General features: G+C 37.3%; 2 protein-coding genes and 1 long non-coding RNA gene across 3 annotated transcripts; 2 read left to right on the top strand and 1 right to left on the bottom strand.

The window, feature by feature from the left end:
* Window positions 1-28,002: 28,002 nt before the first annotated feature.
* Window positions 28,003-46,442, bottom strand: LOC113470843 (Bardet-Biedl syndrome 4 protein homolog). Its single transcript, XM_026829574.1, has 10 exons — window positions 46,150-46,442; window positions 45,558-45,697; window positions 40,826-40,981; window positions 39,999-40,079; window positions 36,825-36,974; window positions 36,369-36,491; window positions 35,422-35,593; window positions 34,743-34,939; window positions 28,718-28,824; window positions 28,003-28,345 (listed from the first exon to the last, which is right to left on the bottom strand). Exons 1-10 carry the CDS (start codon window positions 46,265-46,267, stop codon window positions 28,003-28,005), a joined length of 1,587 nt encoding a protein of 528 aa, XP_026685375.1. The 5' UTR covers window positions 46,268-46,442.
* A 1,823-nt stretch (window positions 46,443-48,265) lies between these two features.
* Window positions 48,266-49,064, top strand: LOC113470842. Its single transcript, XR_003393748.1, has 2 exons — window positions 48,266-48,392; window positions 48,930-49,064. It is a non-coding gene; the product is annotated as an uncharacterized LOC113470842 (long non-coding RNA).
* A 2,440-nt stretch (window positions 49,065-51,504) lies between these two features.
* On the top strand, window positions 51,505-59,233 carry LOC103517487 (cleft lip and palate transmembrane protein 1 homolog). The gene is made up of 9 exons (XM_026829573.1): window positions 51,505-51,783; window positions 52,098-52,313; window positions 53,251-53,409; window positions 53,674-53,886; window positions 54,336-54,453; window positions 54,909-55,142; window positions 55,515-55,748; window positions 56,265-56,298; window positions 58,802-59,233. Exons 1-9 carry the CDS (start codon window positions 51,721-51,723, stop codon window positions 59,010-59,012), a joined length of 1,482 nt encoding a protein of 493 aa, XP_026685374.1. The 5' UTR covers window positions 51,505-51,720; the 3' UTR covers window positions 59,013-59,233.
* Window positions 59,234-59,278: the final 45 nt, after the last annotated feature.

Here is a 59,278-nt window from a genome sequence, read left to right as displayed (position 1 = left end):
GCTTCCGCTTCCGCTTCCGCTTCCGCTTCTTCTTTGACGTTGACCGCTCTACAGCCTAAACCACTGGACCGATTTTGACGGTTGATGGCTCATTTTTTTTCTCGTGAGTGGTAGGTGTGCCTTTTCATATTTTCAAGGCCCCCAAAGGGCCCCTTCAACCTTAAATTTGATAAAAGAGTGACTTTTAGGGGAAAAATTCTAAATTATCGCTCGAGTTGATTAATAAGGAAGTTTTGTACTACGTAGAGTCAAAAGTCGGAGTGTCCAAATGGTAAGGAGTGTGGTCTTTGACAAATTGCTGAGCGGGTGGGATGGGGGTTCGAATCCCACTGTGTTCTATTTTTTTTACATAATTTTATCATTTAAAAATATTTTATGGATAGCCATAGTTACTTTTTTCATAATTTTATAGTTTATAGTTGAAAAAAATAAAAAAAAAAAATAAATAAAAATATGAAAAATGATTTTCAAGTAGGTATCTACATTATCATGATGTATTTCACTCGGAAAAGATCAGAACTTACCAAAACTTACCCAATGATGATATTACGGCATTTTCACTCGGAAATGGTCCGAACTTACTAAAACTTACCCAATGATGTTACTATGGCATTTTCCACATGGAAATTATCGGAACTTCTAGAGTCAAATCTTTCATAGGAAACCATGATGAATTGTACAATTTCTCCCTCTTATATCCAAGAGTCCTCTAAATTTCGGCCCTGCTTTCAGTATCCTGATATACGAGATACGGGTACATATTAAAACGTTTCATCGTGCCTTATTTGCGAACTTTTTGATTAAACATTTTCATGATGCTATGAACTGGGTCTAAAAATAAACGGCATAGTGCGTCGTATCCGTTAAGGCGCTATTACACTGACGCAACATGAAACATGTTGCAGTGAACTATGTTGCAAGGAAACATGAAACATGTTGCAGTGAACCACGGTTCAAGGAAACATGAACCATGTTGCAGTGAACCATGCTGCAAGGAAACATGAAACATGTTGGAGTGAACCATGCTGCAAGGAAATATGATACTTTTTGGAGTGAACCATGCTGCAAGGAAATATGAAACATGTTGCAGTGAACCATGGTTCTTTATTTTTTGTGGCACTTGATTTATTTTGGGAGGAACGACTTGGCGGGGCCTTTTTTATGCCACGAAGTGGTATTTTTTGGGGGGATTACACTGACGCAACATGAAACACGTTGCAGTGAACTATGTTGCAAGGAAACATGAAACATGTTGCAGTGAACCACGGTTCAAGGAAACATGAACCATGTTGCAGTGAACCATGCTGCAAGGAAACATGAAACATGTTGCAGTGAACCATGCTGCAAGGAAATATGAAACATGCAGCGTCAACCAAGGTTTTTTTTTATGATATTAGGTAGGTGCCTAAAACAAGCTAAGTCCGTCCCTCCGGGAATTTTTTTAGCCCGTAGTTTAGTTGATCATGGTTAAAGAAAATTAGTACCTAACCATGCTGCAAGGAAACATGAACCATGTTGCAGTGAACCATGCTGCAAGGAAATATGAAACATGCAGCGTCAACCAAGGTTTTTTTTTTATGATATTAGGTAGGTACCTAAAACAAGCTAAGTCCGTCCCTCCGGGAATTTTTTTAGCCCGTAGTTTAGTCGATCATGGTTAAAGAAAATTAGTACCTATGTACCTACCTATTTTGTTTAATATTCAGTTTATTATTATTACACGCATTGCGTGCTCGGGAGGTTGTGCATGCGGTCGCTCTTCGCGCTTTCGGGGCTTCGCACGGTTGAGCATGCAGTCGCGCTTCGCGCTCCATTGTTTACGGTCGTGCTGCGCGCTCCCGGGGCTTCTGGTAAAAAGACCTTTAATTTGATATATAGGTCGACCAGGTTTGGATAAGTCCTTGTATGGGGACAGAAGACAGACACCGAAGCGAATACAATAGCCCGTCCACTATAATACCTTTTGTTATTACTATCGTAATATTAAAGGAAGGACGGGCTAAAAAAAGTTAGAAACGGATGAGGTAAGTAATGTAAGTACCAGGAGATTCTTATTAGCTTATAATTACCCACTTTTTTGTTGGTTTTTTCCCTCGTGTTTGTATAGGAAAATGGGTAAAAAAATGTGAAATAAGAGGAATTTTGAAAGAGAGAAAGAGAGGGAGAGAAATACCTGATTCTCTCTCTTCAGAATACAAAACCTAGAAACTTGTTTCAAAATTTTCTACTTTCCTCATTTTTCTTTCTAAAAAATAGAATTCGAAAATTTTCAAATTAAATTCCCAGCATATCAATTTACTTGCTTTTTTTTCATAAAGTTTCACGATTCCTTTTGTTGTTTGTTCTCCTTCTTCTTTGTCAACTGCCAGCTTGAATGTTCAAAATGAAAGTAGGGAGAGAGGACAGGAAGAGCTGAGTACTAAAAAATTAGAAGCCTTTTCCTTGGGTGAAATATTTCAGGGTATATAACGTAATGGAACAGAGAGAATCTTTCCTTTGTCTGTCTAATAGGAACGGAGGATTTTTCAAAATTAAAATATACGGATTAATAAAAAAGTTCTTTCGAGAAAGAAAAACCCTTAATGTTTTGGCCTTGTTTTATAGGACCTTTTTCTAGGGAAAAGAAGCTTCTATGTGTCATGAAAGCCTAGGACCTTTATCTTGGTGTTTTTTGACGTCTATTATTTCTGGGAAAGGAATAAATCCAAATAATGCAATATGGAGCTGAAGGAAATTTGTTTGTATTTTCTCAAAGGCTGAGGATTTTAAATTTCACCTTTTCTGCCAGTTCTGCTAACAGGAGATAGGAAAATCCTTGGGGTTTAGGGCAAGTAGGTATCTAGCATATTTTATGAGCCCGATTCGGGGAATGTAAATAAGTGGAATACCTTTAGTTATCGAGTCGGTCTCATACATTGATAGATATTGTATTGAGTTATCTCAGGATTCTATGAATAAGAGGAGGGGGGTAAAATCATAAGGCAGAATTATGTATCGTTTTCTTCTTAGTCGTCGTGTTCGTTCTCCTTTTCCTTCTTCTTCTTCATCTCGTTCTCATTCCTGGGCTCCCTTTCCCTCGGTCTCTTTATCCCTTCTCCCTTCTGTCTTCCTCTCACCATCTCTCTCCTTCTCACGTGAATCTACCACAGTCACACACAGAAAAGTCACTGATAGATATTGTATTGAGTTATCTCAGGATTCTATGAATAAGAGGAGGGGGGTAAAATCATAAGGCAGAATTATGTATCGTTTTCTTATTAGTCGTCGTGTTCGTTCTCCTTCTCCGTCTCCTTTTCCTTCTTCTTCTTCTTCATCTCGTTCTCATTCCTGGGCTCCCTTTCCCTCGGTCTCTTTATCCCTTCTCCCTTGTGTCTTCCTCTCACCATCTCTCTCCTTCTCACGCGAATCTACCACAGTCACACACAGAAAAGTCAACAAGGGAGTTCATGCAATAAAGATGAAGCTGAACCAATTCATCATAATATGGAAGACAAGATCCCTGAAGATATGAAAATTCTACCTCTGTAAATAAGTAAAGGAACCTACGAGTAAAGAAGTAAAAAATGCTCCTTATACAAACACGTAACAAGTAGGTATGTACCAACGTATGTTTTACGTGTACTTATTACTTATACATAAAATAAGTAAAGGAACCTACGAGTAAAGAAGTAAAAAATGCTCCTTATACAAACACGTAACAAGTATGTACCAACGTATGTTTTACGTGGTACTTATTACGTATACATACTGATCATTGTAACAGCGGTCTCAGTGGTGTAATGGTAAAGCGCTGGACTTCGAATCAGGAGACCGAGGTTTAAATCCAGCGAGCAGCAGAAAATTTGACTTTGTTCGCTTGATAGAGATTGATAGTTTCTGACACAGTAACTGACTGATGAGTTATACATAGAGGCAGTAGATTTATGTATGTACCTACATAGGTACAGACAGACAATTTTCCAAAGTTATACGAGGTTTAAATCCAGCGAGCAGTAGAAAATTTGACTTTGTTCGCTTGATAGAGATTGATAGTTTCTGACACAGTAACACAATTACCTAAGTGATGAGTTATACATAGAGGCAGTAGATTTATGTATGTACCTACATAGGTACAGACAGACAATTTTCCAAAGTTATACAATTACTTTTGGTTTTCCTCATGCTTATTCCCTGATACGCCTAAGGATTTCGATTAATTGAAAATTTCACGACTTTATACAGTTTAAATATTTGTCTAGAGAGATTATACATACTTACACGTTGAATTGAAAATGTACAGTTTAAATATTTGTCTAGAGAGATTATACAAGACATACTTATTTGCTTATTTTTCACATTTGTTGGTTGTGTAGGTTTGTTTGGTTTGAATCCAGGTAAATAAGAGACTTGGGGGGCGGCATATTTTAACAACCCAGTACTCCTGAACTTACAAATATACAGAAATTTGTGGTGAAAAGCAAGCTGATAAAACAGATAACAAGAAATAACCGGAGGAGGGGGCGAAAAGGGGGAAGGGGGTTTCTCCTTTCTTCTCTGTTGAAAAATATTTATGGAAAGACAGTGATAATGAAAAAGAGATAAGTGCCAGAATTTCGAGAAATCTCATGATTTATTTCCCTTTATTCCCTGTTTTTGTTGAGAAAGGAAAGGATGATCAGAAAACGGGAGGAAGAGAGAGCGAGAACATGATTTATTTCCCTTTATTCCCTGTTTTTGTTGAGAAAGGAAAGGATGATCAGAAAACGGGAGGAAGAGAGAGCGAGAAAGAGGGAAAGAGAGGGAGAGAGAAGGAGGGAAGAAGAAAGAGAGAGAGAGGAATAGAGCGTAAATAAAAGTGAGCGTCAGTTATTTTATCTAGTTGAACTCCAATAAATCATCCTACAGAGTGACTCGAAAATCTTTAATCGAATTATTTTTGTAATATTGTCGATAGCATGCCATTTTTAAATGAGTTATTGGCACACACTTGGTGCAACATGGCTCTACTGAAGTTTTTTACACTATTAATGTAATATTTTATGAATATTGAATTTTTGATATTTGTCTGGCTGGGGGACTTTAAGCAAAGGTTGAGTGCGAAGGGCATCCACTTGTAAAATTTGTAGCCAAAACCAAATGTCAGCCCAAATCACCTTAGTTAGGGCTGATTGAGAGGCTGACAAAAAAAGCCGACCCCGTCTGTATACGGGAAAAGGCTAAGAAAAAGAAGAAGATTGAATTTTTGACATAAGAGTTTACTAAACCACTAAACCTACCTGAGTTAGTCTTGGTATGTATACTGCTTTTGCACCGCTCTATTATTATCAGGTTTACTCGATTCCCTTGGGTACATTGCCTAAAATTGAACCGAAAGATTAACAACGATTTTTTCCCACATAAGAAAACGACTTGAGAATATTTTCCACAAAAAGACAAACTACGACTTGGAAAAATTCCATTCCCTTGAGTTTTGACCTACCCGCTTCTTTCAAAACTGAATGGACAGTGGCGAGTGCTTTCTAAAAATAGGTTGGTAATCGAGAGCTTTCTAAAACAGGCTGGTAATCACTATACCATGCATGATCGGCTACAACATTTCTTCCCTAATCTCAGGAGGCCAGAGTTTCTATCATCTACGTTTCGAAAATGATAGAATAACTTTATGTATAGGCCGTCTTAGAAAAGGTAACTGCAATCAAGGGAAAAAAGCTTAAAATATCAACCTTGGACTTTTACTTCAATTTTCTTTCTCGAGAGGCAAGAAATATAGAGAAAGTTCAATACTCTCTCTCTCTCTCTCTCTCTCTCTCTCTCTCTCTTGACCTTGCCTTAGCCCATAAGCACACTCATAAAAGAAGATATCTAACCAAAATCTCAACCTTTCCAGACTGGGCCCAGAACCCTCCCTCTCTCTCTCTCTCTCTCTCCCTCTCTCTCTCTCTCTCGCCCTCGAAAAAAAAAGAACAAACATGTCAACAGCCAACTCCAGAGAAATAATAAAATTGTTTCTATTGAGGAGAACTTTCAAGTTGGAAAATGTTTAAATAAACTACCTATGTTACTTTGTTGACCCTTTTGATGGGTAAAGTTTGTGGTTAGCAGGAAACTTCTGGAGTAAATTTAATATGTACGTAGTACGTACTTATAGCAGTTTTACCTATCTACCTGCCTGTCCTATGTAGGGAAAACTGTGGAGGTATTAATTTAAACGGAATGAAGTACCTAGGTATTAAGAACTGCGCAGAAACGTATGCGCACAAACACATTAATGTGTTGCCTGCGAGGGAGTTTTGCTCGGGACATTTGATGTGACGTCATCGCCTACGAGAGCGTATGCCGTGACGTCAAAGTTCACCATTTACCGGTATTTTTTAAATCGATTTCTCTCGGGATCTAGGAAAAGTAGAAGAAAAAGAAAAATTCCGTTAGTCCTCATATTTCCTGCTCTATGACTTTGAAACATCACCCAAGTAAGCGCAACTGATCTATTAAATAATAACTTTTTTATGATCGCCCGTTTTCCCATTAGGTATGCAATGTGCTCAGCATTCGAGGCCACAGGTTGGACCTACCTATGAATAATTTTGTCATTCACGTGTCTGTATTATGGATGCAATGGGTTTGACATTCTCTAATCCATTCCCCAATTACCTGTATCATTTATTATTTCCCTTGTTGATAATAATAGTTTATCTATACCCACCTTTGTTCTACGTGTCTCTTAAGTTTTCTCTGCCTTTCTTTCCTATTCCTCTAATCCTTGCTCTAGTTTCCTGTTGAGTTGAAGTTTGTGTGTGTTTTCAAGTTCGTCAAGTTTGTTTTCAAATTATCTTGTCGACAAGATTTTTTCTAGTGAAGGCAAAGGAGGAATGAAAATGACCCGACTTGTCATCAAGTTCTGTCAACCATACTGACAAAGGTTTCTTCTCTCTCTCCTCTCTCTCTCCCTTTTCTCCCCTTCCTGATCAATCCATTTCTCCTCTCCCCTAACTCTCCATCCTTTCCTACTTCCCGTTACATCTAAAATTCCAATTTTTACTCCCTCCCCTCTCCCGTTCCCCTATCTCTCTCTCTCTCTCTCTCTCTCTCTCTCTCCCTTTTCTCCCCTTCCTGATCAATCCATCTCTCCTCTCCCCTCACTCTCCATCCTTTCCTACTTCCCGTTACATCTAAAATTCCAATTTTTACTCCCTCCCCTCTCCCGTTCCCCTAAGGAGGAAGGAGAGGAACTCAAAAGCGTCAAAACCTGATGGATTGTGAAATTCATGTTTACGAAGATAAATACCCGTCAAATGTCAGCAAGATGACGTCATGTGTCGCCCAGGTGCTGACTGATGTGAGTATGTGAGGATCAGCAAGGAAAAGACAATACATCATACTGACACCAAGACGCGATACTGGATCAGCAAATTTATTTCGACAACAGATCAATGTCAGCCCGAAGACATTTTCAAACTTATTATGTAACAAACTTTCGCCCGAGTCTAAACGAAAAAAATTTGAGTTTTAGAAATAATTTGAAAGTTGAAATTTTCATTACTGAAAAAACTTAATTGGAGAAATTAGAAAAGGAGAGCAAAGTGTTTTTTGTTTTGCTTAATTTTATGTCATTAAGAATCTCGTTAGGTGAATTTCTTGTTTATTAATCCTTGCTCTAGTTTCCTGTTGAGTTGAAGTTTGTGTGCGTTTTCAAGTTCGTTTTCAAATTATCTTGTCGACAAGATTTTTTCTAGTGAAGGCAAAGGAGGAATGAAAATGACCCGACTTGTCATCAAGTTCTGTCAACCATACTGACAAAGGTTTCTTCTCTCTCTCCTCTCTCTCTCCCTTTTCTCCCCTTCCTGATCAATCCATTTCTCCTCTCCCCTAACTCTCCATCCTTTCCTACTTCCCGTTACATCTAAAATTCCAATTTTTACTCCCTCCCCTCTCCGTTCTACGTGTCTCTTAAGTTTTCTCTGCCTTTCTTTCCTATTCCTCTAATCCTTGCTCTAGTTTCCTGTTGAGTTGAAGTTTGTGTGTGTTTTCAAGTTCGTCAAGTTTGTTTTCAAATTATCTTGTCGACAAGATTTTTTCTAGTGAAGGCAAAGGAGGAATAAAAATGACCCGACTTGTCATCAAGTTCTAATCCTTGCTCTAGTTTCCTGTTGAGTTGAAGTTTGTGTGCGTTTTCAAGTTCGTTTTCAAATTATCTTGTCGACAAGATTTTTTCTACTGAAGGCAAAGGAGGAATGAAAATGACCCAACTTGTCATCAAGTTCTGTCAACCATACTGACAAAGGTTTCTTCTCTCTCTCCCTCTTTCTCTCTCTCTCCTCTCTCTCTCTCCCTTTTCTCCCCTTCCTGATCAATCCATTTCTCCTCTCCCCTAACTCTCCATCCTTCCCTACTTCCTGTTACATCTAAAATTCCAATTTTTACTCCCTCCCCTCTCCCGTTCCCCGAAGGAGGAAGGGGAGGAACTCAAAAGCGTCAAAACCTGATGGATTGTGAAATTCATGTTTACGAAGATAAATACCCGTCAAATGTCAGCAAGATGACGTCATGTGTCGCCCAGGTGCTGACTGATGTGAGGATCAGCAAGGAAAAGACAATACATCATACTGACACCAAGACGCGATACTGGATCAGCAAGATGACGTCATGTATCGCCCAGGTGCTGACTGATGTGAGGATCAGCAAGGAAAAGACAATACATCATACTGACACCAAGACGCGATACTGGGTCAGCAACTCATAAACTAAATGGTTCAGTGGACAGGGGTGTTATAAATACTGGAATTTCTAAGAGTTATGGTAAATCTAACTGACAAACTAAATAATAATAATAACATTAATAACCATTATGGAACTTGGAAATCGCTTCTTTCGTTCAATAATGAAGTTCAAATCAAGTACCTACAGCAGGTAGCTTTTGAAATGAAAATTATGAAAAGTCTTGAAACCTAGGTACATTGTACAAGTAGGTACAGAATTGTAATTTGTAATTTTGTAATTGTACTCGTAATTCGTAATAAGTGAGCAATGTTTTGTTTGACATCAATTATATCATAGCTACTTGGAAGTGGTAAAAAGTACAAGGTACCAGATATTAAGAAGATTTTCCTGGAAAGATGTCATGATGGTGGTGGATATGTTTGTAGAAAGATAAAGGAAAACGTACAGGAATAATATACGAGTAGATGTTGAGCAGCATTCAATCTCGTTTGAAGAGAAACTTTGTTATGATGAAATTGTACCATGTGGAACTCTCTCGGTTTCTTAGGGCAATATAAAAAAACCTTACGCAATGTTGAAAATGAAGCATACTAATATGAGCAATATCGTAAGTTCATATTATCATATATTTAATTATGGTTAGAGGCACCTTTATTTACTATTTACGTGTATTTTTAATACAATACAGAAATTCGTCTGAAAAGTTCACCCGATAATATAGTACTTTTCTTAGAGGGATCTATGGACATTCACTTTTCAGAGTGAGCCATACTGAAAACCCTGTAAAATAATATAATAATGCTAATAATAAATAAAATTAGGTATAGAATGGCATATACATATCTACACATTTCATCCTTCCTTCTTTTGTAAACTTTGCTGAAGGTATAGCTTACATCGAAATACGTGAATAGCTTACGTAAATCCAGATATTTCATCCTTCCTTCTTTTGTAAACTTTGCTGAAGGTATAGCTTACATCGAAATACGTGAATAGCTTACGTAAATCCAGATTTTTTTCTTCACAAATAGGGACCCGAAGCTTCCACCTACAGACACAGAAGGGGAAGGCTCATTATGTTAACAAGATCCCATTTTTCAACAATCAATCTTTTTTTATTTGGCGAAATTCGGTGTTTTTACAGGGAATGAAGAAAATGTAAACGTTATCAAACAAATCATCCGAATTTGTTTCAAAATACGGTGTTTAGTCTGCCATTGTTTCGTCAAGCTTTTGATTAAAATAAATATTTTGGAAAATTACATACCTATCAAACAAATCATCCGAATTTGTTTCAAAATACGGTGTTTAGTCTGCCATTGTTTCGTCAAGCTTTTGATTAAAATAAATATTTTGAAAAATTACATACAATTTGTGCTTTTTTACAGGTAAATTGGTATGGTAATTTGAATGGTGTGAACCGTTATGCATATGTAGATAGATAGCAGATGTGAAAAGTTTTACAAGGTTGAAAAAAAAATCCTTATTAAGTAGGTAATATTAAAACCGTCTAGAATAGTCAAAAATTCAGGATGTCTTAGGTAGCCACGTAACGTCACAATACTTTGACACATTCAATGATCTTTCACATGGATTCGTAAAAAAAATATTAGGCTACTTTCTTTGTACTCGCCAAAATTTTCAGCCTTCCGTGTGATGTTCACACCAGATTTTCATTAACCGCAATACCTAATTAAAATTCTTCTTCATTTTTCTGCGTTTTGTGTAGCTAATAATATTTAATTAAGTATTCATAAAATATGCTTTGTAGCCCACTTACAATACTACAAACAAGATAGCAACATGCTGATTTACAATTATTATCCTCACGGAATTTAGTTTTATTGTTTGCCACTTTTCTTTCTTTTCTGTAAGGAATTTATTTTTAGAGCAAGCTTTTTGTACAGAATGTTTCTTTCATGCTCTGTATCTATTTCTTTGAAAACACTGTTAGCTGTTACTTGAGTATTATCCACTTTTCTCATTATCACAGTCTCATTTTCAACTCTAATGTGACAGTCTCGTGGCGTAATCTCATTACGAATCTTCTCTGTAAGCTCATTAACATGATTACCATCTTATTTTCTGATATTCTCTCCATTTCTTCTGTTTCCTTGATTTTTTCTTACACGCCACATTTTTCTTACAGCCTCACCATTTTTGTCTAGAACGTTTTCTTCTTCTTCTTCTTCTTCTTCTTCTTCTTCTTCTTCTTCTTCTTCTTCTCCTTCTTCTTCTTCTTCTTCTTCTTCTTCTTCTTCTCCTCCTTCTCCTCCTCCTCCTCCTCCTTTTTTTAGTAGATAGGTTTACCTATAACTTAGAACTTGTTTTAGTGACGATCACTGAAGATTCTAGAAGTATCTTTTTAGTATTGCGAGTTTGCCTGCGATTAAATATTGTTTTCATTGATAAATTAGGCCATTGAGAATTGAAAATGTACAGTTTAAATATTTGTCTAGAGAGATTATACAAGACATACTTATTTGCTTATTTTTCACATTTGTTGGTTGTGTGGGTTTGTTTCGTTTGAATCCAGGTAAATAAGAGACTTGGGGGGCGGTATATTTTAACAACCCAGTACTCCTGAACACAAATATACAGAAATTTGTGATGAAAAGCAAGCTGATAAAACAGATAACAAGAAATAACCGGAGGAGGGAGCGAAAAGGGGGAAGGGGGTTTCTCCTCTCTCCTTTCTTCTCTGTTGAAAAATATTTATGGAAAGACAGTGATAATGAAAAAGAGATAAGTGCCAGAATTTCGAGAAATCTCATGATTTATTTCCCTTTATTCCCTGTTTTTGTTGAGAAAGGAAAGGATGATCAGAAAAAGGGAAGAAGAGAGAGCGAGAAGGAGGGAAAGAGAGGGAGAGAGAAGGAGGGAAGAAGAAAGAGAGAGAGAGGAATAGAGCGTAAATAAAAGTGAGCGTCAATTATTTTATCTAGTTGAACTCCAATAAATCATCCTACAGAGTGACTCGAAAATCTTTAATCGAATTATTTTTGTAATATTGTCAATAGCATGCCATTTTTAAATGAATTATTAGCACACACTTGGTGCAACATACTTAGAACTTGTTTTAGTGACGATCACTGAAGATTCTAGAAGTATCTTTTTAGTATTGCGAGTTTGCCTGCGATTAAATATTGTTTTCCATTGATAAATTAGGCCATTGAGTGCTGCTACGACTCGACAATTTCAATGTTTTTTACGTGTTTTCATTGATAAATTAGGCCATTGAGTGCTGCTACGACTCGACAATTTCAATGTTTTTTACGTAGTCTAAGGAAGGTTAGACTCAAGGTCGTTATTTCAAATGAAAACCATCAGTCTCATACTCTCATAATCCTTATCGTTATTTCAAAGTGAAACCATCACTCTAATAAAAGACCCTATATATCCTTATTTACGAGATAAATGGGTATAACTCCATTTCATCCCCCAACCTCACCAGGTAGGTAATACGAGTTTCCAATTAGGCTCCTAATAAAAATCTATGGTTACCTTCCCTCATCTTTTATTCGGTACCTAGCTTTACTTTAATAGGAGCAAACATTTCTTCAGCTCTCGTTTCCATGTAATTTTCAAACCGCATGAGAATTTTCTTTTCCAGAAATCCAGAAATGTTACTATCATTATACTGGGGTTCCGTGATGCATAAGGAGTAAGGAGCATTAAGGAGTAAGGCAGTGGCGTGTTTTGCGATTATATTTCTCGCCCCCTACCACCAAAATCCTCTCTCAGAAAATCCGCATGAGAATTTTCTTTTCCAGAAATCCAGAAATGTTACTATCATTATACTGGGGTTCCGTGATGCAAAAGGAGTAAGGAGCATTAAGGAGTAAGGCAGTGGCGTGTTTTGCGATTATATTTCTCGCCCCCTACCACCAAAATCCTTTCTCAGAAAATGAGCAGATCCACATACTATAATCGGTTTATAGCTTCCCCTTTTAAAAAACCCAAGATACACCACTGGAATAAGGATTAACTAAAAATTTCAGGCTTTAACGACATACATAAAACATTGTTAAAGCGCCTTATGGGGAAAAGATTTACAGATAGAAGTAAAATTTTATTTCCATAGATAGATTGATGGGTTAATTAAAACGTTTGAAAGAAAAGGGTTAATATCAAAGAAGGTGTAAGTGAAGGGAGACAACATAACAAGCTCTGTAATGTGCCTTTAAAACGTGTGGCTTTAATTGCGTTTTAATACCTTGATTCATTACATGCATAAACTTTATACATTGCAGAGGTTTGAATACGTCTCTTGAAGTCTAAATTGGATTAAGAGAAACGGAAGTTATCTAGTTTTAATAATTTAAGTAATTAGGTTGGTTTATGAAAATTAAGTGCCTCATTCAAAGAAATCCCTGGAAAAAGTTTTATGTTATCTAGTTTTAATAATTTAAGTAATTAGGTTGGTTTATGAAAATTAAGTGCCTCATTCAAAGAAATCCCTGGAAAAAGTTTTATGGTTGAAAGTTGAAGTTGAAAGTTCAACTTTGACTTCTGAGTCTTCTGACTAGTTAGCTAGGTACTAGGTAGGTTACATCTATATACTAAATTTGTAGGTACCTACTTCAAACTAGGAGGAAAACTAAGATTTTTATTACGTAGGTATGTATCTTGTACAGACTTTCAAAAGTTCAGGTAAGCCTTTGACAAATTGACTCTGTTAAAGATGATGACGAGAAAAGACAATGGACGCCCACATTATCTTTCTTTTTCTTCCCCCACACTTTTCTCTTGTAGAGGAATTTAAGGCGAAACCCAATTTATATCCTAGTACCCGCCAGACACAATCGATGTGTTCCATGAGATCGCAAAGTTTTTATTTCGACAACAGATCAATGTCAGCCCGAAGACATTTTCAAACTTATTATGTAACTTCGCCCGAGTCTAAACGAAAAAAATTTGAGTTTTAGAAATAATTTGAAAGTTGAAATTTTCATTACTGAAAAAAATTAATTGGAGAAATTAGAAAACTTTATTTCGACAACAGATCAATGTCAGCCCGAAGACATTTTCAAACTTATTATGTAACAAACTTTCGCCCGAGTCTAAACGAAAAAAAAAGTTTGAGTTTTAGAAATAATTTGAAAGTTGAAATTTTCATTACTGAAAAAACTTAATTGGAGAATTTAGAAAAGGAGAGCGTTTTGCTTAATTTTATGTCATTAAGAATCTCGTTAGGTGAATTTCTTGTTTATTATTCTTAAGAGGAGGCGACATCAAAAGGCGGTGAAAATGGAGTGTCAGGTTGATTGAAGTTACAGAAAATGGTCACCTCCTATCCCAGATACTGATTCCGCCCCTCCCTCTCCTCTCCCCTCCTTGAGGTAATTTGAAACTAGGTAAGTGAAATTCAATGTTCCTCTGGCCCACTCTTTGCAAAATTGTTGTGAGTTTTTAATACAGGCCATATGAGCATCTATGTAATATCATATGTATAAATCTCGAGTGAAGCCTATTCTTTTCGTCATTAATCATTCCCTCAAGAAGCCTTCAGAGATGAAAAATGACGTGGCAATTGTCTTGTGCTGACCGAAAGTCAAATATTAACGCAGCTGATTAAACAAGCCAAGAGCGCCGGAAGTCACCAACCCAAGGCTGACTTCCTGTCTTCAACTTTACACAGCTTGTTTATTATTCTTAAGAGGAGGCGACATCAAAAGGCGGTGAAAATGGAGTGTCAGGTTGATTGAAGTTACAGAAAATGGTCACCTTCTATCCCAGATACTGATTCTGCCCCTCCCTCTCCTCTCCCCTCCTTGAGGTAATTGGAAACTAGGTAAGTGAAATTCAATGTTCCTCTGGCCCACTCTTTGCAAAATTGTTGTGAGTTTATAATACAGGCCATATGAGCATCTATGTAATATCATATGTATAAATCTCGAGTGAAGCCTATTCTTTTCGTCATTAATCATTCCCTCAAGAAGCCTTCAGAGATGAAAAATGACGTGGCAATTGTCTTGTGCTGACCGAAAGTCAAATATTAACGCAGCTGATTAAACAAGCCAAGAGCGCCGGAAGTCACCAACCCAAGACTGACTTCCTGTCTTCAACTTTACACAAAGTGTTAAAACGGAGAAGGGAGACCTTGGCTTCAATGACAAAGCTAAACTTTACACAAAATGCAAACAACTTTTTGTCAATGCTTCTGGGCTTTTCACTCTTAAAGTATTTCAAAGCGACATGTTGAAAGGTAAATTTATCGTTTGTAGTGAAGCTGAGAGCCTCTTCAAATTTTATGAGGACATAGCTTTTTACTACAGAAGAACCTTGTACTCGTATTATTCTAATGAGATACTAAATGTATACATACATTAATAATTAGAGCCTCCTTAACAAGTCTGTCAACTCTGTGAATTTTCACTTTTCACTACTTGATTAAAGTACATAGATTCTCAGGTGGCAAAACGATCCCGTCTTCTAAACAGAAAACCGAAAAAAGTTACATTCTCCCGGGAATAGAACCCAGGGCCTTCGGTGTACAAGGAACGTTTTCATGTTTGTTTCTCATTTTGTTTCCAACTTTCCTCTCACGCTAATGTCTTTATCTACTTCTTCGTCTGCTACTTTTTTTTCTCCATCATCACATTTTATATTATTCTTTCTTCTAATTCTATTTTCTCTCCTCGTTTTACTCGACGGGTACATTTGTGTTTCGTTATCTTCAACACTATCTGCAATGTCTGTGTTCAAACGAGGTGGTTTCCCAAACTGAATGTGTATCTGTGTCTCCTCCTTGGAGACCTTAGTATTACGTGTAACATCTTCCTTCTGCCTCGGTTCATTTCGAGTATGATTCAGGGCAGGGTACAGGGCTCCTACTGCTGACAGATGATGGGTCAGTAACCCGTCCATGTAGCTTCAAAGTTTATTTTTATCCGATACAAATACCCGGCAACCGGCATCCCTTTCCTTTTCCAACCACTGACCCTCCTCTCTATCCCTTTATCTCTTCCTGTCTCTTTTCTACTTTCTTCCGTCCTTTCTCTTCCTCACTCTCTCATTCTTTTCTGATTTCTTTATTTCCACCCTCCTCTTTCTTTGTATCAAATGTCCTTCCGAATATCCTTAGTTAAAGTTCAAGAGCGCGAGTGCAATTGACAAGTGTAAGAATATCCAAATATTATTATGTTCTATTGTTGTTTTCCTTTAGGAGGAAAAAAACTTTGAAAATGTTCATCGAGCTTTCTTCTTCTCCTCCTGCTCCTCCTTCTCTTCCTACTTTCTTCTCCTTTCTACTTTGTCCTCGTCTTTCCTACTTTCTCCTAGCGTAATATTATTCTGACGATGTTCTGTAAGGAGGTAAGAAATACGACAGTTCGCATCAGAATAGAGCGTAAAAGATACAAACACTGTCTTTGAACGTTTTCATGTTTGTTTCTCATTTTGTTTCCAACTTTCCTCTCACGCTAATGTCTTTATCTACTTCTTCGTCTGCTACTTTTTTTTCTCCATCATCACATTTTATATTATTCTTTCTTCTAATTCTATTTTCTCTCCTCGTTTTACTCGACGGGTACATTTGTGTTTCGTTATCTTCAACACTATCTGCAATGTCTGTGTTCAAACGAGGTGGTTTCCCAAACTGAATGTGTATCTGTGTCTCCTCCTTGGAGACCTTAGTATTACGTGTAACATCTTCCTTCTGCCTCGGTTCATTTCGAGTATGATTCAGGGCAGGGTACAGGGCTCCTACTGCTGACAGATGATGGGTCAGTAACCCGTCCATGTAGCTTCAAAGTTTATTTTTATCCGATACAAATACCCGGCAACCGGCATCCCTTTCCTTTTCCAACCACTGACCCTCCTCTCTATCCCTTTATCTCTTCCTGTCTCTTTTCTACTTTCTTCCGTCCTTTCTCTTCCTCACTCTCTCATTCTTTTCTGATTTCTTTATTTCCACCCTCCTCTTTCTTTGTATCAAATGTCCTTCCGAATATCCTTAGTTAAAGTTCAAGAGCGCGAGTGCAATTGACAAGTGTAAGAATATCCAAATATTATTATGTTCTATTGTTGTTTTCCTTTAGGAGGAAAAAAACTTTGAAAATGTTCATCGAGCTTTCTTCTTCTCCTCCTGCTCCTCCTTCTCTTCCTACTTTCTTCTCCTTTCTACTTTGTCCTCGTCTTTCCTACTTTCTCCTAGCGTAATATTATTCTGACGATGTTCTGTAAGGAGGTAAGAAATACGACAATGCGCATCAGAATAGAGCGTAAAAGATACAAACACTGTCTTCCTATAGTAAAAATAAATACATAGAAAACCTTTTCGTGGGTGTAGAGTAGAGGGTATGTAAGCTAGGTACACAATTTATATACAACTTAATCAATCTCTCTTGTTTCTTTATTACTACCCACTTCTTGAAAAGATAAGAACCATCGATTCTTCAAAATACTGTCTATCGTTATTTCCCGAGGGATTGACATAGCTAGAAGCATTGATATTCCCTTTACTTTTTAATCATAAATGTTGGTATTTTCGTCTATTTTGGCCACTCTTCTTCCATTTTGTATCTAAAATATACACAGCCTCTCTCTATAAAATATACACAGCCTCTCTCTCTATTTAATCATAATGTTGGTATTTTCGTCTATTTTGGCCACTCTTCTTCCATTTTGTATCTAAAATATAACACAGCCTCTCTCTATAAAACTATATCTTGCCATTGTTTCACAAGAGATTTATTTGCATAGCCCCTTTCATTATCACATTTCTACACAGCCTCTCTCTATAAAACTATATCTTGCCATTGTTTCACAAGAGATTTATTTGCATAGCCCCTTTCATTATCACATTTCTAAACAACATCTAGACACAAAGGAAACTATTACTTACGCCTAGTAACAGCTCCACCGGTATCGTAGTATTATACAGAAACAATATGGGCAGTGCTTATCAATTTTAGCAACATCAAAGGAACGTCTTTTTCCTTCTATGTTGTATCTTTTCATTGTATCAGACCTGATCAATTTGCCAATGGCGAAAGTATGTTGAACACACCAGTTCCCGATGAATTACTGAAGTTAAGCAACGTTGTGCTTGGTTGCTATCCGGATACCCGTGAGATTAATGTTACCGACTGAGAGGGTAAGACCCTTGTCACAAAAACTTCTCTCTCTCTCTCTCTCTCTCTCTCTCTCTCTCTCTCTCTCTCTCTCTCTCTCTCTCTCTCTCTCTCTCTCGCCCTCGAAAAAAAAAGAACAAACATGTCAACAGCCAACTCCAGAGAAATAATAAAATTGTTTCTATTGAGGAGAACTTTCAAGTTGGAAAATGTTTAAATAAACTATGTTACTTTGTTGACCCTTTTGATGGGTAAAGTTTGTGGTTAGCAGGAAACTTCTGGAGTAAATTTAATATGTACGTAGTATGTACTTATAGTAGTTTTACCTATCTACCTGCCTGTCCTATGTAGGGAAAACTGTGGAGGTATTAATTTAAACGGAATATCTTAGGTATTAAATTTTGAACTCAAAACCTACAAAACAAAACCAATTCAGAATTTGATGGAAACCCCATTAAAAAAAAAAAAAAAAAAAACTCGATCTTCTTCTTCATCTTTTCCCGTGTTGAGACGGGGTCGGCGGTTTTCGTCAGCCCCTCAATCAGCCCTAGGGTGATCACTTTTGGGCTAACATGTGGTTTCGGCCACAAAATTTTTAAAACTGGATGTCCTTCGCACTCAACCTTTGCTATTTCTTTAGCAAGGGACATTTGAGGCTGCTATATCCTCCCTGTTCAAAGTTCCTCAGCCAGATCAAGACAGCATATAATTATATGTAAATTAATTTCCTTGTACCTACTTTGTGTTCAAAACATTACAGAGTAAATTTTATTCTCTTTTACGCCCGGGTTGCTCATTTTGCATCTTTGATGTCCCATTGAACATGATAAAATATCCAAGTTGGTACAAAACACCTATAACATCTACTTAATAAAAGAAATTGCACAAATGAAAGAAACTAGAATTTCAAAGATATAAAGGTACTTTTTTACTTACCAATGGTACCTAATGAAGTGCAGGAAATGAAGTCTCTAACAAAGAGTCAAGCTGTTCAGAATTTCAGACCACTGCAGGAAAAATCAAAGGACGGGACATTTGATGTGACGTCATCGCCTACGAGAGCGTATGCCGTGACGTCAAAGTTCACGATTTACCGGTATTTTTTAAATCGATTTCTCTCGGGATCCAAGAATAGTAGAAGAAAAAGAAAAATTCCGTTAGTCCTCATACTTCCTGCTCTATGACTTTGAAACATCACCCAAGTAAGCGCAACTGATCTATTAAATAATAATAACTTTTTTATGATCGCCCGTTTTCCCATTAGGTATGCAATGTGCTCAGCATTCGAGGCCACAGGTTGGATCTACCTATGAATAATTTTGTCATTCACGTGTCTGTATTATGCCCCATTAGGTATGCAATGTGCTCAGCATTCGAGGCCACAGGTTGGACCTACCTATGAATAATTTTGTCATTCACGTGTCTGTATTATGCATGCAATGGGTTTGACATTCTCTAACTAATCCATTCCCCAATTACCTGTATCATTTCCCTTGTTGATAATAATAGTTTATCTATACCCACCTTTGTTCTACGTGTCTCTTAAGTCAATTTTTTTTTTTTTTTTTTTTTTTTTTTTTTTTTTTTTTTTTTTTTGTGTTTTATATTTCGCAAAAAAATTGAACAGCAAAAATATAAAGTTCAACAATTATTAGAAAATTCACCTACGAAGCTAAAATTTCTATCTTACAACGAGATAAGTTCGCAAAGATGTCGCAAAAGTGGACCAACGCCGATGGTAGCAAGCTTGTGTTCTCTGGCAGTTGGAAAAGGAAACTGAACTTCCAATGGCAATTGTGCTGAAACTTCAGGGAGGCTTGACGAAAGATTGCGCATATCTAATGGATCTTGTAATTTAATACCACAAAAACATAAATGCTAAAAAAAAGGCCAAGTTCCTATCCAAAAATGTCGGCCTATAAAAGTGGTGAGATCAGAAAATAAGGCCAAGTCTGCATTCCCAGTTTTTCGTGTCTGCTGAAAATGCTGGATCTCAATTCCTTCAACCTTCTCTCAATTTCAACTTGGCAATGTTTTCCTTTTATTTTCATGTTACTAATAGGTAAGTATTAATTTATTGATTTGAGACTTGGCCTGGCGCATTGCCGTGCGCCTAGATTTTCGTTACGCGAGACGGAGATGAAACGTCACAAAGAGTTGATGACCTTGTGTGACACTTGGGATTTTAGACATTTTAAATTCAGGAGCCTTTTTAATTACGCCTCGTATAAGGACACACTCATTATGTGAGCACTCTTTAGTCCTAACCTTCTCGAGAATCATTTACCTGAAAAGTTGAGTAGGTAGGAAGGTATCATTAGAGTAAGTAGGTATTATTAGGGGTCTTTCATAATTTTGTCTAAAAATTATTATTATTATTATTATTTTTTTAATTTTATTTATTTTTTTAACATGTTTGATAGAGGGAACTGCAACTGCTACAAGGTCTTATCGTTCCGAAATAGAAGAGAGAAGGAAGACAGGATAGGAGAAAGCCAGCCGTTCCGAGAACGAACCTTATCCATTCAGAATAAAATCTGTCCCGGGCGCGAAGCGGGAAGGTAATAGGACCACTTATTCCCGAGAGAACATAGGACCACTCAGCTATGCAATACCAGAAAAAATGGCCCTTTAGCTGACTGTCACTCTTTGGCAGTTGGTATACTGAATGTATTTATGCTACATAGTTTATGGAAGAACATAGATGCATCACGATACGCTATGGCTTTTGCTGCCACAGAATTTATTTCTCACCCATCAGGGACCAGGGACATTGCACAAAAAAGTGACATCGAAAAAAAAACTATTTATATATTTAGGTGTTTATATACTACCTATTTTTATTATTATTATTATTATTTTTAAAACAAAAAACCTGCTGTTGATGTTGCTATACGTTGCCTTTGTATAGGCATTTTGATAATATGAAGGTATAGGTACCTACCTAACTTTTTTTTAATTGAATTTTGAAATTCGTATTTCACGTGTATGTATGACGATAGGTACGCCTAGTCCAATAGAGCTTTAGACTCCATAGAGTATCCATCAGAAAATTCTGAATTCAATAGGATCTGTCTGTGTTATGTGCAGATCCAGCAAGATAAGCATTTTCCATTGAATCAAACTGCACACCCTGTTTGGGATTTTCCACTTTCCATCTAATGTGTCTGGTAGGTCTGTCTGCTCCTGATAAAAAAATAATAAAAAAACCTGAAAAATATTTTGTATCTCCCCTCTCTGCTTTTCCTTCATCACAGTCTTGTTGTCTCTATCTCGCTATCCTTTTTTTTTTCAATAAAATAAAACTGCATAAAAAATATTCTCTTTCAATATTCCTATAACTCCCACCTCCTCCTCCTCCTCCTCCTTTTCCTTTTCCTTCTTCTTCTCCTCCTCCTCTTCCTCTTCTTCCTCCTCCTTCTCCTCTTCCTCCTCCTCCTTCTTCTCATCTACATCTCCAAGTGTAATAACTTCTAGCTCCCAGCATCAGCATCAGGAGTTCGAAGAAATATGTTTCATACATCAGCACATCGCAGCCTTTCATGAATATTATATCATCTTTATGTATGAGTCCGCATGCGAGATACCGTGTTTGCTCTGAAAGGTTCCACAAACAAGGTTGGTGTAGGTTGAGGTCAATTCCCCTGGGATTTTATTCAAGTCTAGGAGATCTAGAATGTGTCTAGAGTGGTTTTTTACCGCTCAGAAGAACGAGAGAAATAAACAAGCTCCGAATAATAATGACCTGAGCGGCTTGTGAATTTTCACAGATCTTTTTGAGCGGAATTTTTCGCTGAAATATCGTTGCCTCACCATTATCTCAAGGAGTTCGAAGAAATATGTTTCATACATCAGCACATCGCAGCCTTTCATGAATATTATATCATCTTTATGTATGAGTCCGCATGCGATATTACCGTGTTTGCTCTGAAAGGTTCTACAAACAAGGTTGGTGAAGGTTGAGGTCAATTCCCCTGGGATTTTATTCAAGTCTTGGAGATCTAGAATGTGTCTAGAGTGGTTTTTTACAGGGTAGACTTTATTTGTATTTTCATTTAGATTCCTACTCCTCTCTTTCGGTAATCTCTTATAACACGAGTATAACAAATGTATATATGTAGTTGTAGGTATCTGACAATGTACGAATAACAATAAGTGTTTCCTATACCTACCTGATGATGTTTGTAGGAGGTGAAAAAAGATAGCCACCCTGCCATTCAGCCATTCCCCCTGTTTGAATCCTCAGGCCAGGCTTACTATTTTTTAATATTAATAAATAATGACGCTTCTGCTTCGACTTAGTGGTGAAAAATCATACACTCGCGCCGCGTGGTCACTGTGGAATGCAAATTCTTGAACCTGCGGCACAAAAGGAGACAGCAACAGGTCCGCTAGCCGCAGTTTATGCGCGGCTTATGTAAATATCCTCGGGGGAGAAGAGAAAATTCACTATTTTTTTTTTTTATCAATCACCACAGCACGACAAGCTCAAGATTTTTCTCTCACAACCCCTCCCATTCTCTGAGTGAAAAAAATGGAATTTCAACGCTTTCACTCTTCTACTAAGCAAAGGATACAGAAGGATATTGGAAAAGGTAAAAACTATATTGATAAAACGTCCCGGAAAGTCATGAATAAATTAAGAAGAGCTAATAGGTAGGTGTAGTGAACTAGTACTAAATTGGGGTTGTTTATTATTGTGTAGGTTTACTTTCATTTTAATTTATTTTTCTCTTGAGATTTATTCAGAAAAAAGTTTCTATTTTTTCTCACAGTTACCTTTTGAAATGTGAGAAGAAGAAAAAGTTATCTTCTTTATCAAATTAAAATTAATATCTTAATTAGCGACACCAACAGATAAACAGGTATATCTTAATTTTTATTACTACTATTGTATCTTAATTATTACTCAAGATAGGAAAAGCGTACGAATGCAAATTCTTGAACCTGCGGCACAAAAGGAGACAGGAACAGGTCCGCTAGCCGCAGTTTATGCGCGGCTTATGTAAATATCCTCAGGGGAGAAGAGAAAATTCACTATTTTCTTTATCAATCACCACACCACGACAAGTTCAAGATTTTTCTCTCACAACCCGAATTTCAACGCTTCACTCTTCTACTAAGCAACAGAAGGATATTGGAAAAGGCAAAAACTATATTGATAAAATGTCCCGGAAAGTCATGAATAAATTGAGAAGAGCTAGCCCGCATACTTTATTACCTGATTCGTGACTGATAAAAGGAAGAAGCGTTGTAAGCACGAAGTTGAAATGTCTTGGGATGATAAGAAACATGATACCGGGAAGCCAGAAGCCACAGGAGACAAGAGATAAGCCTTTTAATGATAATCACATTACTTGTTGTTTCCGACCATTGTGGGATACCGGGAAGCCAGAAGCCACAGGAGACAAGAGATAAGCCTTTTAATGATAATCACATTACTTGTTGTTTCCGACCATTGTGGCTTCTTTTTTTTTCTATTTCTCTCCCATCTTTAATTTAAGCAAGTTCGACTTCTTTCCCTTGTTTTCTCTCTCTCTCCCTCTCTCTCTTTCTTTCTCTCACTTCCAATCTTTTAAGGAAAACTGTAAAAAGGGGGCCGTAAAAATTGAAGAATTTTGTTCCAAAATGAGACTGAAATAATACATTGACAGTATTATTTGTGTGAATGCCGTTGAACTAATTGGATCTGCAATATGCTACACATGAAATTGGTGGAGAAGTCACATTTTCATTTCAACGACTTGATTATTTGTATGGATGCCGTACAACTATTTGAGTATGCAATGCGCTACACAAAAAACATAGGTGGGGGGGAGAATAGTGGAGATGTCACATTTACTTTTTTGTTGAGTTCACAATGGAGGGGAAGAACAAGGAATAGAATGCGGAAGTAATAGGAAGGCTATAGGAGGAAAAGAAGGACAAAAGGGAAATCATTACATGAAAGTAAAATCAAATCAAGAATGATAATAAACTGAATAATAAACAAATTAGGTAGGTACATAGGTATTCTTTAACCACGATAAACTACGGCCTAAAAAATTCCCGGAGGGACGGACCCAGCTTGTTTTTTCTATTTCTCTCCCATCTTTAATTTAAGCAAGTTCGACTTCTTTCCCTTGTTTTCTCTCTCTCTCTTTCTTTCTCTCCCTTCCAATCTTTTAAGGAAAACTGTAAAAAGGGGGCCGTAAAAATTGAAGAATTTTGTTCCAAAATGAGACTGAATTACTGAAATAATACATCGACAGTATTATTTGTGTGAATGCCGTTGAACTAATTGGATCTGCAATGTGCTACACATGAAATTGGTGGAGAAGTCACATTTTCATTTCAACGACTTGATTATTTGTATGAATGCCGTACAACTATTTGAGTATGCAATGCGCTACACACAAAACATAGGTGGGGGAATAGTGGAGATGTCACATTTACTTTTTTGTTGAGTTCACAATGGAGGGCAAGGGGCAAGAACAAGGAATAGAATGCGGAAGTAATAGGAAGGCTAAAGGAGGAAAAGAAGGACAAAAGGGAAGTAATAAGGACAAAAACGAGTATGTACGGAAAGAGTTGACCCCTGAAAAGAAGGACAAAAGGGAAGTAATAAGGACAAAAACGAGTATGTACGGAAAGAGTTGACCCCGGAAAAGAAGGACAAAAGGGAAGTAATAAGGACAAAAACGAGTATGTACGGAAAGAGTTGACCCCGAGGACATTTTTGAAAACTGATACCGGTTCTGAGGAAATCCGTGCGAGAAAAACGAACGACATACTCTACAGAAGAACCACAAAGATTTACAGTTTCCATTTTATCGTCCATTTGGAGTTTTCCCTTCTCAGCTCCCCACCTACAAATAGCAGTTTCGAGAAAAAACGAACTCGCAACATGACCCTTAGGACCAATGTTATGCTCTTTTACAACTCGTCCGTATTTCATAAGAACGAGAGAAATAAACAAGCTCCGAATAATAATGACCTGAGCGGCTTGTGAATTTTCACAGATCTTTTTGAGCGGAATTTTTTGCTGAAATATCGTTGCCTCACCATTATCTCGGATTATACTTCCCTACAGGCAGGGTAGACTTTATTTGTATTTTCATTTAGATTCCTACTCCTCTCTTTCGATAATCTCTTATAACACGAGTAGGTATAACAAATGTATCAGGGTAGACTTTATTTGTATTTTCATTTAGATTCCTACTCCTCTCTTTCGGTAATCTCTTATAACACGAGTATAACAAATGTATATAATATGTATCTGACAATGTACGAATAACAATAGGTGTTTCCTATACCTACCTGATGATGTTTGTAGGAGGTGAAAAAAGATAGCCACTGGCCATTCAGCCATTCCCCCTGTTTGAATCCTCAGGCCAGGCTTACTATTTTTAATATTAATAAATAATGACGCTTCTGTCGGAACAAGATGTGGTTTTTATATTTCAATTTATTTAAATGACAGATGTCCACTGCTCATCCTCTGTCCTGAATGTGGTCCGGATTTATTCATATATTTTTTCCTGGGTGAAACTCCAGCAAAGTCCCTATTTTACTGGTTTTCCTCTTCTGACGAGGAAGGGTATGTTTTTATATTTCAATTTATTTAAATGACAGATGTCCACTGCTCATCCTCTGTCCTGAATGTGGTCCGGATTTATTCATATATTTTTTTCCCGGGTGAAACTCCAGCAAAGACCCTATTTTACTGGTTTTCCTCTTCTGACGAGGAAGGGTACTGTAAATGTAGGTAGGTACATCACTCTTCCCTATACTTGACAAAATTTTGCTTTTTTTCGCGTAGCTATTTTCCCATGGTGAAACATTATACGCGATAAAAATAATAATAGATATCCGTACATAATAGTATGTATCTAGGTAGGTACGCGAATAAAAATACTTGGAAATATTTTTTTTTTCATTATTGTTTTTCTGACTAAAATTATATCTGCTAGTTTTCCTTTACCTGCAGAAAAATTGTGGAAGAAAATTTTAATCAAACAAAAATCCTCTTTTTTTTGCAAAGTGTGAATTAATTAATGCGGAGTTGAGGAGTAGCTTTGTGGAACAGGCAACAACTTTCTCTCTCTCTCTCTCAAATCTCTGTCCTTTTATTGTCCTGTGTCTTTCGAATGTGATTGGTAGAGTAGGAAAAAAACCATGACTGTGTCAGGGTTTTCCCTCCCTCTCCTTCCCCTCCCTCCACCTCTTCTACATTAGTCCTAGATTTTTCTGTCGTTATTTCAAACAAAGAGAGAGGGAGAGAGAGAAGAGATTGAAACAGGATATTGAGCAAAGCCATGTTGGATGAAAAAAAGAAAGAAATCTTTCTATATTGCTCAACATGGGGCTTTTATTGTATCGTACAAAGCCCCGTCGTAAAGAAAAAAAGACGTATGGAATCAGAATATGTGGAAGTGAATGATGGACATGATAAATAGAAGATACTAAATTCTGCTATCTCAAACAAAAAAAAGTTTAGAAAAGAAAAAAATAGGGAAGACGTATGGAATCAGAATATGTGGAAGTGAATGATGGACATGATAAATAGAAGATACTAAATTCTGCTATCTCAAAAAAAAAGTTTAGAAAAGAGAAAAATAGGGCGAGAGAAAACGAGTAAGAAAGAGAAACAGAGAGACCTAATCCTACTTTGCCTGTATGCTAGAGATAAAATGGGATTTACCTACTAGAATAATATTTATAGCAACAACTTTCTCTCTCTCTCTCTCAAATCTCTGTCCTTTTATTGTCCTGTGTCTTTCGAATGTGATTGGTAGAGTAGGAAAAAAACCATGACTGTGTCAGGGTTTTCCCTCCCTCTCCTTCCCCTCCCTCCACCTCTTCTACATTAGTCCTAGATTTTTCTGTCGTTATTTCAAACAAAGAGAGAGGGAGAGAGAGAAGAGATTGAAACAGGATATTGAGCAAAGCCATGTTGGATGAAAAAAAGAAAGAAATCTTTCTATATTGCTCAACATGGGGCTTTTATTGTATCGTACAAAGCCCCGTCGTAAAGAATAATCGGTTTATAGCTTCCCCTTTTAAAAAACCCAAGATACACCACTGGAATAAGGATTAACTAAAAATTTCAGGCTTTAACGACATGCATAAAACATTGTTAAAGCGCCTTATGGGGAAAAGATTTACAGATAGAAGTAAAATTTTATTTCCATAGATAGATTAATGGGTTAATTAAAACGTTTGAAAGAAAAGGGTTAATATCAAAGAAGGTGTAGGTGAAGGGAGACAACATAACAAGCTCTTTAATGTGCCTTTTAAACGTAAATAGGGCGAGAGAAAACGAGTAAGAAAGAGAAACAGAGAGACCTAATCCTACTTTGCCTGTATGCTAGAGATAAAATGGGATTTACTAGAATAATATTTATCTACTAGGTATATTATTTTATTCAGACTTTGTCACCTTTAATCCCAAACTTCTTACCTCCTTTATTTGAAAGAGAAAGTAAACAAACTCTCTCTCTCTCTCTCTCTCTCTCTCTCTCTCTCTCTCTCTCACTCCTACATTGACCTTATCATGGAGGAACTTTTTTCTTTAATGTACACATTAGAACGTACACACATTCTGTAATGTACACATAGGTACTGTATTGTACAGATTAGAAAGTGTACACATCAGTCTGTAATTTAGGTACCTAGGTACACATGCGAAAAGATACAAACTTACAGAGTAGGTACGTATTCGTACAAATCCTGCTTACGTAAAGTACATAATTATTTAAACCATCATCGGACGTCTAACATTTGTGAGATTGTAAGTAATCCCATTGGTGTAATGGAATCTATTATTCTCAATTAACAGGAGGTTCAGTGACACCATTTTCTGAGGTAAAAACATTGACACCAATATTGAAATAAATTCTATTATTTAAACCATCATCGGACGTCTAACATTTGTGAGATTGTAAGTAATCCCATTGGTGTAATGGAATCTATTATTCTCAATTAACAAGAGGTTCAGTGACACCATTTTCTGAGGTAAAAACATTGACACCAATATTGAAATAAATTCTCTATTATTCTCAATTAACAGGAGGTTCAGTGACACCATTTTCTGAGGTAAAAACATTGACACCAATATTGAAATAAATTCTAAAAAAAAAGGTGACCCCATTTTCCCTCCATTCTATTTGTCGACTGAAACCTTTTAAATTTAAATTCCAGCATTTATGTTTTTCGGTGGAAAATTTAAATAAGTAATGATATATTTTTAAACTTCATCGTCACCCTGAAATGTTTGTGGCTCATCTGTTGGGATTTGTATGTTGGGTTCTTGTTCTGGGTCAGCTGGGGCTGGCATAATCGGACTGTTGGGTTGATGTGTTGGGGATACCAATATGGTACTGTTGGGCTCTTGTGTTGAGATCTGTTTAGTAGGACTGTTGAGTTCATGTGTTGGGGTTTGCATAATGGTATCGTTGGGTTTGTGTGTTGGGGTTGGCATTACAGGATTGTTGGGCCCATGTGCTGGGTCATCTGGAGTTGGCATAATGAGATTATTGGGATCCTGTGGAGGGGTTGGCTTGTTAGTACTGTTATGGTACTGTTGGGCTCTTGTGTTGAGATCTGTTTAGTAGGACTGTTGAGTTCATGTGTTGGGGTTTGCATAATGGTATCGTTGGGTCTGTGTGTTGGGGTTGGCATTACAGGATTGTTGGGCCCATGTGCTGGGTCATCTGGCGTTGGCATAATGAGATTATTGGGATCCTGTGGAGGGATTGGCTTATTAGAACTGCTGGGTTCATGCTAGTTAGCTTGGTTGGTAGCGCGTCTGCCTTGTAAGCGCTAGGCCGCAGGTTCGATTCCCTGCTCGGGGCGAATTTTATCCTGAATGGATAAGGTTCGTTCTCGGAACGGCTGGATTTCTCGCTTTCTCCTATCCGATTTTCCTTCTCTCTTCGATTTCGGGACGATAGTGAAATAACTTAGAACTGCTGGGTTCATGTTGTATTGGTGGAGGTTCAGAGAGATGGGAATGTTCACGAGTCACTGGGAGGAGAATCCTGGATAGTTCATTGGCCGTGTCTGAAAGCTGGAACAAAAAATTCTCCAGTTAATAAAATGACACACATAATATTAGTACTTATACTTACCTACATTGCTGATTTAAAGGCAAATCCTTTGAAGCTCACACTACCCACGATTTCATATTTCCATAAAACGTCACGAGAAAAAGAGGCAACATCAAATTATCAAACCCTTTTATTGAAGACAAAATGGGAAAGTGGGAAATCTTGATTTGCATGTCATCACGAGAAAAAGAGGCAACATCAAATTATCAAACCCTTTTATTGAAGACAAAATGGGAAAGTGGGAAATCTTGATTTGCATGTCAAATCTGAGTGTTTTTTCCATCCTTTAATGCTTTAGGTAGATGTTTGGATTATCTTTTCTTTCAACATCAAATTATCAAACCCTTTTATTGAAGACAAAATGGGAAAGTGGGAAATCTTGATTTGCATGTCAAAATCTGAGTGTTTTTTCGATCCTTTAATGCTTTAGGTAGATGTTTGGATTATCTTTTCTTAGTTCTACAAAATGTGTGGTTTACAGGAAAAATGGACAGGAGGATGATTATTACAATAATTAGAATGAGGAACAAGCATGCAAGATATCCAGTGCATCTCTATAGAATGGGAATCATATCTTTTCTTTAAGGTTTCCTCCCGCTATAAATTGAAAAGATGAGGCTTAGAGCGGCTTTTGTCTGATCGGGCCTTATTTAGCGGATTATAATTATTATTATCAAACCCTTTCCTCCCCATCATTTGCATGCTCCATAATATTATAATTCCGCATTTAAATTGAAATTAAATATTTTGTTTACTTTACAGATAAATACAGCGTATATTTGCATTTGCATGCTCCATAATATTATAATTCCGCATTTAAATTGAAATTAAATATTTTGTTTACTTTACAGATAAATACAGCGTATATTTAAATTTAAGATTTTGCTTCATTAGATTTTATTCCATTTAAAGATTTCCCCTAGCTTGTTTATTTTCAAGAGATGGGGTACTTCAAGAGCTAGTTTATCGACGAAAGTATGTCACTATATCGTAATCGTCTTATTGTGTATAAATATGTACTTAACCTTCAGATCTTCAGGAGCACTTTAATGAGGTACTTCAAGTTCAAATAAGCTGTAGTACCTAATCCCCTAGCTTGTTTATTTTCAAGAGATGGGGTACTTCAAGAGCTAGTTTATCGACGAAAGTATGTCACTATATCGTAATCGTCTTATCGTGTATAAATATGTACTTAACCTTCAGGTCTTCAGGAGCACTAACTTTAATGAGGTACTTCAAGTTCAAATAAGCTGTAGTACCTAGTTGCAAAATTTACAGTTCTGTATTTGAAGAACTCTTAGGTAGCTAGGTACTTTACCTAATTATTGTTGATAAGTAGTGTATGCTCACTGAGAATAGAGCCCTCCATGCACTACAGCAGGTGTGCACAAAGTGCGGCCGGCGAGCTCATTTTGATTTTTAAGGAAAAATCAAGAAAAAGGAACATTACGGCTATTACAGTTCTGTATTTGAAGAACTCTTAGGTAGCTAGGTACTTTACCTAATTATTGTTGATAAGTAGTGTATGCTCACTGAGAATAGAACCCTCCATGCACTACAGCAGGTGTGCACAAAGTGCGGCCGGCGAGCTCATTTTGATTTTTAAGGAAAAATCACGAAAAAGGAACATTACGGCTAAAAAATGAATGCGGCCCGCTACCAACAATTTAAGGTCCAATGCGGCCCGCGGTCATCTTGAGTTTGTGCACCCCTGCACTACAGTTTCAAAGGAACAATGAGCTGGGTTCAAAACTTGGGATTTTTTATGAGAACGTGATGAATTGAGGAACAGAAGGAAAATATTAATATGCTTAGGCCTCACTGCAGGCTTTCCTACTCGGAATTATGTACTTCCTTTTATAGCTCAGCCTGAATTGTGTATTCCTCATTTCATAGGCCTCACTGCAGGCTTTCCTACTCGGAATTATGTACTTCCTTTTATAGCTCAGCCTGAATTGTGTATTCCTCATTTCAAAGTTAATGAACTCGGTCCCTTTTTTATTTCCCTCGTTTTATTCTTCCTCTTCTTATCCCTTCTCCCTTTCTCATAGTTTAGCACATTTTATTTGTTGTATTTTTTAGTGCAGGCTTTGAAAAAAATTATTCAAATTTGCCCGCCTTCTCCCTTTCTCATAGTTTAGCACATTTTATTTGTTGTATTTTTTAGTGCAGGCTTTGAAAAAAAATATTCGAATTTGCCCGTATCCTACTGTAGATTTAGGCTAAAATAGCTAAACAGTCCAACTATACTGGCCTCGGGTAATAACCACTAGAATGCAGTAGCGTTCCAGTTCTCTTAGTTACTTTCAATTGGGTTTGTAATTTTGTACCTCTAAAAACTGCATTTTCTCCAACTGAGTAAACCACTACCCTTCACTCCTTCTCCCTTTCTCATAGTTTAGCACATTTTATTTGTTGTATTTTTTAGTGCAGGCTTTGAAAAAAAATATTCGAATTTGCCCGTATATCCTACTGCAGATTTAGGCTAAAATAGCTAAACAGTCCAACTATACTGGCCTCGGGTAATAACCACTAGAATCCAGTAGCGTTCCAGTTCTCTTAGTTACTTTCAATTGGTTTGTAATTTTGTACCTCTAAAAGCTGCATTTTCTCCAACTGAGTAAATCACTACCCTTCACCCAGTTAGATTTGTAGTCCAGGAGGTACATAACACAAACTCTCAGTATTACTTTTTTTGTTATCTAAATGGAAAATTGATTTTTCTTGAAAATTTCAACCGAGGATCAAAGAGCTGAAAGAACTCCTCAAAATGAGCTGTTGACTCGAGGTACCTCTGCATAGAGCGTTACAAAATAATAATTGGTCACGTAAAGCCTTAACGTTTTCTTCTTCCTTTCGCTAATATTTCCGTGACCCGAATTTACCAACCCCAAACACGTTCGAGGGAATTTTTTCGCTGTTCATAAAAAATTAAAATGTCGCCTGAAATAACTGGATTTCGCCAGGATCATAATGGCCGTTTAGTACGTTGGTTGTTGACACATTAAAGATTTAGTTAAGAGTAATTTTTCGACATTAGCTTTTGTAATCCGATTTGCAGCCTAAATGATAGTAAAGGCCATACCAGTGTGCTTTGCACTAATGGAGACTCTTTGTAGTCATTACCGAGTACAGTAATCCGATTTGCAGCCTAAATGATAGTAAAGGCCATACCAGTGTGCTTTGCACTAATGGAGACTCTTTGTAGTCATTACCGAGTACGTCTCTGTGCTTTTCTTCTAATGTGTTTGTGTCTTCTCTAATGTTCATTGTGTGCTAATGGTTCTTATTAAGGGCACACAAATTATGAAGTGAATAAAAGGCGGGGTACAAAATTGATTTCTAATCTTTTTTGGGGTGGGATCTAATATACGAGTATAAAAATGAATATTTGTTTGTTTGTTTGTGTGTGTTTGTTCGAATTTCATACCTGGCCAAACCGCTCATCCGATTGCTATGAAACTTTGTGAACTTATTGCTTGCACTCCAGTGAAGGTTATAGGCTATTTTCCGGTTCATTTTTATTAAGCTACGCCGAGCAAGACCACTAAATGGATCTTCTAATGTGTTTGTGTCTTCTCTAATGTTCATTGTGTGCTTGTGTCTTTTCTCTAATGAAGAGAAACATGGTTCGTATTAAGGTAGTTATCTAATGCTGATGTCTTCGGTCGACACGGCTTTTACTCGTAAGATCTAAAATTAGACAAGACACCATTTCTCATCTTTTGCTTTATCTAATATTTTCTTTGGTTATTTTTACAGTTACACATACACATACACATTTAATGAACATTTATGTACCTATGTCTGTTATGTAAATTCATTATGACAAGAAAATTATGATATGGGTACCTACCTACAGTTTCTATCTATATACCTATATTCCACTCCACAGAATAGGACTAAACAGTTCCTTTTCCGTCACAGTCATAGTAATTTTCCAAAGAGGAAATACATAAATCAGCACAAAGTTTGAGAACAGAAAACGAAATAAATTGACATTTCTGTTGTTATTTCTGATGTAGAGGGACCCCCTATACATTCAAATAGCGTTATAATATGAGCTCACAATTTTCCACATCCACACTTTAAAACTTCATGACTTCAACAAACTTTTTGCTTGCCTATATTTCAGAGAAAAAAACTTTCACACATCTTTTTCTCTCTCTGCTTTTTTCCTTTTTTATGAGTTTGTTCGGATGAATACAGGCTGAATTTATTCTTATCTAATATACGAGTATAAAAATGAATATTTGTTTGTTTGTTTGTTTATTTGTTTGTGTTTGTTTGTTCAAACTTTATACCTGGCTAAACCGCTCATCCGATTGCTATGAAACTTTGTGAACTTATTGCTTGCACTCCCGTGAAGGTTATAGGCTATTTTCCGGTTCATTTTTGTTAAGCTACGCCGAGCAAGACCACTAAATGGGTGAGTGACATGAACGGCCATGCCGTAAGGATTTACTAGCAGAAATCCGGAGCGAAGCGACGGATTTCGGCTAGTCCTAAATAACGAGAGCTACATACATGGAGGTACCTTTCATGTACATAATACATATTATATCTACTTGGAAAAATCTATTGACTTTTATCCTTCAAAAACTTTTCATTTTCTTACCAGCCTACCTAAAAGACTTTTAGAAAGCCAGCCTTGTTAGTTTGGAGGGTGAAGGTAGCACGCCTACCTTGTAAGCTCAAGGTGGTAAGTTCGATTCCCGCCCGGGGCGAATCCAAAATAGATAACCGCTTGGATACAAAGAAGAAAGTGATTCACATAAAAAAAGGAGGGGTAAATATTATAAAATGAACAACCCTGTCTTTAATATACCTCTAATGTGATATTCATTTTTCTACTCTTTATTATACCTTGTGTATCTACGTACTACCTATAATGAAACTAATTTATTTCCAATGACACGGATATGTTGCATGTATAAAAATCCTTCAATCCTTCACTTTTTCCCATGCATATCATATTGAAGACTAGAAATGGCAGGATGAATCAAGGGACATATTACACGTGTTTGTTTGTTTTTTTTTTTTTTTAACGTATGTCAAGATGATGTCAGTTTTTACAAAGTGTCAAACGCATTATAATTGAATGATCCATTTCGCCTCTCTCTCATATCTGACGGGCCGTCAAGAAATCTCTTCCTTTTTTTCCCCCTCAGTTTTACCATCCCTCGCTTTGTGGTATGCTCAAATTATGCCATACGTAACCTTTTACAAAGTGTCAAACGCATTATAATTGAATGATCCATTTCGCCTCTCTCTCATATCTGACGGGCCGTCAAGAAATCTCTTCCTTTTTTCCCCCTCAGTTTTACCATCCCTCGCTTTGTGGTATGCTCAAATTATGCCATACGTAACCTTCGATGATGTCAGTTTTTACAAAGTGTCAAACGCATTATAATTGAATGATCCATTTCGCCTCTCTCTCATATCTGACGGGCCGTCAAGAATCTCTTCCTTTTTTCCCCTCAGTTTTACCATCCCTCGCTTTGTGGTATGCTCAAATTATGCCATACGTAACCTTTTCACATGGTTTTTATACCCCGACTTTCGCATGACTTCAGGGTACACTCTTTAACATCCATGATGATACAGCACTGCCGTGCGCTCAGATTCCTTCTATTTTAGAAAGTTAGTAATATTTACCTCGGTGTCCACATTAGTCCCGTTTTGATGGATGAGGAAGAATTCCTTCAGGATTTCTCGGGATCGATTGTCCTCCTCGACAGATTGCAAGAATATGGCATAGTTGAGCAGAACCTCCAGATCGTGTTTGGAGAGGCTCAGACACTCTTTAACATCCATGATGATACAGCACTGCCGTGCGCTCAGATTCCTTCTATTTTAGAAAGTTAGTAATATTTACCTCGGTGTCGACATTAGTCCCGTTTTGATGGATGAGAAAGAATTCCTTCAGGATTTCTCGGGATCGATTGTCCTCCTCGACAGATTGCAAGAATATGGCATAGTTGAGCAGAACCTCCAGATCGTGTTTGGAGAGGCTCAGAGCCTGCTCGAAACACATCCGGGCGTTATCCGTGTCCTCCAAATGCTTCAACGTGACTAGAGAAAAGAGAGAAAAAAAACAGGTTAATGAAATTGGTACTGGGACTGAAAAATCCCTTTACTTCAGCACTAGGCTACTACCATTATCAGAAGAAGTGAAAATTGGATTCCAGCCTAGTTAGCTTGGTTGGTAGCGCGTCTGCCTTGTAAGCGCTAGGCCGCAGGTTCGATTCCCTGCTCGGGGCGTTTATCAATATTTTTAAGTACTCAAAATTCTCATCCAAGGTTGTCAGTTCTGTTTTACAAAAAGAAGAAGATATAACTAATAACAATATTAACAATAATAATATTGCTTTCAATAACGAACTTCATTAATAAACGCTTCGACGGATAATTGGAAACTAGGACATCTGCTAGGGGCGAATTTTATCCTGAATGGATAAGGTTCGTTCTCGGAACGGCTGGCTTTCTCGTTTTCTCCTATCCGGTTTTCCTTCTCTCTTCGATTTCGGGACGATAGTCAAATAACCGATACTCACTAGCCAGGAGCATATAGGTGTGCGCATGCGTACGATTCGATTTCACTGCAGCAGATAGGTAGGTGTATGCAGAGGCGTATTGTCTGGTATGCAGATGTAGCAAGCCCATGTTGTAGTTGATTTTCCAATCCAAGGGAGCCAAGTAGATGGCGCGTTTGAGACAGCTTATAGCCTGGAAATTTTGCAATAATAATAATAATACAGAACCTATCTAATTGGGAATCCAAGGGACCAGCAATTTTTTCCCTTTTATCCAGGTTTTACAATTATAAAAGGGTTTCCCATTTACAGTTACAACTTGCAAATTTAATGTAGGGCCACGATTTTTCCCTTTTATCCAGATTTCCCATTTAGAAGGGTCCCATTTAGATGGGTTTGACTGTAATAACCATAACCATGCTACTTGAAATGTTCCTTAGAAAAAATGGTCATGATTTTTTTCTTAGATGATCTCACCCCTTCATAAAAAAAAACAGCTCATACATACTCGTAAATTGTATGATCTGCAAAAGACGTACCGCTACGAATTTCTTCTTGCTGAAGAAGCACATTCCAATGTTATTCCACAGACTAGAGGACTCCGTTAGTTTTTGAGCAGCCAGCTTGTATTTTGCCAGGGCTATGTCAGGTTCTTTGTATTTCTGAAAATAATAATAACAATAATAATAAGACTTATCCAGGTTTTACAATTATAAAAGGGTTTCCCATTTACAGTTACAACTTGCAAATTTAATGTAGGGCCACGATTTTTCCCTTTTATCTAGATTTCCCATTTAGAAGGGTCCCATTTAGATGGGTTTGACTGTAATAACCATAACCATGCTACTTAAAATGTTCCTTAGAAAAAATGGTCATGATATATTCATTAATTTTTTTGATGATCTCACCCCTTCATAAAAAAACAGCTAATACATACTCGTAAATTGTATGGTCTGCAAAAGACGTACCGCTACGAATTTCTTCTTGCTGAAGAAGCACATTCCAATGTTATTCCACAGACTAGAGGACTCCGTTAGTTTTTGAGCAGCCAGCTTGTATTTTGCCAGGGCTATTTCAGGTTCTTTGTATTTCTGAAAATGATAATAACAATAATAATAAGACTTTTTGAGAGAGGAACTGTAAAGGCGTGTCCAGTGTTCACACATAGTCGACAGGCCGTCGATCGACCGAGTGAACCGATCGACACACTGCCTCGACAACATAGGTTCACGTCGTCGATTGATGTCGATCGACGGCCTATGGATTAGGTGTGGACACACCATAGCATCGGAAGTCTTAGTGTCCCGAAATTGCAGAGAGAAATCCTAGGACAACATAATAGGAGAAATCCAGCCGTCCCGTTGACGAATCCTATCTGTAAAGTTCTCCCCCGGGCGGGATTTGAACACTCGACATTGACTCACCTGAAATTCTGTACCAATAGCGAGTAAAGCCTTTGCGTGAACTTGATCATGGGCGATGGCGTAAGCAAGCTTGTTGAGAGCTTTTTCATTTTGACCCTCTTGTAGATAAAGTAGTCCAAGTTCCGTGGCCAAGTCACTGTTGGAGGAAAACTGCCTGGAATTTGACAGGAAAATTTTATTTCAAAAGAAAAATGGCCGAGCAGATAGAAAAAAAATCATCTACTAAAACCAGTTTTGTTACTACATATTTATGTATTTCTGAAGCTCAGATCATTCTTTTGACATTCGTTTCATTTTCATGGCATACTTGATTATTTGTTTTCGTCTAGTGTTGAAAGAAAAATACTTCCAGCGTCCAGCGACATGAAAAATAAATACCTACATAAAATAATAATATTTTTTTTTTTTTTTTTTCACGAAAGAAAACACGTTTTTTTCCTTGATCTCTTCCTTATATAAATTCCTCATCAAGTTGGAAAAATGTTGTGCCCTAAATTCTCTTCCTCAAAAAATGGGAATGGGTGAGCGGCTAAGTATGGATTGGGGTCCGATAATTTATTTATGTACCTACAAACTTACATAATAAATTATTAGAAAGGTACCTGAGAAAAAGTGGTCTGCCTGATTTTTCTAGTGGATATCCAACTCCCTAAATCAGAAAGATTCTCGTTTGAGGAGAAAGTCGAAAACCTTTTTATCTAACAAAATCTATCAAAATAATTGAAGGTGATCATTAATTACTAAGGTTTTTTTTTCTTTTTTCTTAAGAGAAAGTAGGCCTTCCTAAAATGTATAAACATATAAAGCCCCTAATTATTACCTGACCTGGGCTCAAATTCGTCTGTGACCTTTTTTCCCGAAAGATCTAAATAATCCTATTCGGGACCCAATTCACCATTTGCGGCGTAACCTTGTCTTCCTAATGATAATTCGAACGCCACCTCGTGATTAATTTACACCATTTTCAGTCGAGCAGAAAAACTAAGAGCGGGGGGAGTTCGGTCTTGACAGTTTGAATCGTTCGACACTAATTAAATTTTAATTGCACGAGGAAAAATGGTGAGTAAAAAGTAATGATTGTTTTCGATATCAACACAGGGGAAATCAGAAGATTGAATGAGGATGGAGTGTTTGTCTGTAGGGTTGAGGGGATTGAATGAGGATGGAGTGTTTGTCTGTAGGGTTGAGGGGATTGAATGAGGATGGAGTGTTTGTCTGTAGGGTTGAGGGGATTGAATGACGGGGGTGCAGGGTATTGACTGTAGAAAGATTGGAGGGCTGTGGGGGATTGATTTTTAGAAGGCCTTGAAGATGAATTGTTTTTGTATCTTGAGTGAAGATTGAAGCGTTCCCTATATCAATCATTAATGAATCCCAAAACTTTTCGTAGGTACAATTAGCAAAGTTCCTTATCTATTTGTTTTAGACAAAGTTTTACCTACATTATTTTCCCTGGCAAACTAAATGGAGAACTAGAGCATAAATTCACTCGCAGGTCTCCATGGTAAAAAGTTTCGCTAGGGAAGTGTGAATTTAATTTTGAGGACATGAAAGTCATGAAGTGCGAATGAGGTTTTTCGGTTGTTTTGCTAGCTTTGCTATCTAACAAAACAGAACGTAATGTCATTATGTGGTCTGGCATGTTTTGTGATGACTCCTCTGCTAGCTTTTGTTTTGTATACCTACTTTTGTCTATTATACTTTTGTCTGGACTCCTTTTATCTCTTTTTTCACTCCTTTTATCTTTTCTTGTGGTATTTTCGCTAAAATTTGCCATATAGTATAAAATAGCAATTGAACCTCCGTATTCTCTAAGGAGTCGCTAGTCGTCTCTTCTACTATTAGTCTGTGAATCTAGGCGCACGGCAGTGCGCCAGGCCAATACACTCTTACACAGTAGAGTTATCCCTCCCTAACTCTTTCCTTCCTTCTTGTTCTATCGGTCTCACAGTCTTCTCTAGCCTCATTATCTTTGAGTAAATCTATCCCCTCCTAATCCTATGTCTCTCACTAGGTAGTATGCTACATACTGCAATGTGTCACAATCTTCGTCACAATCTGTTTAGTCTATTCTTCCCTTCTCTTCTCCTGTTTTCTCGAAAAAATTTGCCGTACAGTATAAAATAGAAATTGAACCTCCCTATTCTCTAAGGAGTCTCTAGTCGTCTCTTCTACTATTAGACTGTGAATACACACTTACACAGTAGAGTTATCCCGCCCTAACTCTTTCCTTCCTTCTTGTTCTATCGGTCTCACAGTCTTCTCTAGCCTCATTATCTTTGAGTAAATCTATTCCCTCCTAATCCTATGTCTCTCACTAGGTAGTATGCTACATACTGTGTACAATCTTCGTCACAATCTGTTTAGTCTATTCTTCCCTTCTCTTCTCCTGTTTTCTCGAAAGAGATAGAGAGATCTTATGTCATGTCTCCTCTTCTCTTTTCTTCTCTTCTCATCTTTCTGACTCTCTCTCTCTCTCTCTCTCTCTCTCACTATTTATTCATTTTCCATTAATGCCCTTAATATCCTTTAATCCCTTACTCGTATGTCGTATATTATCCATTCTAACATTTCTAACCTCTCTCTCTCTCTCTCTCTCTCTCACTATTTATTCATTTTCCATTAATGCCCTTAATATCCTTTAATCCCTTACTCGTATGTCGTATGTTATCCATTCTAACATTTCTAACTACTCTCCTCCTGTTGTTTGCTCTTCAAACAAAATCTTCCTTCTGTTCTATCTCCGTCTTCCCCTCCTTTGACTTTCCCTTTCCAGATTTCCACTAATAATATGCAAATATAAATGCATACCATAGATGAGGGTAGTTAGTTGATTTACACAGATATGATAGATGGATAGAACTTACTCGTATGTCGTATGTTATCCATTCTAACATTTCTAACTACTCTCCTCCTGTTGTTTGCTCTTCAAACAAAATCTTCCTTCTGTTTTATCTCCGTCTTCCCCTCCTTTGACTTCCCCTTTCCAGATTTCCACTAATAATATGCAAATATAAATGCATACCATGGATGAGGGTAGTTAGTTGATTTACACAGATAATACAGATATGATAGATGGATAGAACTAATAATATGTAAATAAATAACCTGATAACATCATTGACATATGACTTGCATAGATACCTATAGATATATGTAGATGTGTTGACTTACATAGATATAGTTGGCACATTCGTTGTTTCCACCAGTCTGTTCTAGTTCTTGCTCGATAAGCAGTTTGCATTCTTCGAATTCCTGCCGAGAGTACTTGGTGTAAAGTAGCCAATTGCGAGTTTCCAAAGGTACCAGATTGACTGAGAAAAAATCATTAAATTAAATCAGTACTAATACTAAGTATGAGAAAGAGGCTCAGAGCCTGCTCGAAACACATCCGGGCGTTATCCGTGTCCTCCAAATGCTTCAACGTGACTAGAGAAAAGAGAGAAAAAAACAGGTTAATGAAATTGGTACTGGGACTGAAAAGTCCCTTTACTTCAGCACTAGGCTACTACCATTATCAGAAGAAGTAAAAATTGGATTCCAGCCTAGTTAGCTTGGTTGGTAGCGCGTCTGCCTTGTAAGCGCTAGGCCGCAGTTTCGATTGCCTGCTAGGGGCTTTATCAATATTTTTAAGTACTCAAAATTCTCATCCAAGGTTGTCAGTTCTGTTTTACAAAAAGAAGAAGATATAACTAATAACAATAATAATATTGTTTTCAATAACGAACTTCATTAATAAACGCTTCGACGGATAATTGGAAACTAGGACATTGAACCGATCGACACACTGCCTCGACAACATAGGTTCACGTCGTCGATTGATGTCGATCGACGGCCTATGGATTAGGTGTGGACACACCTTAGCATCGGAAGTCTTAGTGTCCCGAAATTGCAGAGAAATCCTAGGACAACATGATAGGAGAAATCCAGCCGTCCCGTGGACGAACCCTATCTGTAAAGTTCTCCCCCGGGCGGGATTTGAACACTCGACATTGACTCACCTGAAATTCTGTACCAATAGCGAGTAAAGCCTTTGCGTGAACTTGATCATGGGCGATGGCGTAAGCAAGCTTGTTGAGAGCTTTTTCATTTTGACCCTCTTGTAGATAAAGTAGTCCAAGTTCCGTGGCCAAGTCACTCCTCTCTTTCATAATTTCCTCTCTTTAGGCGAAGGGTTTTTATCAATATTTTTAAGTACTCAAAATTCTCATCCAAGGTTGTCAGTTATGTTTTACAAAAAGAAGAAGAAGATAACTAATAACAATAATAATATTGCTTTCAATAACGAACTTCATTAATAAACGCTTCGACGGATAATTGGAAACTAGGACATTGAAAGAGAACACCAGAGGGTAGGGTAAACTTTTCACTGTCTCTACGTACACCTAATTAATTTCCTTCAAATTGCCTATTAACAAGTGTTTAACAAAGACAAAAGGATTCCTTGAAATTGCCTATTAGCAAGTGTTTAACAAAGACAAAAGTGTAGTAGCTACGGACCAACCTTGGATAAATGATTAAGTTAAAAGACTTAAAAGAAAGTTAATAACTTCAAGAGACCTCTATTGAAAAGGAGTTAATGCAATGAGGCGAACGAAAGCCCTTCTTTTTAATGACATTAGGAAACCCTTGAAAATTGCAATGTACAGGATGTCTTTGGCTAAAGTTTGAAGATTGTCTAGAATCTATGAACATTTGCATACAGACTGAAACAAGATATAGGAGATGAAGATGAATACACCCTGTAGCTAAATACTCGTATCTATTGTATTTTGAGAAACCTTTTCCATTAAACCCTCTAGCCTCCAATAACTTTGCATCTTTGCACTTCTTAACATTTCTAACTCTTACTTCATGATAAACTAATAAGTTTCTTATACAAAATCTACATCATAATTAATTAAGTTCATAATGTTTAAAAGATATAGGAGATGAAGATGAATACACCCTGTAGCTAAATACTCGTATCTATTGTATTTTGAGAAACCTTTTCCATTAAACCCTCTATCCTCCAATAACTTTGCATCTTTGCACTTCTTAACATTTCTAACTCTTACTTCATAATAAACTAATAAGTTTCTTATACAAAATCTACATCATAATTAATTAAGTTCATAATGTTTATAAATTAAGATAAAGTTTGAATCTCATTTCGCACCTAACTTCCTGAAATTATTCATTTTTTAAATTTATTCCTCTCGATTTTCACTCTTGTTGGTCTTTTTATTTTTTTAAGGTTTCACCTACATGAGAACCCTGCCACATGGCATTTAAATTTAAATAATAATATTAAAACTTTGACTTTGTACTAAAAATTGAGACTTATGATTTGTTTGCTCATCCTCTATGAATTCTTTCTTCTCCTTTGTCTACAGCCTACAATATAGCATTTCACGTGAGCTGCCTTGAACCAGAAATCCTATCGCTCAAAGAGTTATGATTTTTTCACGAGAATAAAATGTACTGAGGAAATGTGAATTCTGGAACAATGAAAATATATAGGTCACGCGTGGAACTTGTGTCAAGGCAGTGTGCCCTGTTTAAGGCCTGTTCTAGGAAACTATTCATGCAGTTTTTCAGTAACATAAGTATGTCCGGTAAGGCAAAGAAAGGAATTTCGAGGAAAGATGGAATTCCACCCCCGTTTTCCTTATTTTTAAGGAAAGGATAGAATTCCTATTCTTTCCCCTTTTTACTTTCCTTATCCTTCAAGGAAAGTAATGTATTAGGAGTCAGAGAGATGTACATACATACTACAAAGTTTTCCCATAATATTGTAGATAATTTCGTTCGAGACAGCCACACAGTAGTGGCTAGTAATCACGTCAAGTGACGGTAGAGTGTTTCTACCTTCATTTCCTAAGAACATCACTTTGCAATATCAAAGTTCTTTCATTGGTGGAAATTGGTTTTTACTGGGTCAAGACTTAAGACCTCGAGGGAAAGCTGGATTGGCTTTTCGGATTTCCTTACACTTTGACACTTTCATATTCCATCTCACATTCCCCTACTGTAATCAACTCGTAAATCCGTCTCCCTTCATCCTCCCTTCTTTCCATCAAGACACAAAGTTCTCAGAAGAATAATGTACAAAAGTTTTTTCTTGGCGGGGTTACAAAATTTTCTTAGCATTAATCCCAAAGTCTGACGGTTATTGTACATACAACTGTTTTCGACATGCTTCTCCTAAAAGATGGCTCTATGGGTTTTGAAAAATGTTGTTTTTTAAAAAAGTTCAGGTCATTTAACTTTAGCGTTGGTGTCAATCTCTTTCAGCATCCTTTTCAGCTCGTGAACAAACTTCCCCAATATTTTTCACGGAATAAAACTGGAAATTGAAATATGTATAATGTGAATAACCAATTCAAAAGGGACCGAAACTGAATGTGATTCCTATACACACTGAAAGAATATTAAGGTAGAAACAATTATTAGTTCAGTGAATTGTAAAACTCACTTCAGGTCACACCTATTCCAAAATATCAGGTAAAATAATAATATTTTTTTTTTTTTTTTTTCACGAAAGAAAACACGTTTTTTTCCTTGATCTCTTCCTTATATAAATTCCTCATCAAGTTGGAAAAATGTTGTGCCCTAAATTCTCTTCCTCAAAAAATGGGAATGGGTGAGCGGCTAAGTATGGATTGGGGTCCGATAATTTATTTATGTACCTACAAACTTACATAATAAATTATTAGAAAGGTACCTGAGAAAAAGTGGTCTGCCTGATTTTTCTAGTGGATATCCAACTCCCTAAATCAGAAAGATTCTCGTTTGAGGAGAAAGTCGAAAACCTTTTTATCTAACAAAATCTATCAAAATAATTGAAGGTGATCATTAATTACTAAGGTTTTTTTTTCTTTTTTCTTAAGAGAAAGTAGGCCTTCCTAAAATGTATTTATAAACATATAAAGGCCCTAATTATTACCTGACCTGGGCTCAAATTCGACCGTGACCTTTTTTCCCGAAAGACCTAAATAATCCTATTCGGGACCCAATTCACCATTTGCGGCGTAACCTTGTCTTCCTAATGATAATTCGAACGCCACCTCGTGATTAATTTACACAATTTTCAGTCAAGCAGAAAAACTAAGAGCGGGGGGAGTTCGGTCTTGACATTTTGAATCGTTCGACACTAATTAAATTTTAATTGCACGAGGAAAAATGGTGAGTAAAAAGTAATGATTGTTTTCTATATCAACACAGGGGAAATCAGAAGATTGAATGAGGATGGAGTGTTTGTCTATACCTATAGCTATAGGGTTGAGGAGATTGAATGACGGGGGTGCAGGGTATTGACTGTAGAAAGATTGGAGGGCTGTGGGGGATTGATTTTCAGAAGGCCTTGAAGATGAATTGTTTTAGTTTTGTTTTTGTGTCTTCAGTGAAGATTGAAGCGTTCCCTATATCAATCATTAATGAATCCCAAAACTTTTCGTAGGTACAATCAGCAATGTCCCTTATCTATTTGTTTTAGTTTAGAGCCTCAGGGCCTCTTCACAATTTTTCTGGTGAATTACTGAGAGCCTCCTTTACAAACTTTATCACCGATTGGAAGCCACTGGGTGCAATATCAAAGTTCTTTCATTGGTGGAAATTGGTTTTTACTGGGTCAAGACTTAAGACCTCGAGGGAAAGCTGGATTGGCTTTTCGGATTTCCTTACACTTTGACACTTTCCTATTCCATCTAGAGCCTCCTTTACAAACTTTATCACCGATTGGAAGCCACTGGGTGCAATATCAAAGTTCTTTCATTGGTGGAAATTGGTTTTTACTGAGTCAAGACTTGAGACCTCGAGGGAAAGTTGGATTGGCTTTTCGGATTTTCTTACACTTTGACACTTTCCTATTTCATCCCACATTCCCCTACTGTAATCAACTCGTAAATCCGTCTCCCTTCATCCTCCCTTCTTTCCATCAAGACACAAAGTTCTCAGAAGAATAATGTACAAAAGCTTCTGTTCTATCTCCGTCTTCCCCTCCTTTGACTTTCCCTTTCCAGATTTCCACTAATAATATGCAAATATAAATGCATACCATAGAATCCATAGATGAGGGTAGTTAGTTGATTTACACAGATAACACAGATATGATAGATGGATAGAACTAATAATATGTAAATAAATAAATAACGTGATAACCTGATAACATCATTGATATATGACTTTAGATACCTATAGATATATGTAGATGTGTTGACTTACATAGATATAGTTGGCACATTCGTTGTTTCCTCCAGTCTGTTCTAGTTCTTGCTCGATCAGCAGTTTGCATTCTTGTACAAAAGTTTTTTCTTGGCGGGGTTACAAAATTTTCTTAGCATTAATCCCAAAGTCTGACGGTTATTGTACATACAACTGTTTTCGACATGCTTCTCCTAAAAGATGGCTCTATGGGTTTTGAAAAATGTTGTTTTTTAAAAAAGTTCAGGTCATTTAACTTTAGCGTTGGTGTCAATCTTCTAACTACTCTCCTCCTGTTGTTTGCTCTTCAAACAAAATCTTCCTTCTGTTCTATCTCCGTCTTCCCCTCCTTTGACTTTCCCTTTTCAGATTTCCACTAATAATATGCAAATATAAATGCATACCATAGATGAGGGTAGTTAGGTGATTTACACAGATATGATAGATGGATACTTGGATAGAGCTAATAATATGTAAATAAATAACCTGATAACATCATTGACATATGACTTTAGATACCTATGGATATATGTAGATGTGTTGACTTACATAGATATAGTTGGCACATTCGTTGTTTCCTCCAGTCTGTTCTAGTTCTTGCTCGATAAGCAGTTTGCATTCTTCAAATTCCTGCCGACAGTACTTGGTGTAAAGTAGCCAATTGCGAGTTTCCAAAGGTACCAGATTGACTGAGAAAAAAAATCATTAAATTAAATCATTACCAATACTAAGTATGAGAAATAAATATTATTATCGTTAGGAATATGCCCTGTGCTCTCTCTCTCTCTCTCTCTCTCAGACTGTCTCCCCAAGTCCCCAACTCTAGTTGTAGGTAAGAGAATAAGCACATCCACTACTGAAAATAAATTAAATCATTTGTATGAACGCCGTGTAATCATTTGAGTATGCAATACGCTACATATGAAAAATTGGTGGAGATGTCATTTTTACAGTTTTTCTAGGAATGTACCTACCTACCTACCGAAAATCATTTGTATGAACGCCGTGTAATCATTTGAGTATGCAATACGCTACATATGAAAAATTGGTGGAGATGTCATTTTTACAGTTTTCTTAGGTACCTACCTACCTACTTGAACCGATTTAATGCTCTTAAGGACTATTGAGATGAATAACTTACTGGTACGAAATTTGACTGGTGGGGCCTTTAATTTGGTCAAACTTTTATCTCCAGACATTGCAGGTCCATTTGAGATGTCCTTAGCCGTAGAAGGTCCCGCTATAGGCTCCTGCTCCATTTCAGTAGTTCAAGACTTCTTCAAACTACCATGATCAAATGACCCTTTTCAGAATTTCATAAGATTGTGCTTACTTGCTTGCTGTCTGTAGTTGACAACTCCCTATTACGTAGAGAGCCAGAGAGATAGGAAAGAGTGTAGGTAATCCTTTGAAAAGGCTAAACTTTCACCATCCTACAATGAGATTGATTTTAGAAAGACTGTAGGTAGGTCCAGATACTAGAGGTTCTGTAGTTATAAATAAAAGAATTACCTAAAATATTATGGAAAAAAAATATCTACCTACTTACTACTTACTTAGGTACCTATAGATAAATAACACCAGGTTGGTCGGTACTTAACACTCTACAGTGGAAAAAACGAACAACTTTTAACGATTAATAATGGAAAAAAGGTTGGTCAAACTTTTATCTCCAGACATTGCAGGTCCATTTGAGATGTCCTTAGCCGTAGAAGGTCCCGCTATAGGCTCCTGCTCCATTTTTCAGTAGTTCAAGACTTTATCAAACTACCATGATGAAATGACCCCTTTCAGAATTTCATGAAATTGTGCTTGCTTGCTTGCTTGCTGTCTGTAGTTGACACCTCCCTATTACGTAGAGAGCCAGAGAGATAGGAAAGAGTGTAATCCTTTGAAAAGGCTAAACTTTCACCATCCTACAATGAGATTGATTTTAGAAAGACTGTAGGTAGGTCCATATACAAGAGGTTCTGTAGGTATAAATTTAATAAAAGAATTAACTAAAATATTATGGAAAAAAATATCTACCTACTTACTACTTACTTAGGTACCTACTTAACACTCTACAGTGGAAAAAAACGAACAACTTTTAAAGATTAATAATGGAAAAAAGATTATCTAACAAAATAATGGTAGGTAAACAAAAAGTTAATGTAACAACATATTCTACATTATGAACAATAAATGGAAGAATGTTTTGTTCGTAATATCTGTTTGTTTGTGCTTAAATGTTTGTTTGTTACCAAGGTAACCCAACAATAACATACTCACACATCTGTGACTTGCTTACTATATCAACTTGTGACCATTATGTACGAGATAATGGATATAAAAATATAGATATTAGATACACCTTCATAGGGAGATTCTTCCCTTAACACGTTAAACGCCAGAAATTTTTGAGAGTACCCTTTTGAGAGACCAATTACATTATGAACAATAAATGGAAGAATGTTTTGTTCGTAATATCTGTTTGTTTGTGCTTAAATGTTTGTTTGTTACCAAGGTAACCCACCAATAATATACTCACACATCTGTGACTTGCTTACTAGGTATATCAACTTCTGACCATTATGTACGAGATAATGGATATAAAAATATAGATATTAGATACACCTTCATAGGGAGATTCTTCCCTTAACACGTTAAACGCCAGAAAGTTTTGAGAGTACCCTTTTGAGAGACCAACAATTTTCCGGGAGTTTCGAGAAAAAACTCAAGCATAGCAAAATATTCTGAGGGACCAGAGTTATTAGACCTCCATATTATAGGTACAAAATACATTGTATTGAGTGACATAGAGCACCTCATTTCTCTAAAGAATACACTGGATTAAGGTACTCATATGTACCTCATGTCAAGAGAAAACTGATATTTGAGGTAGATAAAGGTACCACTGGGGCTTAAAGTGTTAACTTATCCTTATACCTCCAGGTAGACCTATGTCTGGCTAGGGGACGTTAAACAGAGGGTGGACTAGCGTCTGGCTGTAGGACTATAAACAGGGAGGAGAACAGCCTCCTAACCAGCCTAGCTAGCTGATAGTTTCAAAGGGTTCTCTCTGCTTGAAAAAAAACAAGCCCAAGTCCTCATGATGGTTGACTGCAATTCAGGACAAGCCAATTAAACACGGCTAGAGACCATCACACCGGTGTATAGCAGATAAAAAAGATGAACTCTTTTTATTTTGCCATCACCAGTCGGCTACAGCTGAAGCCACAACAACATTCCTTCTCTCATGTCTTACGCCTTCATGTCCCTTTGTGTTTCCAGACCAGGATTCTCTCAAGGAAGCTCTCCTGGAAACTTCTCCCTACTTATTAGCCGCCACTGTCATTGTTTCGATTCTACACTCGGTGTTTGAATTACTTGCCTTCAAGAATGGTAAGTAACCACTGTCGTGTCTGTTCTCCTCTTGGTGCGTTTCATAATCGACCCAATTGGAGATTTTACTTAATGATCTAAAAGTCAATACCTCCTGCATTTGTAAACAACAACTTATGGGAGATTTTTATTTTTTTTTAACCCAAAAAGGAGTCATGAAGTAGAAAATACCATCACGTCACGTGAGCTAATGGTGAGTCGGAAAGAAAGATGTAGTTCAAGGTTTTCCCATAATATTGTAGTTAATCTCTTTCAGGACATCACGTGAGTTCACTTAGTGTGTTTCTATGTACCTTTAATGTTTGCGCCCCTCGCTGCTTGCTTCATAAGAAAAAAAGGAATTTTAATTGTGTTAAGCATAAATTCTTGTCATAAATGTCGTTCCCTGCTTAATGCACTACGCTAAATTTTATGACTTGACTTGAACTCGTACCACCAACCTCCAGATCCGAAGTCCACCGCGCTAACCACTATACAACTGAGGTTGCTTCATAATAAATTCGTTGTAAAACCCTTTGATACTTCTATTCATTGCAGATATTCAGTTCTGGAACAACCGTCAGTCTCTGGAAGGTCTGTCCGTACGAAGTGTCTTCTTCAACGTGTTCCAATCTGTGGTGGTTCTCCTGTATGTCCTAGACAACGATGCCAATACTCTTATACGAATCAGCTGTTTTGTCAGTGTCGGGATAGAACTGTGGAAGATCAATAAGGTAGGAAAGATTTTTTTTAACTGGAAAGGCCCGTTCTAACTTGTCGTTCGGCAAAAATTGTGCATTCAACGTGCCATCGCCGCTGACTTACCAGGCGAGTGTCTTGACCAGATGGGTGTTACTTTATGTGAACCACTAGATTTGAAACATAATTAAAAATAAAATTGAAAAAAGAAAAAAAAAAAAAATCACTAGAATATCTCCCCTCCGGTAGAGACCCTAGGATGAATTCAGCGTTTCCCCTCTGTATGGCCAGACCAATCTTTTGAGGAAGAAAATGCTTAGAAACGATTTATTGCCGAAACTTTCCTGATAAACCTTTGAGTCAACGCTCTAGTAATAGGTAGGTATGTCTAGTTGTCTAGGTGGGCATTTTTTTTTTTTAGAATTATGATGGTAATTCTCCGGTGCTAACCTAGGTAGGTAGGTACTTCAAATATGGAAAATTGTGGAAAGAGACCCTCCCATCCATCAAATATTTACTAGATACCTATACTTAAAGGTACCTAAGTAGTAAATTTAGCTAGATCTATATGAATTTATTTGAAAATGGTACAAATGTGGTAAGTTGTCGTGAAAAAGTTTCATAGGTGGGACATATTATTTAGGTATGTATAACAATGGAGGAGTTGCAAGTGGGTAAAAATTATAAAAAAATGGTCGATTCTTATGTAAAAAGTTGGGAAAAATCCAAATCTGAGGTCAAAACTCCGAAAAAACAACAGTAAAAGGTCGAAAATTCAATTTTTATAATGAGAAGTTCAAAGATTTGTGACGTCAGACTTAACGCAGCATGCTAGCGGCGGAGCAGAACTGCGCAGAAACGTATGGAGATCAGGATGAGCCTGAAGATGAAGGTAAAAACTGACTGTCGAAAATTTTACCTGATTACATTACTTTCCTTCCTATAGAATGAGGAAAGTAAAAATGAGACATTTTAATTGAAATTTTGAATGAATTTTTGTCGCAGATAAAAGAGAGGTAGACCTATGTCTGGCTAGGGGACGTTAAACAGAGGGTGGACTAGCGTCTGGCTGTAGGACTATAAACAGGGAGGAGAACAGCCTCGTAACCAGCCTAGCTAGCTGATAGTTTCAAAGGGTTCTCTCTGCTTGAAAAAAAAAACAAGCCCAAGTCCTCATGATGGAGCCAATTAAACAATTTTCTGTGACTTTCTCTTTCCCAACATTTGCATAATTATTCTTGTTTTTTAACATCACAAAGCTACCTACCCCTCTCCATGTAGATACTCTCTGACTACTGGTTGACTCCTAAACCGCACTGTCTACTGAGGTAGAGATAGCAGCTATGTGCTTACTCCTTTGTACCTACATATACGAGTAATAGGTAGGTATGTCTAGGTGGGCATTTTTTTTTTTTTTTTAGAATTATGGTGGTAATTCTCCGGTGCTAATCTAGGTAGGTACCTACTTCAAATATGGAAAACTGTGGAAAGAGACCCTCCCATCCCTTCAAATATTTACTAGATACCTACTTATAGGTACCTAAGTAGTAAATTTAGCCATCTATATATGTAAGTAAACCCACATAATACCTACTTACCTACTATACACTGGTACCTAGGTACCTACCTAAGTCAATCATCTATCCTTGAAGGAGGACGGAAAAAAATATTCCAAGACAAAATATGGTAATTTTCAAAAGTTTCTAAAAAAAAATGGAAATTCGAACAAAACAAAATTTGCCCAAACTTTTTTTTCCTGTCACTTTTAAGTTTAGTCAATTTTTCTTTTCTCCTGCTTTCTATCGTACCAAATTTGCCCAAACTTTTTTTTCCTGTCACTTTTAAGTTTAGTCAATTTTTCTTTTCTCCTGCTTTCTATCGTACCTACCTACCTACCAGAATATCTTACAACACAAACATTTTTCACTTCGTTCGAGCTGATTTTTCTCTTTATTCTTCTAGATAGGTACCTAGTACCTACCTGCTCGTACCTACTTGGTGTACCTACCTACCTACCTACCTATTTTAACCCATCATTTAATTTCAAGATCTACCTACCTACCTACCTACCAGAATATCTTACAACACAAACATTTTTCACTTCGTTCGAGCTGATTTTTCTCTTTATTCTTCTAGATAGGTACCTAATACCTACCTGCTCGTACCTACTTGGTGTACCTACCTACCTATTTTAACCCATCATTTAATTTCAAGATCTAGGTATGTAGCTAATTTAATAATAGAAAGTAAAAAGAATATTTTGGCTCTTGCCGACTTGTCATTTCATTCAAAACGCCTAAAAATTAACAGTATACGCAATGTGCCCGTCATATTTTTCGACAACGTGTGAAACGATCTTCGAAATCCACCAGTGTTGTCAACGCTACGGGAATCCGGCAACACTGGTTAACCCAATCATTTTTTTTTTTTTTTTATCAAACGAGCAAAAGCCAAAAGCAAGGAAGAAGGATTTCAGCTTTCAGCTAATCATATCTTTTTATCAATAATCTTTGAGTAGGTATTGAATTTTGAGCTTTCCAAGTCATGCCTTCATAAGGGCGTAGGTTTAGCGGGAACACTGTGAACTGTTAGCACGAAACATTGTGCATGTAGCGGTAACTTCATCTGTAAGTGATACACCTTGTTAGGAATGGCAGAAGGAGATAGTCAGAATAATTCCAGTGCTGTGTCCCCAAGCAATGGTCCTGCTGAAGTAAGTTAAATCCCTGATATTAAACCCAGTTTGGTTATATTTTCTGGAAATTCATTCTTCTTCCCAGGTATCTAAGTAGGTATTACTTAGAAGATCCTCTAAAAATCCCAAAATGGGTGTGAGGATGACTAGGTATTGGGAAATCATAGGTCACCACCCAATTTTGTATGGGTTCCCTATTACATAAGACTGGCTTCATCCTGAGCAATTTTTAATTAAGCTGTCACCCCTCTAAATATATATGTAACATTTATTTAACAGGTAAGTACAATATTTTACTAATAATATAATGGTCAAATTATTTCATTTTCCAGGGAGAAGCAGCTCAAAATGCTCAGCAAGCTAGACAGCCATCTACTGCTGAGTCATTCTTTGCCATCACAAAGAGTTTAATCATCAGGGGATTGGTCATATACTTCATTTCGTCCTTCTTCAGGAAACCACAGCCTACTCAAGATGTTGGCCCTAATGGTGCAGCTTTGCCTCCCAGAATACCCTCCCTGAATTTATTTGAAAATGGTACAAATGTGGTAAGTTGTCATGAAAAAGTTTCATAGGTGGGGACATAATATTTAGGTATGTATAACAATTATATTGTTCGCACCCTCTGTAGATATATCCCTGCATTCTACATGTCTGTAAGTGCATTATGTCAACTCAAATACTTAACCATCTTCTTACAAGAGTTGCAAAATGCCTACCAACCTGCTATAAACTTGCACACAAGTCAGAGGTCCTCAATTCTACAAATTTGATTATTGAAGAGGTGAAAGAATGTTGTTCAGTATGTACTAAAAACCAGCCATAATAAAGTAGCGCTAGGTAGCGCCACTATGCAAGCACGCTAGCGGCGGAGCAGAAAGAACTGCGCCGAAACGTATGCGCACAAACACATTAATGCGTTGCCTGCAAGGGAGCTTTTCTCGGGACATTTGATGTGACGTCATCGCCTACGGGAGCGTATGCCGTGACGTCAAAGTTTACGATTTGCCGGTATTTTTTAAATCGATTTATCTCGGGATCTAGAAGTCGTAGAAGAAAAAGGAAAATTCCGTTGGTCCTCATTTTTCCTGCTCTATGACTTTGAAACACCACCCAAGTAAGCGCAACTGATCTATTATATTGTTTGCACCCTCTGTAGATATATATCCCTGCATTCTACATGTCTGTAAGTGCATTATGTCAACTCAAATAGATACCTACTTAACTATCTTCTTACAAGAGTTGCAAAATGCCTACTAACCTGCTATAAACTTGCACACAAGTCAGAGGTCCTGAATTCTACAAATTTGATTATTGAAGACTTGAAGAGGTGAAAGAATGTTGTTCAGTATGTGCTAAAAACCAGCCATAATAAAGTAAGAAAAAAGTTTGGACTACCTTTGACATAGCAGAAATAATACCAATATCTGTACTAAGTATAGGTACAGTTGGATATGATACTTGTTTTGTTTTTCTGCCTTCTAGGAAATGTATGTATTTCTGTCAGAAAGTGACAGGAATCCAGATTTTGACAACTCACATGCCCTGATTTGGAAACATGACAATCTTGTGTATGGAGACTGGACAGCAGGACCCTATGGAGATGGCACATTCAAATTGAGTACTAAACTGACCACAACAGAGGTATGTTCTCAAGTCATTCTTAAATATCTTGTCTGTGTTCATGGGGAGAGTTTCAACTTTAGCTTGAGTTGTTTGAAAAGTCTGTGTAATATCTTAGTTGTAGACTTACAGAAAAAGTGATTAAAGGGACACTAAAAAAGGCTGCAACTTAAATGAAATTAATGTGCCCCTTAACTACCTATTTACAGTATTTCCACTTAATATTTGAGGTACCACAATAAAGTGGTGCACTACTTCATTACTAATAAATAATTTACCTTGCAGAAACTAAAAAACAACGGTTCGATCTACCTCCATGTATACTTTACAAAGCCTGTAAGTCAGTTTGGTGACACACCTCAATCTCTCAAGACAAAGCTCACTGCAACTACAACTATTCATGGAGTGAAGCAGTTGAACAAATTCAAGAGGTTGAAGTTCCAGAGAACTCAGAACCTCTTGACTGGGCAGACCGAAGCCAGTTTGGAGGAAATCAAGGTAAGAGACTGAAATTGAGCCTTATCATTTTGCTGTGATTCAAATTATGCTCTTTTGTTGCCCTTACAAGGCTGATTGCAACCTGAGGCAGCCAATGTCTATGTCACTGGTCCAGGTATCAATACAGAACGTTATCTAACTTCTGTGACCATTTGGTCAAGTGGTTAAGGTTAAGAACTTTGACTCTCTACCTGAAGCTATATTGGGCTCAAATCCCAGCTGGGACAGAAATTTTCTGACCAAACTTTTCTATTCCCAAATGAGGATGGATGTAAGAGAATATGTCTTGAAGTAAGTAGGTAATTCAAAAGTGGTACCAAAGCCCAATAAAAAAAAGTGATTAATCAGAAAATAGGGCACCATTCAACATCTTGGGTATAACTTCTCATTATGGAGGATAAGTTAGTTTATATCCCCAATTTTACAGCTAGAATTTTCCTTGGTTACAGAAAGCAGAGACCATCAAGTCAGAGGTGGTATCTCACTGGCATCCCAACCTTACAATCAATTTGGTGACAGACCAGACCAACTGGGTTGAGGGCTCAGTTCCACCTCCTTTGAATGAGTGTAAGTTTACTTGATAGCATGTTGGCCTAGTAGGTATCACACTAGATTACTCCAGAGGTCCTAGGTTCAATTCCAGGAAGATTTCAAGTTTTTCTGCTCTGAGCTTTCATCTTGATACAGTACCTCAGTAAGTAGTACAGTGCAGTGATTTGTTCAAGGTCAGCCACTCACTATCAGGCAGACCTGACAGGTACACCTGATAATGTGTGTGCTCATCAGGTATTAGGTAGACCTGGCAGGCGGACCTGATCAGCCGTATCTGTCAGGTCTACCTGATAGTGAGTGGCTGGCCCAAGCTGCAATAACACAACAGAGTAGTTCGTCCATGTTTATTATTTTATTATTATTATTATTGTCCATATTTTATTAATTATTACTTTGATAATCTTCACACATGGCCTTGCTGCTTAGTGTGTAAATAAGTAAAGAAATAAATAGAAATATTTTTTCTCCAGATATTGAATTTCTACCTGACGGCGGCCATTACAAGCCGGCCGTCTTCTTCAACGACTACTGGAACATGCTGCGTGACTATTCGCCCATCAACTCTACAGTGACCTCGCTCGATCTCACGCTCACCTATCAGCCTCTGTCCTTGTTCAAGTGGCAAATCTACTCGGCTCAAACAATGAAGAGCAAGTGGAGTGTGAACAGTTTGCTCGGAGATCAGGATGAGCCTGAAGATGAAGGTAAAAACTGACTGTCGAAAATTTTACCTGATTACATTACTTTCCTTCCTATAGAATAAAGAAAGTAAAAATGAGACATTTTAATTGAAATTTTGAATGAATTTTTGTCGCAGATAAAAGAAATACTACAAGGCCAGCCATTCACCATCAGGTATAAGGTAGACCTGACAGGCGGACCTGATCAGGTGTACCTGTTAGGTCTGCCTGATGGTGTGTGTGTGTGCTCATTAGCTATCAGGTAGACTTGACAGGCCGTTTTCAGCCGTACCTGTCAGGTCTACCTGATAGTGAGTGGCTGACTTTTTTATCATTATTTTATTTACATTTATTTTTTATATCATTAAGCATATCTTTGATCCATATTGCTTCCAGATATTGAATTTCTACCAGACGGCGGCCACTATAAGCCGGCCGTTTTCTTCAATGACTACTGGAACATGCTGCGTGACTATTCTCCCATCAACTCTACAGTGACCTCGCTCGATCTCACGCTCACCTATCAGCCTCTGTCCTTGTTCAAGTGGCAAATCTACTCGGCTCAAACAATGAAGAGCAAGTGGAGTGTGAACAGTTTGCTCGGAGATCAGGATGAGCCTGAAGATGAAGGTAAAAACTGACTGTCGAAAATTTTACCTGATTACATTACTTTCCTTCCTATAGAATAAAGAAAGTAAAAATGAGACATTTTAATTGAAATTTTGAATGAATTTTTGTCGCAGATAAAAGAGAGGTAGACCTATGTCTGGCTAGGGGACGTTAAACAGAGGGTGGACTAGCGTCTGGCTGTAGGACTATAAACAGGGAGGAGAACAGCTAACCCTAACCAGCCTAGCAAGCTGGCAGTTCTTCAAAGGGTTCTCTCTGCTTTTAAAGACCAAGCACAAGTCCTCACGATGGTTGACTGCGGTTCAGGACGAGCCAGCCAAATTAACATGGCTAGAGCTAGAGACCATCCTTACGAAAATTATTATTTTCCCTTACGAAAATTATTATTTTCCTGTGAAATTGGAATTATACCCTAAATCCTTATCTGAGTTTAGCTAAGTTGACCTTACGTTCTGTCGTTTGGCTCACTATTTCTTACAAAGACTGATTTCATTTCTTGTTTTGTCCCAAAAATAGGTATAAAGTCCATGCAATTAGAATCTTATCACTCGTAATTTTCCCTCGTCACACGCACACATGGTTTCCAACTTTGGTCATTAGACTTTGACTACTGCCCCAGCGGTATTTTTCCATTAATTAAAATAGGTACAGTGCCTATTGCCTAATTGACATCTACCTAAATACAAATGCTCTGAGTTAGATAAGCTTTTATGATTTGGTGTGGTCATTTATATTAAAATACAGAATAAACAAACAACTTATTGTTTTGTTGACAATACTTATTACATTATTTGTTTAATTTTAATCTCCAAATATGTGGCTAAAGGGCATGAAACAAGTGTAAGTACGCGTCAGAAGTATTGGGTTCAAATCCAGGCACATCAGTCAATTTTTTTGCTGGCCATGGATTTTGGGATGCACAAGGCTCAAGAATGTTTGCGGACAAACTTTCAGTGATAGATATCTGGATGAGTGACATTCTCGCCTGGACACATCAGTAGGGCTCATCACATAATATGCAGTTAGGTCCTATTTGTTATTTTGGGGTGCACTCACACTCAGTAACTCAGTTACAAATCCTTTTGACCCATTTTTCAGAAGACCGCAAACGCAAAGGGGATTTTTTTTTTTTTTTTTTTTAACCCAAAAAGGAGTCATGAAATAGAAAATACCATCACGTCACGTGAGCTAATGGTGAGTCGGAAAGATGTAGTTCAAGGTTTTCCCATAATATTGTAGTTAATCTCTTTCAGGACATTACGTGAGTTCACTTAGTGTGTTTCTATGTACCTTTAACGTTTGCGCCCCTCGCTGCTTGCTTCATAAAAAAAGGAATTTTAATTGTGTTAAGCATAAATTCTTGTCATAAATGTCGTTCCCTGCTTAATGCACTACGTTAAATTTTATGTCTTGACTTGGACTCGAACCACCAACCTCCAGATCCGAAGTCCACCGCGCTAACCACTATACAACTGAAGTTGCTTCATCATCCGGTAGGTTGGTTAACCTTTTTTTTTTTTTTTTTTTTTTTCAAATCTGATAACAAAATGTTTGGCGCGAATTTCAAAAAATAAATTTAGTTAAATCTTCAAAATTAGCGAAGGAAACTTTTCTTTGAAAGAATTTTCAATGATTTCTTCTTAAAATTGTCCAGTTTTCTACAAATAGGGGCGAGGTTTTTGTTTTACTGTGTAAAATGATTTACACAATGTACAGAAACACTCGAATATCATCAGTGTTTTCATACTCCTGTTTACATCTCCTAACTAAACAGCTATTCTGCACATCACCTGCTTCAGGGATTACAAAAGCAACATCATCTACAGGAAAAACTGTTGGGCTCTACAAAATTGTTGAACCTGCAATACATACTCCACAACTTGAAGTACCTCTGGAATCAGGGATATCGCTACCAAGTTATCATTTCACTGGTAAGAACAAAATGATGAAAGATGATGGGGGGAAAGTAGATTTTGGAAGGAAGGGAATTTAATGTTGGACCTCTGGGAAGACACTCTTCCCAGATCACAAACAGGACTAAGCACGAGCCAGCCTAGTTAGCTTGGTTGGTAGCGTGTCTGCCTTGTAACCGCTAGGCCGCGGATTCGATTCCCGCCCTGGGTGGAATCTATCCCGAACGAATAACGTTCGTTCTCGGAACGGCTGGCTTTTTCCTATCCTGTCTTCCTTCTCTCTTCGATTTCGAGACGATAAGACCTTGGAAGTTACAGTTCCCTCTATCAAACCTCTTAAAAAAAAAACTGTTACAATGCAGTTCCACCAAGTACCTACTTACCTATATTGGAAATAAATTAATGTAAACTATAATCAGTCTGCTCCTAAATGTATGTTTGAAACCTTTACTATCCTGTCTTCCTTCTCTCTTCGATTTCGGGACGATAAGACCTTGGAAGTTACAGTTCCCTCTATCAAACCTCTTTTTTTAAAAAAAACTATTTATGAATTTATTATTTTGTTTGTTTACCCTGTTTTGTTTGTTTGGTTTTGGCTAAACATGAATTGTTTAGCCAAACGCAGTTGGCCTCAAAGCGATCACTCTAAAGCTGATTGAGAGGCCGACGACAGACGTCGACCCCATCTGAACATAGGAAAAGGCGAAGAAAAAGAAGAAGAAGATTTATGAATTTAATGTCATCGCTCTTCAGCACGAGCCAGCCTAGTTAGCTTGGTTGGTAGCGTGTCTGCCTTGTAACCGCTAGGCCGCGGATTCGATTCCCGCCCTGGGTGGAATTTATCCCGAACGAATAACGTTCGTTCTCGGAACGGCTGGCTTTTTCCTATCCTGTCTTCCTTCTCTCTTCGATTTCGGGACGATAAGACCTTGGAAGTTACAGTTCCCTCTATCAAACCTCTTTAAAAAAAAACTATTTATGAATTTATTATTTTGTTTGTTTACCCTGTTTTGTTTGTTTGGTTTTGGCTAGCCAAACGCAGTTGGCCTCAAAGCGATCACTCTAAAGCTGATTGAGAGGCCGACGACAGACGTCGACCCCATCTGAACATAGGAAAAGGCGAAGAAAAAGAAGAAGAAGATATATGAATTTAATGTCATCACTCTTTTTGCCTTCAGGTTTCATCATGATGACTCCCCAGTTGTTCATCAACTACAAGCTGAAGTCCGTGGCTCATCTGCCCTGGAGAATGATGTCCTACAAATGCCTCAACACTTTCATCGATGACATCTTTGCTTTTGTCATCAAAATGCCCACCATGTATCGGCTGGGATGTCTGAGAGACGGTTAGTATAGAATAGAATATATCTTGTTTATCCTGCCCGAAAAGTCCCTCTACCCCAGCAGTCTAAGCAAGGTCTCTTATTTAAATACTTTTTATTTATTTTATTTGACATAAGGTCTGACATGCAAGATGAAGTCCTGTCCTGTCACAAGGCTGTCGTCCTATCCTGACGTCCTTCTTTCTTCCATTTCGGCCAAGACCTGTCACAAAAACTAATATGAAAAAAATAACAACAATAACAAACAATACCTAAACTATAAAAACAGGTGGAA

Source organism: Diaphorina citri, unplaced genomic scaffold (assembly GCF_000475195.1).
Source record: "Diaphorina citri unplaced genomic scaffold, Diaci psyllid genome assembly version 1.1 scaffold1865, whole genome shotgun sequence".
NCBI lineage: Eukaryota > Metazoa > Arthropoda > Insecta > Hemiptera > Psyllidae > Diaphorina > Diaphorina citri.
This window is presented reverse-complemented; position numbering and strand designations above follow the sequence as displayed.

Excerpts from the sequence above, each read along its gene's own strand:
- LOC103517487 (XM_026829573.1), top strand. The coding sequence starts at position 51,721 with ATGGCAGAAGGAGATAGTCAGAATAATTCCAGTGCTGTGTCCCCAAGC. Across the intron at positions 52,314-53,250 it reads TTGAAAATGGTACAAATGTG|GAAATGTATGTATTTCTGTC; the intron begins GTAAGTTGTCAT and ends TCTGCCTTCTAG. Across the intron at positions 55,749-56,264 it reads GGATGAGCCTGAAGATGAAG|GTATAAAGTCCATGCAATTA; the intron begins GTAAAAACTGAC and ends TCCCAAAAATAG.
- LOC113470843 (XM_026829574.1), bottom strand. The coding sequence starts at position 46,267 with ATGGAGCAGGAGCCTATAGCGGGACCTTCTACGGCTAAGGACATCTCA. Across the intron at positions 36,975-39,998 it reads AATGTGCCAACTATATCTAT|TTTTCCTCCAACAGTGACTT; the intron begins GTAAGTCAACAC and ends AATTCCAGGCAG. Across the intron at positions 36,492-36,824 it reads CTATTGGTACAGAATTTCAG|AAATACAAAGAACCTGAAAT; the intron begins GTGAGTCAATGT and ends TATCATTTTCAG.